This window comes from Onychomys torridus, chromosome 7, assembly GCF_903995425.1.
Source record: "Onychomys torridus chromosome 7, mOncTor1.1, whole genome shotgun sequence".
Classification (NCBI taxonomy): domain Eukaryota; kingdom Metazoa; phylum Chordata; class Mammalia; order Rodentia; family Cricetidae; genus Onychomys; species Onychomys torridus.
Window position 1 is genome coordinate 84092762 of NC_050449.1, and position 70509 is coordinate 84163270.

Here is a 70509-nt window from a genome sequence, read left to right on the forward strand (position 1 = left end):
ATGTTTATTATATTCTTGGTAGTTCACAGGTTGCCAGAGGTGTTTTGATACTACAATCCAATGTCCCCTCAGTGATAGTTTTTCCAGACACAATAGTTCTTTCCACATCAGTACAAGTTAATGCTTTTTTTTTTTTTTCTTAAAAGAAAATTCTTAGTCATCATGTCTCAAGCTTAAAAACTTCTGGGTGAATGATTCTGATTCCTTTATGACTACTGGACCCTGGGAATTATCAAAGTCTCCATTTCACACTCCCATTTTCATTGATTATAATGATAATCAACTGAATTATTCTTTTTTGCTGAAGTAGCACAGTGATTCTTGATTCCCGGGGCTAATAAGGTCTCTGGTACTAGAAGTGGCTCCTCCTTTAAAAGAGTAAGAATAAGAATCCAGAAGCTCAAATTGGAGAAGTTTCTGTAAAACACACTAATGGCCATCACAAAACACTCTGTTTTACAATAACTACCTATTAGGTAAGTAATAAATATCTACTTTTTAAACATTATGATATTTAAAATAATCCTCAAGGAGAACACTGAACAGAAATATGAACACCATTAGACAGGTCAGGAGTTGTCAAATATAACCAAGGAGTGTTAGTTTGTTACATTATTCTCTCTGCTTTCATGTATGTTGAAAATTATTCAGAATGAATTTTTTATAAAGAGAAGAAGATGGGGTGGAGAATGGTTCAGGGGTTAAGAGCACTGGCGGTTCTTGCAGAAAACCTGGATTTGATTCCCGACACCCCTACAGCAACTCACAACCATCTATAACTCCAGTTCCACTGGAGCAGGCACACATGTGGTACATGCAGGATAAACACCACCCATGCACAAAAGATTAAATATAAATAGATAAATGTTAAAATAAATAATTAAGTGAGCAAAGCCACATGTGCGTAATTTTAAACACACACACACACACACACACACACACACACACACACACACACACCCCTCTTCAAAAACACTGCATACCTGCCAGAAGTCTCTTATGCTAAGAGCTATCAATCAAGTAGGAATGATTGATACTGGTCGGGGTTGCAGTACTTCCAGTGAATTCAGACTACAACAGAGGAGGGAAAACAAAAATCTGGATCATATGTCAACTGGTTTTTCTTTGCTCCTTGTATTAGGTAGAGGTGAGTCCTATTTAGACCTTCATAGAAATTAATACAGCTAGCTTCAAAGACCATGAATTATTCCTTGGTTTCATGGGGTGACTATTAGATATTATAAGAGCTTAAAATTTTTCTGGGGAACACTGCCAAAGAATTGAGTCAGTCTCAGAAAAAAAAGAAAAACATGGCTTAATATCTCAGAGCAGATTGGAAATTCACACACACACACAAAAAGTCAATGTGCTGACACTTTTATAAGAAACACTTTAAAATGAATACAAACAAATAATAAAAGCAAGAAAGGGGCTTGTTGTTAGTAACAAAAGAATCCGTATTTAGATCTAAAAACAGTAAGGGAAGAGAAGAATGTTGCACGTTTCTGCATAGTTCTGCAAGTGTAGACATCCTGGTGATTGATGGATATATCCTTTTACAAAGATTTCCTAGGAATTGTCAGACTGGGTTTTTGCTTGGTCTTATTCAACATGAAAATGGCATCCAGGGATCTGAAAGCCTTAGAGCATCCCAGAATCTAACATTCATAGAGTCTAACTTCATCCATGGGACCTTATGCTAACCAACTGCACCTGGGCGCTCCAACAAAACCTGCTCCCAATAGACGGTGTTCTGGCAAATATTCACATAGCAAACTGGTTATACCATTGTCATCCTCCTGAGAAAGGTCTTTTGAAAAGTGTGCATTGCCTGGAGTTCCAATGCAAGTGTAAGGAACAGGGAGAGGGTGAAGATCAAAATTAAGGCAAGGGAGGTACAGGTAGGCTAAAGGAAGAAAAGGAAAGGCTGTGACACATTTTCTTTTCATCTACAAGAACAGGTGATATCCATTATCTCCCAAAGAGAGCCAAAAAGTTGCCAATTTTTATTTGTGTTTTTCTTATGGTAAGTGCCACACTTAAGCTATTTGATGCTCCCATTATATTCCCGAAGGGAAGAAAGTATTTGAGCTTATTTTTGAGATGTCATAGTCATTATCCTTTTGACCAAGTTCATCTTTAAAGTTTGTTTGTTTTGTTAATTAATCAATTGATTTATCCACTGAGATATAGTCAGCTGATAGGGTAACAAGAAATGGTGGTAGAATCTGTCAACTAAATAATATACTCAATATATGTACCTCTTTACGCTAACCCAGAAAAGAGAGTAAAATTGTTGTGCTTTCCTTTTTTTTTTTTTTTTAACTTTACAAAGTGTGATTTGTATAGACTTCAGTGGGTATCGTGGGGTATATCTTACATCTGTTTTCATATGGATGCTCTAATCAATGTGCATCCTTAAGGGTCTGAGTTTAATATCCCTTCCATTCCTGCCCCCTGCTTTACAAAAATATGCTTTATAGTTTATAATGACAAAACGTTTTGGAAAGGTATTCTATTTTATTTTCCAACTGGGAAGCAATTTTTTTATGTCTCTCCATGTTTAAATGGCGTGTATGTTTCTGAAAAGTGCCTCTCAGGAAGGAAGGACATGAACAATGGCATGTGACATGGGAAATGCTAGTTAACTGCATTTATGTTCGAATCATTTAAGCATTTACCTTGCTTAATTTGTTTCATAAATCAAATTCTATCTTTAGACATTTTTTTGCTTTTAACTCACTTAGCAATAGTAAGCCAACTTGCTGTTTTGAGGGAGACATAAAAATATAGAAAGTATCTTGTCCAGGGTACTGAAGTTCACACACACACACACACACACACACACACACAAAGCTGAGCCAAATGACTTTGCCAGGTCAGAAGGGAAATCGTGACTGAGACATCACCAAAGTCACGTGGCTCCAAAGAACTAGCTCCAAACTGTATATAGGTCACTTATTTGGAGACAGTAACAAGCACAAATAATGACTGAAATTTAGCACTGTCATAAAACTATTTCATTATATCTGTAATACTTATTGATTAAAAAAAAATTCCTAACAACATTAGCTGACTTTTAACATAGCTTTTTTTCCCCCAAGCTATAACGCTGTACACATAGTCTGGAATAAATATATACTAGGCCCATAAATTTCAGCCAGCTGCACTAAAAATAGTAAAGCCCTCTGGAAAGACTTATGGAACATAAAAGAAGTACATAAAATAGCAACACGGCCCCCGAAGTTATTGAATGCTGATGAACTGCTGTCTTCAACTCCAAATATTCTCCAATCCTGTTAACATGGCTTTAGAATTTTAATTAAAAGTCTAGATATTAGGTATTACAAGTTACAAAATTATGTAACAATCATTAAAAGAAAATAGTTTTGATCTTGAACCTTTGCTCAATTATTTTTATTTGCCTAAATAAAGTTTCTTTCAAACTTTTTTTTAAATAGAATTTCAAGTACACAATTTCAGAAATTGTTCATGTGGAGCGTGCTTGTGGAACCTTATATATTTCCTAATGTGGCCACTTAAACTTGCCAAAATTCTCCTTCAAAAATATATAAGTCATGTAAATGTTCTGTTCTGCTCATTTTATAAAATAATCATTGCATATTTCTGTAGATCAATATGTGTGCTTGCCATATAACTATTGGCCAAGTAACCTATTAATTTCACAATAAAATCATCAAAAGGAAAACCATTGTATAGTGCCGTGGAAGTTTCAAAACAATATGCAAACCCAGACCACTGTTATGCTCTGTGTTAGAATCCCTTGCCTTGTACAGTACTTCCCTGTGCTTTGCTGTAACTACAGTGGTTTTATATTCTCATTCTGTGAGTGCTGGATAGATGCATTTTACGTTCCTAATTATGAGGATGGTTATATATTGTCAAGAATCACTATTTTCCAGCAATAGTATATAAGGATTCATGTAAGTTGCCTGTTTATATACAAGGTTTTCCCAATGAGTTTTTCATTCAGTTATCTAATTTCAAAGAAATCCGTATTGCCCAATAATATTCAAATCACTTGGATTTGCAACATTACTTTTCATTCGTGGGGGAGGGTTACATTTTATTCTAATTTCAGTGAATTGTTTCTCAAAAAAAAAAAAATCACATCACTGTCACCTGTGGAAGTGCACTATCAATGGCATGATTCCTTTCCCTCCCAAACGGAGGAAAGAGTCCAAGAAAAAATCCACCTCCCCGTGCCTGCCTGCCTCTGCAAAGCTAAAAACGTACCAGTACTGGTACCAGAACGGGTGGAATTTTTAAAATTGCTACTTAACTTGTGAAAGATTCTGTTTTAGTCTAGCTATTATAAACGCTTAAAAAAAAAAAAAAAAAAACTACTTTGGATGTTGTGAATAAAAAGTTCTATTCCTGAAGCCGGACAGCCAGGCTCTCCTGTTTATCTTGGCTTTGCCTCTGGAGGAACCGAAGGGGGGCAATTCTTTTTATTGGTCAACCATAACAGTGTAGGAGCTCCAGCTAAAGCTCTGGCAGGATGGCAAAGCTGGACCCAGAGTGAAATAGAGTCTGGGTTTACAGGAACGCCGAAGTCCCCGACGCTGAGTCCTTCGCAAAGTGGTAGCGAAGGGGTTTCCACATGTACAAAGACTGGTACTTCCACCCAGCATCCCCCTCAAACAGGTAGAAAGTGAGTTTCATACCTACTTGTGCAGGGAAGAAAATGAGAAGTTAAGTTTCGAGGCTTTGAAAAACCGAGTCTCTTTCTCTTTCCTTTCCTGCTACGTTCCCAAAGGAAAAGGTGGGTAGAACCTGCAGCCAGAGCAGTCTGCTTTCTTTGCTACGCCCAGTGCGGGGAGGAAAATTAACGAGGCCCTCGCAGGACGCCTGCGGACAGGCTAGGGTCCGCCGGCCAACAGCCCCTGACGTCAGCGGCCACTCTGCCTGGTCCCCAGCAGCCGCCCCTACCCCGGTGGTTGGGTAGCGGCTGGCTGAAACAGGAAGCTCAAAGAGGGAGCCTAGGGCAAAGGTCCCTTTAGCCCCCGGAGGAAAGAAGGGTGCATTAGCTTATGGTTCCCTAGAAGTGTTAGAGTTAACTTTGTCCACTCTGGGGACTACCAGCGGCTCCCAGACAGCTACCAGGTCTTAGAAACATCAAAGTGAGGGTAGCCTCCCAGGCCACAGTGGGATGGGGGAAGGGGGAGGCGGCTTAGAACACCAGAAACACTGCAACTTTCCTTCCTTCTGCTCTCCACAGGGTCAACGTTAGTTAGTACTGACAAAAATAAATAAATAAAATTTTTAAAATAAAATCGTGGGCCTAAGAGGAAAAGGACTTGAAGGTGCACTTCGGGAAGGAGTCGCAAACTGAAAGAAGTGGCTAGGGTCTGTCTCTGGGGGGAAGTGAACTCAGCTAGCCCAGAACTTGCCTCCTTTCTTCCTTGCCCGCCTAGTCTCCAGGCCAGATTTTGTGAGACCCGAAAGCTGCCAACTTCTTACGGAAATAGAAAATTTTGTTTTATCCAAAGGAACCTTGGCCTCCATGATACGGAAAAGCGTATTTAACTCCGGCATATCCCAAGGCTGGAGGACCCACATGTGGGCTCCTTGCTACCAATCCAAGATCGCTGTCTGAGTCTACAGACCTGAAGCCGAAACAAACCCTGAATCTGTCACAGACCAGTCCTGACTGGACTTCTTAACTCACGTTCTTTAAAGAATGGCAACTCTCCCTGGACTTCTTGTTTTTAAAGGTGTTTGTTTGTTTGTTTGTTTTGTATTGAGTGATAGTAGTTGGAGTTATCGTTTAATTTCCATCTCTTCACCTACACCCAGAGGACTGGAAGGAACAGAGGTAGAAAAGATGTGGGGCCGAACACCGTTTACTATAGTTCTCTCCAATAATAAATTCGGGTCTCTGCAATTAGCCCTGCGCTGCTCCAGCAAAACCTGGCTCGGAAAGACAGTGCTCGGTTGCGGAGAGCTGGCGCTGAGCTGCGATACTCTGCAGGGTTTCGGCTGCAGAAGCCGGTGGTTAGAGGTCTGCAAACTCAGATAATTTCCCGGCCTCAACCGGCTTCCACCCTGCCGTATGAGGACCGTGGCAGGAGCGAATTTCTTCCCCCAACTATTGATAACCCTTAGAGGGATCTGTTGTTGGAAATGGGGGAGGAAACGCGTCTCCTGCAGATTCACCTCCTAACAGAGTTTTGATGAAACTCTTGTGAAATGAAAGGACCCTTTTGTCGTGCGGGTCTGTAAGTGTCAGGGAACCTCGGTGCCCACCAAGTAAGTGGCCCTCCTGTCCTGCCTGGGACATCTCCAGCTGCAGGCTCAATACGTTAGGTGCAAGGTCCTTCCGGGAGTTCGTGGCCAATCTGCCCTGTCTGGGTTCCAAAGTTTTGGCATAAGTTGCTGAACCAAATTATAGAGCGTGTGCAACTTGTAGAAGACTCCTAAAACTCTGTGGTCCTTTCTCTCCATGAGCATCTAGCTGCCTGGGTTACACTCCAGTATCTCCTGAGAATGTATGGCTACACTGTAGTATCTCCTAAGCTATTCATATCTTACTCATGTGAGTGTGTGTGTGTGTGTGTGTGTGTGTGTGTGTGTGTGTGTACATACATACATATACTGTAACTGCTTTCACAGCATTGCCTAGTAAGATTGTTCAGATCAAAATGCATTAGAAAATGTTCAGCCTTATTTACAAGTCGTTGCCTCAAAGTGGACCCTTGGAGGATTCCAGGAATTATTCAAAATGTTTTATTTTGCTTTACTTCTTGTTATTTATTTATTTAAGGAGGTAGGAATGTGCCTTTTTTTCCCCCCCCGGTATCCTTCGTTGCCCTTTTCAGGGCCCTGGCTGACACTCGGTTAAGCCTCAGGACTTAGAAAGATCATTTCCTAGAACACTAATTTAAGCGAAATCTGGATTCAGAGCGTGGGTTTACACGCCCAGCTGGAATGTCTAATGTATCAAATCCTCGTTAACGAACGGCCTGCTCCGTGGCCGTGTCAGCCAAAGGTCAGGCCTGTGCAACAGGGCCGAGTAGTTCAAAAGCCCTCCTCCATCCAGCACCCCATCACCACCCCCGCATCCGTCTCTCAGATTTCAATAATAGTGCACACAAGAGCTCCAACTAGAAATACCATGGCTGTTTGACTCTGTGTGTGTGTGTGTGTGTGTGTGTGTGTGTGTGTCCCTTCATGCTTCACTAGAGTCAAATGTCAAGGACAGGTCCTAGTGCAGTTGATTTTTAAAATTACGAGTTTTTGTTGTTTCTCGTAGGAAGGGATCAGTATTTGTGGATAAAGCAATTGTTAAAAATGTCCCCAAGAGGAATGTATACTTAAGAAGCTATGAGTGACATACGTGTTAAATGTTAAAACGGTAATAATAATAATTCACTGAATCCCAATTTAAAAAAAAAAAAAAAAAAACATGAGTAACTTTTGTTGGGGACCTTTGTGACTAAAACTGCCTAGGAGAAGTCAGGCAAGTCTCCGATCTGCCCCATTGCCGCCCCCCCCCCTTTAGAAAAACAGAGAATCCTTCCTTCCTTCCTTCCTTCCTTCCTTCCTTCCTTCCTTCCTTCCTTCTTTCCTCCCTCCCTCCCTCCCTCCCTCCCTCCCTTCCTTCACGATGGTGACTTCAGAGCCAAAGAAGACCCAGGATCGCGAAGCTGACACTCGCGTCTCCTGGCTCATTGTGAAGGCCAGTCCCCTTGGGGCTAAGGTAGGGGACAGCCCGGCGGTGGCGAAGGCTGTAAGGGCTTGACTGTTCCAAACAGCTCAACTTGGTGGCGTGCGCCTGGGGTCGCGCGCGCGCACACACACACACACACACACACACACACACACACGCACACACACACGCACACACACGCAGCCGTGAACCCACGTGGCTGGGTAGACGGCTGGGGGTTTGGGAAGAACTGAACTTACCAGATCAGGGGGAGGGGGCTAGATTTCAGCGATTGAGGCGGAGTGACTAGAGTCACTCCTACGGGAGACAAGCAATTTGGACTAGGGCTAAGGCACAAATATGGGGGAGAGAAAGCTGAAAGCAGGTCGGGACTCCCTTTTCCCTAACTCCCACACCCGCCAGCTGCGGCCAGTGAAGACTGAACTTGACCTGGCGTGGAGCCGCTGGTCCCTCTCGAACCTGAGTCTCCGGAGCTCTGGCTCCGCCGCCGCCACTCCTCTGGCCCAGAGAAGACTCAGCTCCCAGGCGGCGGCTGAGCTTAGTCGCGCTACTGAGCGAGGACCCCCTTCCTCCCCCCCCCCCCCCCCGCCGCAGTGTGCAGACCCCCAACTCCATCCCGCCCCTCCCCTCCCTCCCTTTTAGCCCGCGCCAAATAAGAAGGTTTCTTTGGGCCTTGGTCTTTGAGGAAACGCGGGAACACACGCTGGCTTTGAGCTTTTTACTCAGGGATCCCCTCACAGACCTTCAGCACTAGCTAGAGTCCGGAGTCTTGGTCGCTCCTGGCCGGGTATTCAAACTCAGAAAGACCTAGGTCTTTCTGGGTGGCGTCTGTTTCAAGGATTCTGCAGAGACCAGAAGCTCGGAGCACCTCGGAAAAGAGAGCTAACTGATCCTTTGTGTCCTAACCACTTTTTTTGAGTGTACAGGCTGAGTGGCTTCGGGCAGGTTCCCCCCCACCCACCCCGGGCCTAACCCTCAGTGGGCAAGAAATGGCGAGGCACGCAAAGAGCCTACAACAAATGTTCTCTTCTGAGAAACTCCGATTATTGAGCTACGAGATTGGTTGAGTGAAGATGGCATTGAGCTACCAACGCTATCCAGGAAGAACGGCTTTGTCCAGACAATGAAGTCCCCAAACCCTCCCCCCACCCCCGTCGTCGTCAAGTCTAAGGCAGAAGAGTATTTGGCTGGTGATGGCAGCCAGGTGAAAAGAACCTGCATGGGTTGTGCTGGCCCTAGAGCAGAACGCTGTGTGACCTGGACGGTGACCCAGGCTTTCACTGTTGACAGTGAGAGTGTGCGCTCCACAAAACGCCTCTACCTGTTCATCTGAAAGTGAGGTTCAGAGGACTGGACGTGTTGGAGGCCATTTCTACTATCACTTGACAGTGTTTCAATTGAAACATCTAAAACGACTAATTCTACAAGTCCGTGACAAAATAGCGTCGACTCAGAGACCCCTCTACCCACTTCTTTGTGAAGAAATGCTGGCCTCTCCGTCGGATAGGTTATACATCTGTTCTGAAAATAATCCGTAGGCCTCAAAATACCACGAAATATACAGAAGTCCACAAATGCCACGAGGAGAGAAAACCATTACCCCAGCGCCACAAGTTCACACCCCCTGGTTTCTGGGTCACGGTAGTTCTGTGCTCCAATCCTCACGTTGAGTGTGTTTGAACTCAACTGGACCGTTCCAGGACGCACAGCAGCAAACTGACTAGTATTTGGGAGGGGTCCATAAAAGACCCTAGGGTGGCTGTTCAAGCAAATAGCATCTAACGCAGTAAATGGTGTGTGTGTTGGGGGTGGGGGTTCCTTGGAGGAGCGCCAGGGGCCTAGAGGGAAGGTCGGAGGGAGACACAAAGATGGGCACACACCAGGACTGGGCTCCGAATAAGGGAAGTGGAAAGCCCGTACAAACCGCCAATTGCCAGGCCCTTCAAAGGCCGGTCCTGGACCCTAGGGACCAGCTGAGTCCACAAGACATGTTGTCTGAGGAACGCGGAAAGGGTGTGTGTCTGAGAACAGCCAAGGCGCTAGAACCCGCATAAGAAGGAACAGGACATTGGGGAGCCCTGAGCGGACAACGAGTGAGCCAGGAGTCCAGCCACAGTAGGATCGGCCCACTGGAGCCAAGCAACCCAGCATCCCGGCCCTGCTCCCGCCGCTCAGTCCTTACAGCCGCAGCCGCAGGTTACCCGAGCCTCTGCTGGCATTGTGAACTCACTTAAACCAGCGCGGTTTGAAAACAAACACGTGCGGTTTCCCCGCCGCACTATTTTGGGAGTCAGGCCAGAGACTTTCACAGGCTGGAGCTTCCGCGATTCCCTCCTCTGCTCGCCAAGGGCGGGGGCACCATGCATATTCATTAGCACGTGGAGCCCAGGGCCGCTTGCCGCGCATGCGCGCTGCTGGTCCGGCTGGAGGCCTGGGGGACCTGGAAACACGTCCCAGCTGGCTGAGGCGCCTCAGGCCCCTTAGGTTAGCCACCAGGCCAAGTGTGGCCACACTGTCTACGCCTTGGCTGCCAGAGAGGCTAGCCGGAGTGTCCTCTGCACTCACTCCTCGGGTCTGTTTCCATACTTTGAAAATATCCTCCTAGGCAAAAAATGTCTCCGTCAGCAAATTCTATCCCATTCTTTAATCTTGGTTCTCTCCTCTTCTGAAACTTCAGTTTCTTTGTCAGAGGCTAAAAATTTCCCGGTTAGACAAAGTTTAAAAAAAAAAAAAAAAAAGTAAAGAATTGCAGTGTGAACTTTTCTCAGCGTTTATGTCCAGATTTTTTGAGGCTTATATTGGAAATAGTTACACACACACACACACACACACACACACACACACACACACACACAACACCAACTGATAGCTTTTGTTTTATAAGTTTGCTCGAGTCTAATGCCTTGCAGTGAGTCTGTTGTTGAAGATGTAGTTACAATGTGTTCATGGCCACGTTCAGCAGTTGACTTGTGCTTGTGCTGTGGGTGGATACGTCTCTCGGTAACTTCCACAGCCTGTGTATTCTCCTGGGCCATGGAAGGCAATCAGAATTCAATGTACAGACTGTCACAGGTCTCTAATACCACCATTAGCAAACACAGTTTCCCGTACTAGATGGCTAAATTCTGTTTCTTGAAGAACCCACTTCTAATTCATCATTTTGAAACCCTAATGAGGAGCTGATGACCATTCCACCTTGTAGGATAAAACAGCCCAGAGTTTGCATGGTGTATTTCCAATTGCTGGGGGAGGGATACTAAACCAATCAACCGCTCATAGACTGAAGGCCAACATTATTCATATTTTGTGCATAGAACAACATTATGTTTTCAATAAACTTTGAAAGTCTTGAATATAAGCTATAATTCAACATTTTCATTGCTTGTCTCTTGTTTAGTTAGTAACTATCTATTGAAAATAAGAATGCCATATGATCACCACACACACACTCTGAAAAAAATCTTACATTCTATAACTATTTTAAATGGGTACATGTTACAGCCAGTGGGGTAACATTTTTGTCCTTAAAATTTAAGAGAAAAATATTATGGGTTAGACAGGCCTTTAGTGTCTGGATTGGCAGAAACAGAATCAGTCTTTCCATTGCTACTCTATTTTCAAGAACTCGAAAAGTAATGAATAATATCAACTCGGAGCATCTTTATGAAAACACCTTTTTCTTGGTATGAATCCACAGTTCTGAGAACTACAATTAATGTTACTAGGCGTCTAGACCTCTGTACTTATGAGGGAGTGATTAGCATTTTAAATTGGAGAAATGAGAGAGTAGAAGTTGAAGACATGTAAAATCTAATGTCTTCACATCTAGACCAACAAAAGCTAAGAAAATATACCCAGTGTCTTCCTTTTAAATTTTTGAGAACACATATAGTTACCCTCAAAATGACTTACATTGAACCCATCTTTAAAATCCAAAGTTTTCTCCAAGTCACTTCTTGGAGTGTTCAGGTACCAAGTCTTTCAGCAATGATTCACTAGGGTCCTGGGCACTAATTACACCTTGGCCTCAAAATTAGTGCTGAGCAACATTTGGGGAAGTAGGTAAGATCTTGGACAGTGTAGTGCTGTTGACAAGCCTTTCAAAGTTCTGAGAAACTTAACAATCAACAAATAAAAATATCTAAATGCCAAGCCCATCAGGAAAGAAGGTTAGTGCTATTTTCATTGTCAGTTAAATAAATAAAAAAATATATGAATAAATAAATAAATAAGGCAATTGAAAGGTTACATCTTTCTTTTAGAGGTGGTTTGCTTCTTAAAGGTTAACTTGAATGCTTGACTTTAAAAAATCAAAATCATCAGCTGCAAATGCTTTAAGCAGTTGGGGGTAGCTTTTGAAGAAGAAAACAAAGGCTCTGAAATATTTGAGAATTACTTAGCCCCCATAAAAATGGTGCTTGTGTATTTATATGCTTGCTCTTTGAATGCACAACACACACACACACACACACACACACACACACACACACCAAACATTCCTCTTCATTTCTCAAAAGAATGCTTGTACTCAGGAATTTTCTGTTGACACAAAATAACATTTTAATAACTTGTTAGCTGTCCTAATCATTTGGTAGTACCCAGAATACAATGTAGTATGCAATATGAAGCAGTATGGCCTTCTGCCTAGATCAAAATCCACAACTACACATAGAAACCAGCCATTTGCAGCATCCTCAGCTCCTGCTAAATAGAGTCTAACAATATATTTCTCTGTTCACATTCATGTATTTCAAAACCTAATAGCCCATGAAGAAAAGTATGAAGAATACATCTCAAGAAGCAGACATTAAAGGTGCCAGCAAAATAATAGACTACATTTAAGTTTAAAGCATTATTTTGGTGACTTACATCATTAATGACTTTTTCTTTGTGGTGGGCATTGGAGGAAACAAAGCAAAGAGAGGATTGGCATAAATGTTGTTTTATATTATAAAAGTTCCTTTGCTGTGAGATTACTCATAAATACATACAGAAGGCTTCTCAAGTGGTAATAAAATTATTTGACCTTAAAAATCCACATGAATATTTGAAATTTGAAAAAAAAGTACTTCTAAAATGTATTTTTAAAATAGTCTACATAAATCATTTGTCATAGTGTGATATTTAATCATTACACTATGATAGTAAAGCAAAAGGGCATTTGGGAACATAACAATCGGACAGATTTTCACATTTGAAGTAAACTTAATTTAGAAATAGTCAAATATGCTGTCTTCTTAAACACTCTGACAAAAATCACAAAAGTGCTGTTAAAACTATCATCATATTCACATCAGGTTCCCAGAAAAACCTCATCTTTAACAAAGATAGAGAGAGATTATTAATGGATCTGTTGTTTTTCCTAGGAAAATGAGTTAATTCTATTCTCCTTTCTGCATTTAATGCTGGGCTCAGGGTTTAATGTCAGTTTAGACACTACACTGTTAATCAGTCTTAACCTTTCCAAAGCTACTGAGGCCAGGGTTTTAATCTCACAATTTTTTAGAATTAACAGCAGCTCTTGCTTGGGGTATTCAACTTTTTAAAATCTCAACAAATTTTGCAAGGTGGCGCTCTTTTCATAAAAGGCCAATATCACTGTTATAAACAGAACATTTTTTTTTTTACAGTTAAACATCAATAGTCCCACTTCTTTCTATTAAAAATATTATGTGGTATATTAAGTGCAGCAAAGTCTTTTTTCAGTAAATAAGACTGTTGACTAAACATCGATGTACAAATAGCAAGAGGTGGTTTTAAAGAGTGTAACATTTTTATTTTGTAATTAGCCAGTAATATAATTTCTTAAGTTGCTATTGCTGTGAAACACATGTTAAGCTCTTAAGAGGTTCTTGTTCTTAGGCCTGTAACTTCCAGGACATACAGAGGACAGTTGAGAAGCAGAACCATGCTTCCCCTGACTTCTAACACATCCATACCCTTGCAGGCATAGCCAGGGGCCTGATTTGTGAGTTCTAGCTACGTTGTCTGCCTAATGGGGCGATCATGCAAGCGACAACCAGAGACAAAGAAACCAGCGTCCCTACCAGAGAACCTAACTTCGCCAAGCAGCATAGCTTGAAAATCTATCAAACTAAACTGCAAGAAAGACAATCTGATTTAGAGAAAAGGCGCTCTGCCACAGTCATTAAGCACAAGTAATTTAGATTTTTTATATTGTCTCCTCATTTACAAATTTACTGTATCAACGCCAGCCAATGGAACGAATTTCTTAAGTAAATGAGAAATAAATAAAAGAGATAGAAAGATAATCACATTACATAAAATAATTCTCTTTTCTAGATGTATTTTTGAGAGAACTAATGACAGTAGCAAAATTATAGAAATAATAATATATCATAGGAAGTAATTAATTTAAATTAGCATCATGTTTGGAAAAAAATATAAGTGAAACGCTTTATGGACATTTACTTTTGCACAAAGATGGAAAGCCTGGAAAAGCGTGCATCGGCATCCTGAAAATTAGTTATGGCCATCATGGTTTAATTGAAGACAGCAATTTAAAATATAATATTGTAAATCTACAATCCAGTTTCAGACCAGGGGATTTAATTGGGGGGGCAGCTGAACCCTTGAACGACTGCAAGTTCATTTGCAAGGCTACCGAGAGAGCCCCCGAGCTTCTCACAATTCGCTTACATTAATATTGATGCTGCCTGTGCAATCTATTTCCGTTATTTTTATGGTTGTTATTCTATGTCTGCAAAGGTCATTTAAATTATACTGAGGCCGAAAATTTGTTTCATAAATTTTGATATAAATACTAATTACACCCTCTCGGAAAGCCAGCAGGGTAGCGTTCATTTATCAAGTTTATATGACCTGCCATGACAGAAAAGAAGGCAAGAGAGGCTGAGAGCTTTCCCGAAGATCCACTAAGGCTGGCACAGGTTGCTGGGGAGGAGGGGGGTGTGAAGAAGAAATTCCTACCACAATCACTGAGATTTAAGAATCTTTAATAAGGTACGAAAGATTACCAAACAGTTCTGGAAACTAAAGTGTACATACGAGTTTTTTTTTTTTTTTTCTTCTAGCCATAAATACTGAATAGCTGTAACATGGATAAACCGGGCCCTTTACATGCGGATAAATATGGAAACTAGGAATTATATACATTGTGTGGTTGTATATTTTGCCAAAAGCAATGGACAGCTATAGTTTATATCTTTTTTAATATCACTTTACATAAACAAATGGAACAGTTTGACACGTAGATCCAGGCTCGTACTATACGAATTGTTGACAGGACATGAAACAACATTTTACTGCACTAAAGTACTCAGACTTTGGGACGAAATGTTTGCACTTTATACAAAAAAAGCACATTAATATCAATAATATTCTGTTAGGTCGACGTGAGACTGTAATCGTACAAAGTAGTTCACATTTTGGTACACATTTACTAGAACATTCTTGCCATTCAGTACAAACAGTTGGCTTTCGGCCGCCCACCCCCCCCCCCCCCCCCTCCCGCCGGCCCTCCCCTCCCCAATGCAAAGACCACCACGCCACGATCCCACCCACCCACTCCAATCGAGATGTAGCTATATACAGAATCCAACAGAACAGATTTAAGCTAATAATTCTGTATTTACAAGAAAGTAAAACAAGAAGATAAAGAAAAGCTGCAGCCCCAGAGAGCTTGTTCTGATCCAACTAGAAATTGGCCCTCAGGGCCTTTGGCGGTGTTCGATCAGGCAGCCGCCTCCTCTTCCACCCCCTCCCGCGCCCTTCAGCTACCAAGCCTTTTCCCAAAAAAGAAAAGAAAAGGAAAGGAAAAGAAAAAGGAAAGGGAAGAAAAAAGAAAAAGAAAAGGAGAGAAAGAAAAGAAAAAAGAAAGAAAGAAAGAAAGAATGAAAAGAAAATGAAAAAAAAAATTAAAGGCTTGCTGTTTCCTCTGTTTTACTCAGTCCTGGATTTACTGGCAGATTTAAAAACAAAAACAAGCAAACGTTCGCGGAATCGGGACGAGGGGTGTTTTGATTTTCAGGATTCTTTCAATAATATTGTGTGTACGCGTGTGTTCAGTCTCTTAAATAGGGTTTGGCATGTTTTGTTTCTGATTTTAAACGTACCATTCGTTAAAATTGGAAGAGAGCGCGCTGTGGCCGGCTGTGTGGTGGACCGCGGAGGAGGAGGGCGACATGGAGCTGGTGGTCGGGTTGTCTGTGGTGGGAGACACGATGGTGGGTGGCGTGGACGACTCGTACCCGGAGCTGGCGGCGGGCGAAGGCTGTGAGCCCTGGGAAGAGGACTCGTGGACCTGAGAGAGTAAAGTTGCGTTTTAATGCGGATCAAGAGCGGGCCCGGCGGCTACCCGAGGCTACCAACGCGGTGCCCCCCCTTCCCCCCGCCGAGCACCCCCTCCCCTAGCCTTCCCCGCTCCTTTCAAAGCCCGGGATCTCCCAGACTCTGTGTAGCCAGGACCAATGGGACTTGGGCTCGGTTCAGCCCGGCTGGGCCCCGCACAGCCACCGCGCTCCAGGAGGAGACTGTGCCCGAGGTACTCACAAAAGAAAAAAGGAGGGAGGGGGTTGGGAAGGGGTGGGGAAGGGGAGAGCTGCTTTCCAGGCCGGAGTCTAGGAAAGTTCACTTCCTAAAGTTTGCCTGCCCACTTTGGGGAGAGCAGATGTGCAGTGCTGAGCTCAGGACCGCGTCCTCGCCTGCCCCGGGCCGCCGGGAGCAATGGCGGCGCTTACCGCCGCAGCCTCCGCAGCCACGGCCCTGACAGCGCGGCCTCCGAGTCACCGCCCTGGTTTTTACTTTCGTTACGAAGTAGTCCGTTTAATTGGCCTCGCGTTCCGCTATCTTTCCCGCCCCCGTTCCCTCTGCCCAGGTCCACCGCACAGAGTGAAACTGTCGGCCTCTCCGCCTCCTGCGGCTCCCGCCGCCGCCGGGAAGCCGCTGCAGAGCTGCTGGCCCCGGCCCCGGCGCACAGAGGGCTCCCGCTGGAAGGCGGGCGGCCAGACCGCGGCGGCGTTACCTTCATGTGTTTGCGCAGAGAGCTGGGGTGCGTGTAGGACTTATCGCACATCTTGCAAAGGTAGGGCTTGTCGCTCGTGTGCACATGCATGTGCTTCTTGCGGTCGCTGCTGTTGGCGAAGCGCCGGTCGCAGCCTTCGAACTCGCACTTGAAGGGCTTCTCCCCTGATGTGAGAGTTGAGAAAGAGATGGGTCTCATTTAAAATAAATCAGGAACTGTTTCCAAGGTTTTAATAGATACACCTTAATAAATTAAAATGATCGTTGCCCGAGCGTAGTCCCTGCGAGCTTAAAATCTGGGGTTTTGATAAATCCATGCATCTGTAGTGCAACAATGAATATTTTAACTATACTTTTTAACGCCCAAGACAGCTGTATCTGCATTTTATTTTTACTTTGTAGTGGTGGTAGTAGTAGCGATACAAGTAGCAGGAACAGGTTTTGTTTTGTTTTGTTTTGTTTTTGTTTTTGTTTTTCCTATCCAGAATAGCAGCGACTCTGGATGTTGGCTTTTCTGCCCAGGTTTTTACAGAGGTCACCCAAAGGCTTCTACATAGCTTTTCGTTCTAATTTTCAGGACCAGGTCGATTCTCCCGCTTCGCTCTTCCCTCCTCTCTCTTACCCCTCCCAGACGCACTGTACGCCCCCCCCCCATTGCCTCTTCCACCCAACTCCACTCCACCCCCTACATACATCACATTTTATTGCGTGATCTGGAAAGTGGGGGAGGGGGTTTCCACGCCTAAAGTTCTTACCTGGCAGGGCCATTAAACCTAGAGTTCAAGTCGGGTTCTCTTCCACCAGACAATGTCCAAATACAGAGGGCCATCAGATTCCCTGACTCTTGGGCCCAGACGACCCATAATTTCCACACACTCCCCCCCCTTTCCCCCCACCCCCCGCGCTCGCCTGAAGGCCTGAGTCTCCTGGAACTTGTTTTCTTATTTTTTGCTGTTGTTCTGTTTCTTTCTAAAGCTTTCGACTTGTCGGTATTTTTAAAGGCCAACTCAGGAGCCCCGCATTTTAAGAACAGTCTCTAGGCAGTGTAATTGACAATTACGATTTCTGCACCTTCCACCCAGTATCTCCTCACTCCTCAATTCCAACTCGTCCTTTGTAAAATTTATGTCTTCAAATACGCATAAACCTGATGTCCTCCTCCTCAGATCCGAATTATACCTCCTACCCCAACTCCACTCACTGCCTGTTTCTTTCTGCTTCTACATCCTTTAACTCAACCTCAACTTTCTCCACCTTTTCCAGTTGAAGGGACTCAACAAAGTCCCAGAGAGGGTAGCCACCAGCAAGAGTTTAGATTTGTTTATGGCTGGAGCACCTGGCTCCTCCATAGCTGCTCTACACACGCCTCCTCTCCTGGATTACAGCTTGTCAAGCGCTGGGCCAAGCCAGACCCGGCTTCCCGGCTTCCAATTCTTTTTATTCCTTGTTTTTAAAACCTGTATGCTCGGATCCTTCTCGTCCACTCTCTCTGTTTGCCTATATTTTCAAGACCCGAACTAAAAATCGGATCTGCCTGTCTCCTGGAACCTGAGGCCCAGACCCCAGCGAGGCAGGGTTTGTGCCTCTCAAGCCCTCAACTTTCGAATCTCGGCCCGGGTGGGAGGTAGAGCGTCCTACATTGATTTCCATACCTGTGTGCGTCCTTTTGTGGATCTTGAGGTTCTCTGAACGCGCGAAAACCTTGCCGCAGCCAGGGAACGGGCAGGGAAAAGGCTTTTCGCCGGTGTGCACGCGGATGTGGTTGACCAGTTTGTATTTGGCTTTGAAGGGCTTGCCCTCGCGTGGACACTCCTCCCAGAAACAGATGTGGTTGCTCTGCTCTGGGCCGCCGACGTGCTCCACGGTGACGTGCGTGACCAGCTCGTGCATGGTGCTGAAAGTTTTGTTGCACGACTTTTTGGGGTTGGCCAGCTGCTCCGGCTCGATCCATTTACAGATAAGCTCTTGCTTGATGGGTTGGCGCATATAGCGGAAGAAGGCGCCAGCGCCGTGGTGTGCAGCCATGTTCACGTTCATGGGCCCGTAGCCGTGAAGCTGCGGTGCGGCGTAGTGCTCGGATCGCGGGCTGGTCACCTGGCCGTACTGCTCCGGCCGCGGGTACATGTCCCCGGAGAAGCCCAGCCGCATCTGCCCGTTGACCACGTTGGGCGATGCGTGGCCCGCCGCCTGCTCGTGAAGCCCAGAGAAAAGGAGGTGGCCCGCGGCGTCCGTATGGCCGTGTGGGCCCCCGAAGCCGCCGGCCGAAGCAGCGAAGAGACTGTGCTGGGCGCTAGCTGCGGCCGCCGCGTCGCCGAAGCCCCGGTTGCGGAACAGAAAGTCCCGCGTAGAATTGAAAGCTGCGCTGGAGTAGGAGCCGACGTGGCCCGGGTGGTGATGGTGGCCCAGGGCCGCAGCAGCGGCGTAGCCGGGCGCCTGCGACGTGAAGGCGGTCTGGCCCGCCGAGGCCAGTTCGTGCGAACTGGGGTTGAGCTTGAAGGCGCCCATGCCGTCGGCGAACGGGTTGATACCCAGGCCCACGTCTCGCTCGGCCACGTCGCCCGCCGAGTGGTGCCGGGATGCGCCAAAGGTGGTCACACCGATCGCGGGATACTGGGGGCCGGCGTCCAGGAGCATCGTGGCTGCACGGGGCAAGCCCCGGCCTCCCCCGCCCCCCCCACCCTCACCCGCCAAGGAGGGAAGATCAGGAGGAGGAGGAGGAGGAGGAGGAGGAGGAGGAGGAACGGGAGGCGGAGGAAGAGGAGGAAGAAGAGGAGGAGGGAGGGGGAATCGACCCACCTAACGAAGTCTTAGCCAGCAGGCAGCGGCCGGGCGCAAGCCGGCGCCCGCCCGGCCAAAGGCACGCAAGCCGGATGACTGCCGGCCGGTAGAAGGCGGGCTCCGGCGCCTGCCGCTCCAACCGCGCCGGCCGGGCTCGCACTTTCTCGCCGCTCAGTCTCTGCCGAGAGGGCCTCGAGTCAAGGCTGCCCGGGGAAAGGCATAGAACATCTCAGCCCCCCAATAAAACTTCTTCCCGGATTTGTGGCATAGAGGAATGTGAGCGCCAGAGCCGCCGCCTCTGCTCGCCCTGTCTCCTTCTCGCGCAACGCGCCCCTCCTCACTCCTCCACTTCTCTCTCTCTCTCTCTCTCTCTCTCTCTCTCTCTCTCTCTCTCTCTCCTTTCTCTCAGGATCTCCTCTTTGCTCTTTCACTCTCCTCTTTTCCCCCTCTCTGCTTTTTGAAAAAAAAAGGGGGGGGAGGGAGAAAAAGCAAAGAAAAGGCGCAAATCATGCACAATATTGTCTTTTGCGGTTTATCTTCCTGGGGAGAAACTTTCACCTCCTCAGCCGGGCGGTGAGCGCGAGACTGATAGCGGCAATCATTCCTGCAGATAAATGAATTGAAAGGACGACACCGTCGTCGTCCCCCCCCCCCCCTTGATGAATGGGAGCAGGGGGAGGCGTCACGTGCGACCGACGCGGGCGGCGATTGGCGAGGCGGCAATCCCCCCACACGCCCCTCCCGAGGCCGCCGCGCCAACGAAGGGCGCGCGGTGGCGCCGCGCGCTGCTCATTGGCCCGCCCGCCTCATCAATCCCAGGTATTGTAAAGCGCTTGACATCCCCTTTTGACTAACAGGGCTGCCAGGAGTAGCAACTTTTTTTTTTTTTCCTGGCAAATTTTTCCCCCTCTTCTCACGGAAAAAAAAAAAAAAATGCCACGATTCCTTTTCCCTCTCATTCTCAGTCTCTCTCTCTCTCTCTCTCTCTCTCTCTCTCTCTCTCTCTCTCTCTCTCTCTCTCTCTTCCCCCCCCACCCTCCTTCTCTTGGTCTCCCCTTCTAAGTTCCCCCCTTTCTCTTCCTCTTTCTAATTTCTCTCTCCCTCCCTCTTTCTCTTTCCCTCCCCCCTCACATTCTCCCTCCCCCTTTCCCTCCTCATCCCTCTGCCCCTCTCCTCCAAACCTCCACTGAGCGATTATAGACTAAAGACCCCCGGTGTCTCGTAGCGCAGCAGTTGGGGACCAGCTGATAAACACCCCAAAGGCACTTCCAGAATGTCCCGATTCAGCAACTTTCTTTTCTCCCTCCCTCCCCTTCTCCCCCCTTCAAGGGCAGCAAAGGAGGCTTTTGTTATTTGCTCCTTTTGAAGTTTGCTTCCTTTTTGCCCGGCCTCTCTCCTGTTTATAATTTAAGATTCCGGAGCGAGAGGGCACTCCACTCTCTTTCCTAGAAACGTGATTTCTCTGTGTCTCCCGAAGCCTCAGTTTTCCAGGCTTCCTCCCTGCGTGCCCACTCACCCCCAAACACAGGTGGATGGAGCTCTTAAACTTTTCCCGGTTCCTGAGGTTTGTCGGGTTGGGTTTTGTTTGTTTGTTTGTTTTTGTTTGTTTGGCTTTTTTTTTTTTATGGCAGTTTGGAAACGCTGTTGCCGATTTCCCTCTCCCCCACACTAATTTCCCTTTTCTCTGGTCCGGTCCCGTAGTCTGCTTTGCCCCCACCCCCAGCCCGCTCACTCTGCCCTCCCATTCCCATCCCCAGCCCCTTTCATTCAGGTAAAACTGTAAATTTCCAACGCGCCATTGTTCCTCTGGATCTCCCAAAGCTCCCTAGAGATTCCCGGAATACTTTTTTTGGTATTTAAATCCCCGGTAGATAGGACTAATGTAAATTCTGTGACATTCAAACCTTCTCCAGTTCACAAATCAGTCACCCTTGTCACAGTTATTGAAATTCCGCAACTTGCCACAACAAGACGGTGGAAAAAGCGGGCGCGGTCTTTGTTGCCGACCAGGCTTTTGATCGCCAGAGAAAATTTACTTACCTTCAGATGAGTGAGCAGAAAAAGAAATAACACTCCCTTTGATTTAGTTAGGAAAATGCAGACATTTGGATTCCGTGCAAACATACAACACTCGCTTGTTTTCGCGATGCGGCCCTCGATTAACCTGTCTTTGCCCAGCGCAAAGTCTATTCAACAACTGCGCGTAGTTGCTTTTTGTCCCATCCACAAAGAACCATTGACTATATATTAAAATGATTGTTGAAAGGTAGAGGAGTATGGCACGTAAAAGCAGGGGGAAAATCCCTGTAACTCAATCAATTAAACCGAGCGACATTTATACATTTCAAAAAATGCACGCGGATGTGGAGCCGGGGGCGATGGAGGTCGCGTTTCTCCTTAGCTCAGTTCTAAGCCCATCAGCTTGGCCCAGGATTTAGCTTTAGCGCCTGCATATTCATTAGGTCTAATTATTTTCTAGTAAGGAAAACACAAAAAGCCAAGAGTCGGAATCCTTCAATTTGCCCTTTGTTTCTAACTTCATTTGGCTTCTTTGCAGCTGAATCAAGGCTCTAAACTCTTTTCCAGACAAAGGGACCTTCAGCTCATCCTTTCACGTGATGTCCGGTTAGAAAACTTACCAGTTTGCCCAAGCAAAAGGAAAATGAAATGATTTTTCTCCTCTCTCTCTCTCTCTCTCTCTCTCTCTCTCTCTCTCCCCCCCCCCCCTCTTTGCCAGCTAGCTTCCTAGGGCTGGAGGAAGAAAGGTCAGCACTGCCTACTTCTAGCCTCCTTTCTGTTTTGTCGGTACCAGAGTCTGGTTTGGGCACAGTGAACTGGAATTAGGCTGTCCTTTAAAAAAAGTCTCAGTCTCTCTCTCTCTCTCTCTCTCTCTCTCTCTCTCTCTCTCTCTCTCTCTGAAGTCAGATTGTGGCTGGGGATGGTTTCCCTGTGTCTGAAGAGATTGTACTGAGCACCTGTGCTTGTGGGGCTTGAAAATAGAAATTCCAAGAAAAGGAAACAAAAATCAAGAATGTTCTGCCCCCAGCAACAAGTCTGAGTCCAGTGGCCCAGCACTTCTCCCATAATCTGAGTGGACCCCTTAATGAGTGATAGAAAAAGCTGGAGCGGAAGGTGGCAGGGCTCCTTTTTGACCTATCACATTTTGTTTAGGGGGAAGGATATACCAACACCATTCAGCTCTTTTTGTTCCTACAAGGGAAAGTTGGATCCTAGAATTATGGAAATCTTATATTCAAGGAGATATTTCCTCTAGAGGCTGCACTGGCCTTTCACTAGGGAGAACAAATATTGAACCCACCTTGACTGCTTTAAAAAAAAAAAAAAAAAAAAAAAACAGGGAGGGGACCTGAGGGAAGGGCGGCTGTTGGGAGAGGGAGGGAAAATAATTCTTCAAAAAAGAAAGTCAAGCTTCTCTCCTCCAGTCTGTGGAAAATCCACCGAGGACGTTGACAGAGGGTATTTTTAAGAAACCCTTCCAAATATACAAGGTAAGAGTAAATGTGAGAGGGAAAAAAAAAAGTTGTGGGTTGTAGAAGTTATCAAGTGGGATTTGCGGCGCTCTCTGCAGGAAACGCGAACGGCTCCAGTTCAAAGCCACATGCACCAACGTGACATATAAGCCATTAAAATATCATCCTGACGGCTCATTTCTGCTCCATCATACATTCCCTAACTGCTTCCCCGAAAGCTGGAGAAGGAGAAATGAAGGATGACCGTCTCGGTGGAACCACAACAGAGGCTTAGAGGGATGTGTGGTCCCCCCTCATTCACCCCAAAGTGATGTGCAGAAATGAGGTGATCCGGGCAACAGGTGGAGCAGGGTAAGTGCTTGAAACCAGGGGGGTAAGACCGGGAAGATCTGTACCCCCACCGGCCTTTTAGCAAGTGTTCTTATGGGGGCCATAGGCACCCAAACCCCGCTGGGCAAATAGGCCCAGTCAGAATTTTTTCTCCATCTCTGCCTTCACACACACACACACACACACACACACACACACACACAGCCACCACGGGTACAGGCCCCACCCCACTGATTCTAAAGGGGGTGGGGAGGAGCCCTTCTGCCGAGGGGCAGTGTTGAGGATGAGTCCTTTCTTTCCTCCCGGGAGGAGTGGGTGCAAGCAAGACAGACCAGGCTCCTGCTGGCGGTGGCACCCAAAACAGCTTGTTGCCCCGCCAGTCTTCCCTCCTCTTCCTCTGAAAATTTGTGCCTGGGTGTGCCCATCGTGGGCACAAGAAGGGCACAACTTAGTCAGTTTTGCCCTTCTTGATCATGGCGGAAACCGAGAGGGTGCGGGTGAAGGAGCCCATCCAGGCGGCCTTTCTGCTTTTCCCTCCCGCAAGGATGGCAGGGAGGGTTTCGGTTTACCCTGGGCAGGGTCAAAGAATCAAGTTAGTGCTGTGAGGGGGCGGCTACATCATAGAACTTATCCGGATACTCACTGAGGATGCGGTCTGTGTCTGCCTGGGGCCGGTTGCCCGCCCGTCCTTATCCTTGGTTCTGCCTCAGGACTTTAACTCTAGGATCTGCTCTGTAATGTGCCATGAGCCAGGGGTTGGCGACTTGGCTTTCTTTCTCCTGGATGTGATTCCCGGCTGCGGTTAGGTCTGGGGACCAGGCCAGCCAAAGCCTAGACCCAGGGGCATGTAACAAATCACTGGCAAGAGAGAAGGGAATGGATTTGAGTGTAAAAGAGCTAGTTGCCTGGTTCGAAGTCTGCAAGTTTGGAGTTGATGAATGGTCCACAGGGAGAGGTGGGAGACAGCGAAGTCTGAGAAATGGAGAGAGGGTGTGGGAGGGCTGCTTCGAGTCCTGGGCATTCGCTGTCTACAGAAACTACCTTTGGATGTCAAGGCTTGGCAGTGACTCCAACCTCTGTTTCTGGGGCACCGTGCTTTTCCCTTCCTATGTTTAAAGTAAGGCTTAAGTACCCAGACTAGATTATCTGCAGGTGATCCCACTAGTTTAGACTTGACTGGGCACCCGAAGGTTGCCAGCCTTCGGCCTAGAGCAAGGGGAATCTGAACTCTACCCTCTCGAGGACAGGAGTAAGAAAAAGGAGTGAGTAGAACCCAGGCACTCAGCTCCATTTCCTGGTGCTTCAGGGCTGGTGGAAGGTAGCCAGGGAGTTGGCGATCAATCCGAGCAAAGGCCAGCAGCGGCTTTCATCTTCGGCTTGGTAGCTCTGAGCCTGCCAGGGCCAAGTTTTTCCGGCAAGTATTCACTCACGCCTGATAGTTAATCAGTGTGGAACGGAAGTCACCAGCTTTAGTTGACCTCTGACCTTAGACAGGCCTGTGTGGACTGAGTCCACCTTACAACAGGCAACCCCTGTGATTCCTCAAATAAAAGCGTACCTTTTGCACTACCAACAACCGCATCCTCTCGTCACTATCAATCAGCGAGGCTCCCTGGTACCGCTCTCCTCTCCTCTCAAGGTGCAGGATAAAGGCTGTTTCAAATACATCCTGGAGTTGGTAGCCAGTTGGTAGAGGAAGACACCTCAGGAGCAACAATTTTGGAGAAATCAAAGAGCTTTTCGGATCTCTTATTCTGGGGACCTCAGATTCAGGGGCCCAAGGTCATTTCCCAAAGTCTTTCCTCACTCTGCTCTTTCAGCAAGACCACTGGCTAAATGGTCTCAAATTTGGACCAAAGTGATGTTTGCCCTATTTCCCTACACAGAGCTGCTGCAGAACTACTTACGGCCCCTCTTGTCTGCCTTGGTCCAACCTTTGATACATTTGCTTGCATGCCTGTGGGACCATTTGTAATATACAAAGGACATGCACATGGGGAAAAGGGTACCAGCCACAGACCTCCTAGAAGTTGGGCTGTGCCAGCATTGTGGGTGGACAGAAGTTTCTAGGGAAACTTACACCCCTTTTCCTCAGAAGCAAACAAGTAAATTCTATTATTGCCAACCAACCAGGAACTGTGGCACCAGATATCCCGCCATGAGGACATTCAGAGCAAGGACACCCAGCCCACTGCCCTTCTGTAAGAATGCAAAGTTGGGCCTCCTTTTTCTCTTGGTCTGTGCTAGAAGGAGCTTGTTGCCTTTATGGGAGGATTTTATTGTTTTTTTTAGAAAGAATTGGAAACAATTTCCTCTGGGAACAGGTGAGTCTACTCAGGCCCGTGCCTGGGAAAGAAACAAAAAAGGATAAAACCTTGTGGTAGTTTGGTCTGAGTGAGAGGTGAGGGAACATAAGAAATTAGAGAGCCTGGATGGCACTGCAGCCCCACTTGGATTTAGCCTGGGGGTCAACAAGTTAAATAGCCACTTGTCCTGTGGGCTAGAGTGTCAAGACAGGCTGACGTCCCATTGACTGAGGTCTTGCTGTGTTTGTCCAGCCTGAGACCTTTTTCAATGGCTGTTTGTCCTTCCTCACTAAATTTAGGGTCAATGCTAGGTGGATTGCCTGTTTGGCTGTTCCACTGCCTTCAGTCTGGCCTAGTGGATGCTGCAGAGGTCTTCAGAACGCTTCCAAGGATATATGGCTGCCGAATGCCTGGGAGCTGCAGCCACTGACAATCTTGAGAACTTTTCAACTACAACTAACAGGCAACTTGGTACCAAATAACAACAACAACAGCAACAAAATGACACATTTTTAACCTAGTGGATTTAACATTAGCTTTGAAAAATGAGGAGTCAGTGATAGCTCTCAAGTTGGTCTAGAAGTGGGGGTGGGACATGTGAGACTAAAGAATTATTCATTACTACAGACAGAACAGGATTTGGAAATCTGCAAGCTTCTTCAGCCCAACAGTATAACTAAGCATAATTGCACACCCCTAGAGAACAGAGGGCCCTCCCTGCCACCCCTCACCAAAAGTAAATAACTGACTTGAAGAAATAATGGGGTTTTCTGAAACATAATTTCAAATTCTAGAAGCCACAGATTTTTGGACATTGAATGAATGCTTCTACCTACAAGGCAGAAAAATGAACGATAAAAATTATAACTGTGAAATTAGGATTTTTCAATGTTTTTGTTACCAACCCATATGTTTTTACAAGAAACAAGAGTAATCCCTAGAAATCTTTTTTCCCCCTTGTGTTTCCAAATTTGAAAACAATCAAAGAAAGGCTAAAAGATTGTTTTCAAACTAACATCTTTCTTTCATACACTCAGGCCACAGATTTTTGCCACAGAGACATGTATGGTAGTGTTTTATTCAGTTCTTTTCTTCTCAAGCAGGCTCAAACTCAGAAAATGAAATACAAGTCTTCCTTGGTGATGAGGAAACGATTGCGGCTTTACAGAAACACCCTGAAAGAATCAAGTGAGTAAAAAAAAAAAAATCTTATTGTAAATGGAGATTTGCTGAAGATGGGGCACTTTTTTCTACTTTTTTGTGTGTTTTTATGCATAAATTGTATTGTTGTTTGTTTGTTTCTCTTTTGTTGTACTGAGATGTGAGTTTGGGCTCGTCCCTAGACTTCAAATGAAACTTAGAATAACACCTTGGTGCTTGATGCATTTGCACACAAATCAATGACACAACATCCCACCAGCAGCCTGAGGATTAGCCCCTCAATGCCTACTCATCTGGACGTTCTAGAATTAATATTTGAGTACTCGATCATTGAAACAACCACCCTTGACCTTGTGCAGTTCCTCTGTCACATTATTCTATGACATATTCATCTTGAATTCATTTCCAGACAATTTGATTGGGATGAGGTTTGACATGTATTGGCTTCCATGAAAGAGGCGGACTTTGATCTTGGTGATGGGGTCTACATGATATGCATCATCTTTACCAGGGGCACCAGCCTTCTGCAATGTGGCAGTGACTAGTTCCCACAATGTGGTGTCTGAACCAAGAGTGACTGACAGCCACTCTGTCAGAAATACCTTCATTGTGAGGAATTTAATTTCATATTCCATTTAGAATGAGCACAGGCTTTAAGGCTGGCTCCCCCCCCCTTCCAGGCATCTAATTTTTCTCATTTCAACTATACAACTCCATGTTTTCTCCAAAGATATTCCCTTATTGGTATGCAAGGCAAGCTTCTTAACAGAAGTTAAGTAAGTTAGGAAATGACTGTCTTCTACTACTTGGGATGATTTTATGGTAGAAGTCAAAAGAGAGGTGCAATTATTAGATAAATTCAGTATTTTGACTCCTTAATGCTATCATGGATGTTCTTATAGCAATCTTTTGTTAAAAAGATATTTTGCAGAAGCAGCATTGCTTGGGAATTAAATTACATCTAAGTATATTTTTTTTATACTCTCGGTTCCATTAATGATGATGAAAGCCCAAATTTCCATAATTAGGAAAAATTTCCTCTTCTAAAAAAACCTGACAGACCTCACCTCCTTTGCATAATTTGGGATTGGACATATGGCAAGCTTCTGGGGCTTAAATGGTTTCTTTTCATAAGACTTGAGATGCCTCCCACTGCAGGAATCGTGAAGTCAGTGGATAGCCTCTTCAGAGATACACACCTAATTTTGAGTGGCACCATGGTCAGAAACGGGGGGGGGGGGGGGACTGAAAAAGTGTTTGCAGATCTAGCAGCAGGACATTCAGATGACAGAGGCTGTTTGGCCTGGCTCTGAGCCATGGACCCTCAACTTAATAGATAATCATAATTTAGTATTGTTTCAAAGATCAAGATGGAAAAAGAGCCCAGCTCTTTGAGATGCCTAAGCTCCATCCTTCCAACTCCCCAAAAAGAGAGGTCAGACATTTCAGCTAGTGAGGCTCTGAGTCCTAACAGATGGAACAACCACCCTATTTCTAGAAAGTAAACTAGAAATCATTTGTTTATGCCATCGATGAGTGGCTATTGTGAGCAAAACTGCTCAAGATATGATTCTGGGCATTGATTTTCAGAGAATCTGAGGGTGAAGGATGTTGCAGGATTACTGGCAGAATCTGTTCCACATGAGCCCTCATGAAAGCTTTAGTGCTTTTGAGGGGTAGCATTTGCCCCAAACACCCACTTTTCTTTGCAACCCAAGCAGGATGCTCCTGATGCAAGCTGAGCCCAAGTGAAGATTAGCACTTCTGACCAATTTGCAAGTTCTGAAACTGGGGATCCCTGTCCAGAGACATCCAAAAGACCTTTGGGAAGACAAAAATATACCTCTTGGACATTGACATTATATGAGTTGTCATATCTAATCAGCTTGAGGCTGTTTTGGAGTTTATTTTAGAAATACACCTTGAAGGTCCTTACATAATTGCTCAAAGTTCTATGTCAGTGAATATAAATGGATACAAGAAATATTTTTCTCTTTATCTCTGTCTCTGGGGAAATGGACCTTAAAAGAATGTCTGGTCCCATTGTTATGTTTAGCCAACCGAGGTATGGACCATATGGCTCCAAGAACTTTGCAAGGATCAGGCAGCCTCTGTGACCTGCAGGTCACCTGACCCCTGGCTACTCAAGAAACATCTACCCAGGATGGGTCCAGATGTTTTTAGTGCTTTAAGAGAAGGCTGCATCTGGGAAGGAGCTCCATGGGGCCAGGCTACTGTCAGTGATTTTGGCTGAATCAGATGTCTTTGCCCTTTTGCTGCTGGCACAAAAAGTCATACACATGTTCATACCTCTTCAAGGGCAAAGTTAGTCAGACTGTACACTAACCAGATACGTATATAAAACTTCTGGGTTTCTTTAGCCTTCAGATGCGCAGGTCAGTACATAACAATTCAGGAGGTTTGTAAACTTGAATTTTTTTTTTTTTAAATCTTTCTCTCTACAACCTGCTAATGGAAAGTTAACATTTTCTTCTCCTGTGAAAATGAGAAGCAGACACATGACTGTTAGGAGTTCAGCATGCTCACCAGGCTTCCAAATGGTTCTGAAAATAGCTGAAAATGCTTTTTTAAAAAACCGTGTTCAGTCTGTATTGTTACTCAAAGCACTAACAGGGATTGGGTCACAGTATGTATATTAAGAACCCACGTTGGTTCAAATAAAATAATTAACAAAAGCTAAAATGGATCGTGAATTTGACACATCCTGAACAATTAATTGTGTATCACCTCGGTTGAGGTGAGAGGAGGGGAATTTTAATTCCCGGGTTACGGTACACGTGCCCTTGCACTCAGGCTTGCTATCTCAATCTGAGGTTCTGATGATAGAAAGAGTTGGGCAGGAAGGAACACAGTTTTGTTTGCAGCATGTATGCTCTGCTTTAAGCCCTTTGGGGGTTAGTACAGAGTCACCTGAGTACATTCTTCATTTTTCTCAGACGTAGGACTTGAAATTCACTGAAATTCGTTAACAACTGTCCAAAGATGAAGGGGGAGGGGAAACAAGCCAAGGGACCAGATAGCAGCACCTCTCCTTAAAGGGGCCAACTAAGGGAATTCAAGGAAGCATATGGGGGGGAGGGGGAGCCAGGAAAGAAGATGGACTCCAGAGTCTAGTTTTAAAAGGCCTTGGTTTAGGGAACACAAGTCAAAAGTCTCTCCTTCTTCTGTGTGTGTATGTTTGTGTGTTTGTGTATGTGTGTGTGTGTGCGCGCGCGCGCAAGCACACAAGCGTGCATGTGCATGTGCAAGTGAGTGCGCTCACAGAATCTGTTTGTAATTGCCTAAGTCCTTCCTAATGCAGAGCAGAGAGATACAGGCTATTCAAAGCTAGAGAAATTATTGTGGAAGTTAATCCCTTGCTAAATCCCTTGCCCCAAGCAGGGATGAATGAAGAATGTACCAAGCTTTAGAAAATAAGTCAATTATTAAAAATTTTAAAGCCTTATTTAGTGAGTAGAAATGTCGCTCAGTTGGTAGAGGACTTGCTCAGCATGCATGGAGTCCTCGGTTCCTTTACCCACACTGCATTAACTCATTTGTGGTGGTGGACGTCTTATAAACCCAGCTCCTGGAGAACAGTGGCACAAGGAGCAGAAGACCAAAACCATTCAAGTTCTAGACAATCCTGGATCTCAAAAACAAAACAAAACAAAACAAAACAAAACAAAACAAACAAAGCCCAAAACCTTTATTTACTACTCATGGATTATGATAGCCTCAGGGAGGGGGTGGTTCCATCAGTTCCAAGTTAGTGTTCCATGTAATTTGTTCAAACTTCTCCCTCTTCTTAAAGGTCTTGTTGTTGTTTCAGTTTTTAGGACTCTCTTAAAAACAAAACAAAACCCAAGGCTGTCTGTGTCTTGGGGATATGTTCTATGTCCCTCAGGAAGGTCCAAAAATGTCCAGTGGCATTTTTGGCCATGAGGAAGAAACAGTCAGTGACCTGGGCTCAGAAAGTAGCAGATCCTAGGGCAGACAAGGGACAGTCATTCCTGAACCACAATTCAAATTATCCTCAATTGGTCTTCCTGGTCCAGCTATGGTGGCAATTCTAGACTGAAGGCCATGGATGCAGTCAACCATGGTATCCCCTCTGCAGAGTCCTAAAGATAGCAAGAATTAAGGTTAAAGCTTTGGCAACAAGTGATCAGAGACCATGAAAGTAATCCTAGTCTCCACCCATAGAACCTTCGTCTGGCATCACTGGAGAGAGGGGACCCTGAGATTAGTCCCCTCAAGAGAGCCTTGAGAGCAAGGACCTGTTCCTCCTATTTGTTTATGTGTGTGTCCAAAGCCGCCTTCTTTCTGTCTTTCTTGTCTGTTCTTCTTTGTTCTTTTCTTTTCTTTTTTTGCCAGAATACCCTCAGGTAGATAAATATGAGCTATGATGGAGATAAATATGAGCTCTTTCAGGAGAGCCAGAAGTGAGTTTGAAACAAGACTTGCCCTCCCCTCTTCTCACGGCCTCCTCTGGTTCCATCTCTCTAGTCAGGCTGGGATTCTAGGGTTTCTACTTCCAGGAGGGCTGTCACCCAGAGTGGGGGAGGGAAGGGGGTAGAGGAAGGAAGGGAGGGGGAGCTAACTGAGAAGAGAGTAGAGAAGAAGAGGGAGGTGGGCGAATAAAGAAGCAAAACAGGACATGAGTTAGGTTGGGGATGGGGCGTGAGAACGAGGAAGGGGAGAAAGAGGGGGAAGACAAAATTTCAGAGAAGGAAGAGAATAAAGTGGGTACCAGGTTCACTACTCTAGGAGTTTCTCTCTTCCAGGCAGTCTGCAGCCTTCTTTCCTGCCTTGATCGGACCCTCTCCTTTGCACTCAAAGACAAACTTTCTAAGCTTCTTGAGGGGTCTGGTTACTAAAATGCCTAGGACTATGCTCAACTCCTCCGAGAGTGGTCATGGGTAGATGCATAACCTAACCTTGCTCAGTTCCAGGAGCCTGGTAGCAATGCTCAGCTTTCTAGAAGGGATGGGGTAGGGGTGGAGGGTAGGTGTACAGAAAAGAGAAAAGAATTCCTGCCTGGATCAGAGCGCATGAGCAGTGGAAGCGTGAAATGCTATTGAGGTTGGGGGAGGGAGAGAAAGGAGGGAGGGAGAGGAGGAGAGGAGAGAAGAGGAGAGAGAGAGAGACAGAGAGAGAGAGACAGAGAGACAGAGAGAGAGAGACAGAGAGAGAGACAGAGAGAGAGAGACAGAGAGAGAGACAGAGAGAGAGAGCTGGAGAGAGCTGTCATCACTGACGTCGGGCCAGGCCACTGGCCAATGGGCGACATTGGCGATTGTTCTCACGGTGGCCCCGACCGCGGCCCCGAATCTATTCATTTCCTTAAGCGCCCTGCTGCCGCCTCTGTAGTGCCCGGGGTTTCACACAGACATTAAAGACACAGAAAAGGGGTGGGGTACAAACCCAAAACTTAAAAGAAAAACACAAAACAAACAAACAAACAAAAAATCCCCACCACTTTGCATAAGTCCCCCCCACCCCCCCCCCCGGTTGTCCTTTCTCTGCACTGCCAAACTGCAGTAGTACGGGCGGCTGCCAGGCCGAGGTTCAGCAGGAGGTCCTTTCCAGGCCCAGTGGGACACTGAAATTAATATATACGTCTAGGATGCTTCAGAATCACTACCACTTCTAACGTCACCACCTCCGAAATGACCCCCTCCCCATCACCTCCATCTTTGGCCCGGGAGCACCCCTTGGTGTTGGTGGACAAAGTAATCTTGAGATACGGGTCTTTACACCTCTGCAGCAGAGGCCGTGCCCCCAGGCACCCACAGACTCAGTCTGGTAGCCTCTCCCACCTACCCCATTATCACTGCCCCTCTCCAGCTCATGGCTCCGCAGGGGACAGCAGAACTGCAGCCTAGCCGGACGAACGCAGAGGCTTTTGGGCTTTGCCTGGTCCGCCAGGTTCACAGCTGGCACCGATTTGCTCAAGATCCCAGCACCAACGCCAGAAACCTAGATGCGGCTGGGCAGGACTTGTCCCCGGGGGCCGGGGAAAGTGCGAAGCCCACTCCACCGGTTCTCATACACGCTATTTGTCTCGACAACAGGTAGCAGCTGTGGACACCATGGGCCCCAGCTCGCCGCCGCCGCCGCCGCCGCCGCCGCCGCTTCGAACCCCTCGATATTTCCGGGCCTTCATGAGCAACCTCCTCAGGCCTCCCACAACCGTCCTTTGAACGGACTCCTGCGTCTGGGGCTCCCTGGAGACATGTATGCGAGGTCGGAACCCTTTGCACCGGGGCCTACGGCCCGCAGCGACACTTTGGCAACAGCCACAGCCCTGCACGGCTATGGCGGCATGAACCTGACCGTGAACCTCGCCGCACCCCATGGCCCTGGAGCCTTTTTCCGCTATATGCGCCAGTCCATCAAACAGGAGCTCATCTGCAAGTGGCTAGGCGGTGACGGCCCAGTATCCCCGCGCCCCTGCTCCAAAACTTTCAGCACCATGCACGAGCTGGTCACGCACGTCACCGTGGAGCACGTCGGTGGCCCAGAGCAGGCTAACCACATTTGCTTCTGGGAGGAGTGTCCGCGACAGGGCAAGCCCTTCAAAGCCAAATACAAACTTGTAAATCACATCCGCGTGCACACGGGCGAGAAGCCCTTCCCTTGTCCTTTCCCAGGGTGTGGGAAAGTCTTTGCTAGATCAGAAAATCTCAAAATACACAAACGAACACATACAGGTCAGTACTCAGTGCTGTCTGTCTCGTGCGGCCCCAGGGGACACAGGCCCTTGGGTCTGAATTTCCTTAAGTTCCCGCCGAGGGGAGGAGGGAGGCAAGTTTTGGTATTGTTTCCATGAGCCAGATTTATAAAATGGTCATTAGCAGCTTCTGCCTGTAGACTCACCGTTTTCCAGAGGCTGTGTGGGAAGAGTGGTTCCAGAGTTGGGATCCCTGTTGGTAAATGGGTGCTCCTAGCTTAGAGATTTGATTTGATTTAGGATATAAAGACTGGGCCCTGGGTACTGAGCTATATCCCCAGTCCCTAAAGTTTAGTTTTAAGACAGTTTTAAAACAGCATGGTCTCCCGCCAAATCTTAACGGAAGTGGGGACTATTGTCTCACATTTACAGATCACTTTTGGAAACTCCGTCCCCTCTTTAACTTCACCTGGATTGAGGGGTCATCTGACTCATAATACCTCCTTTAGGATTTATGAGCCTTGGGGGCCTGCTTTTGTACTGTTGGCTCCACAGAAGGGACATTTTTGGGTAACCCTCGTTCTTATTTTAGTAGAGACCCAACGGGACCCACTGCCTTAAATGTCATTTACTGAGCTGTTAAGTGAAATAGGGACATGTGTCAACCACATCTGTTAGCTCTAGTTAACGGAAAGCAAAGGAGCTCAGTGAAGGAGGCTGGGGGTTGAACTCCTCTGGCCAGAAGCATCTAATTAATACAATTGCAAGAAGAAAGTTTTCACACTTTCAGAACAGCCTGTGAAGTTACATTAATTAGTTTAGCAGCCACCCTTTGACTCTCCTTACTCCCCCCCCCCCCAAGTTTAAGAAGTCAGCGTCTTCTCCCCTCCCCCATCTTGGAGGCGGGAAAAGAGAAGAAATGATACGAAGACCAGAAGTCCAGCTTGGTGCTCCGGGCTGTATCTTTCCTTTCTACAATTCTTTTTAGGACAATAACCCTTTTAAGAGTCAAAGTTCTCGATGGTTACACTGTCAAGGGATAAAGCTTGCTGAGTCTTGCTGCAAACTGCCCTCTCCATGAGGTTTAGGGGTAGGAGACTGCCATAGGCTGAGGCAAGACCCAAGTCCAGTTTGGATGTTGTTCTTGATCCCCTAGCATGTCTGCAAACATCTTGTACGGTTTTCTAAAACACGTTCTGAGATCTCTGTCATTCATCTGCTCCTCTCTCCCGGAGTTCTATTCCCAGGGACAGAGGGATGAGTAAGACCAAGATTCCAGCCCTCAGACTTGCTGCTCCAGGGGCTGGTTGACAGCACCTGGAAGGTGGATGCACAATCCGGGGCTGGAGAAAGAACTCATCTTTAATGGCAGGGATTTTGAAGAACTTTTACTGCTCTTTGCCGGCCCACTGTTTGAAGTCTGTGAAGCAGAAAATGGTTAAATTCTGAGCGCAATCGACCTACATCAGAGAAGCACAAGTGTGCCTGGCTGGCTCTCAGGTTTGCGTGGACGCAAGGCAGAATTCTGCGTGTTCTTTTCGGTCTTAGTCCTGATTCATTACAGCTTGGGTTAAAAAAAAAAAAAAAAAAAAGCAAAACAAAACAAAACTCCACAGAGCCACCCCTGTTCGGAGTCTCCCTCAAATGTCCTAAGTAATGGAAAGAAAAGGAGGAGGCAAAGCAGCAACAAAATGTTTCTCAAATGGCAATAGAACTCTCTACAAATTATTCATGAAGACAGTTTTCGATTCAACAGGAAAATAATTGCCTTTTCAAATATTAATGGCGTTTCATTTCCATCGAGTCGCGGAAGCGGCGATCAGGAGCAGATTTCTTAGCTGAGATTGTCCCGAATGTGACTCCCAGGCCTGGCTCTGGAGGCGGCGGGTGAAGAAAGGTTTCCCTCTGTAGCGGTGACAGAGACCCGGGAACAATGGTGCGGCGGCGGCGAGGGAGGCGCGGGCCAGGAGCGCGCGCCGTGCCAACCTCCCCTACTGGCGCTCCTCCCGGGACCCTTGCCCTGGGCTCTCCCCACCTTTCCCCGCAGTCAGTCAGCCCTCGTGGGGGGGTGGAAGTGGAGGGGGGGGGGGATACAGGCCGGTGCCCCGGCCGCTCTGGGGCGGAGTCATCGCGAAAACAGACCGAGCCACAAGTGCGAGAAAATGGCGCTGGCCAGGCGTCCTGCAAGCCGGCGAACTTTGCGCTCGCCCGCGCGGAAGCGGGCTCCGGAGCCGGGACCGAAGACCGGGCCGGAGGTTCGCGGCCTACCCGGCGCAGCCAGGACTCAGGTCCTCCCGCCCGAGACAGGCCCAGCACGGCGGCGCCGCAGGGTCCACCCTCCCACCCAGGGCGTCGCGCAGGGACTTGGGGGAGGGGAAGGGCGAGGGGTGGCGGGGGTAACGGGGGGGGGGGGGGAGGGCTGTCAAGCGCAGAGACCAGGGCGCCTCCTGCAGCTGGGGAACGCTAAGGCCCAGCTGCACTGGCCTCCTAGGGGCCTGATCACTCCCTGGGACTGAAGCATTTCAGTACCTGCTTCCCCTCTCCCACCCACCCCCTTCTCTGTTTCTCGTCTGGAGCGAAATACTTCTCTATTTTACACGAGGAGACGCTGGAATGGGATATATGTGTAGCTGAATTTTTTTTTCTTTCTCCCCCACCCCACCCCGGTGAGGGAATTCTATTCTTAAATTCTAATCTCAAATTCTACCCCCCTCCCCCCCCCCCCCCCAAAATCTTATTCTCTTTTGTGGGTTTCAAATGATTTTTTTTTTGTAAGTTATCTTATGAAGAAGAATGGGAAGGGAGGGAGGAAAGTTTGGGAACGCTGATGGAATCAGAGGAGAAAAATCCGGCCACAAATAGGGACACTGATTTGTTCATTATACATCTCCACTTTTTCGTAAGACTGTGCCTTGTCCTGTGAAAACGGCAGCGGGCAACATCTTCCAGAGGACCCTAGTGCACCAGCTGTACTCCAGCAAGGGTGAGCCCTATCGGTGGACAGTGCGGGAGAGACGGGATCACCCGCTGTGGCCCGAGCCAAAGGCAGGCAGGTTACTGTAAACCTCAGTCTCAACCTGAGCGTCAACGCCGCGGTGGAATGGGGTCTTTGTTGGTTTTATCAGAGAGTCTTTCCTGTAAAGCACGGAAGAAGAGGCCACAAAGCCAACAGTGGAGCATCTTGCTCCCCAGTCAGTTGCTAGAGAGATTCTTGCACCCCTGATCACCCCAGGACTATCAGCTGCTTAGAGCACAGACACCCTCCACTTTCCTTTCCCAAACAATGCCAGCTGAGCCGGAGACTTGAAATTCTGGGTTGGTAGTGGGTGGGTCTTTCCTTTTCCACAGAGCAGCAAATTCAGGCAGCAAAGAACTCCTGGAATAAGGCTTGGCCCAACCAGTATTCCCGAAGCTTTGTGCGTTTCCCTGCCTTCCTGCAGTTTTACCTAGACCAGCAGTACATCCGGTGGTCAGAGGAGGCGGACCTGGCTTACCGGTGGCAGGCACTCATCGAAGCTTGCTACACTCAGGGGCTGTGATTTCAACAGAGACTTAAGATCGGTCTTGGTCTGAGCCTACTTTCCCATACTGGCCTCTGGGCTCTCAGGAAGGCGGGAATTGTCTGGGGACGACCATAAACCTGGAATTGTCAGTTTGGACTGAGAGTCCCCCACCCCCCCTACACTCGACAAGGTCTCCGCAATACTGACGGATCCGTACAATAAAATATTATCAGCGGCAAACATTATCTTGAGGGATTTCAGATAGATTAGATTCCCCAAGAGTTGAAGAATGCTGCAGTAGTTTGCCTTCAGTGAGTGAAACGTAGAGGGGCCTCTATTTCCTGGAAAAACAGCCTTTAAGGGGAATCATTGCTCAGAATGTTTCCCACACTACGCACTACGCATCCTCTCATTGCCTTGGCACTTGCACAAAACCTACTTTAGAAAACACTTTGGACCAGGATGGAGTATGCGTCCGGCGGATGGCTGGGCAAAGCTCACTAGGGCAGAGACAGATGGCCTGGGCAGTAACTTCAAATCCAGCAAACGTGAACTCCTCTATCAACTCGATTCTTTGGACAAAGGTGCTCCAGTCTCCTCATAGATTAAAGTTGGAGGAAAACAACGTGCGTGGATCAGGGTTCTTTAGAATGGAAATGACTATGAAGTAGTCACGGTCGCTCCTCCTCCTCCGACGCCCCCCGCCCCCACCCCCAGGCACAGGACGAAGAGGGGGAGGGGTGGCAGTCTGTAGGAGCGGGCTTCCTCTTCTCATTGGGTGGGGGAGGGGTGTCAGACCTAAAGCACACAGGAAAGTAATTTCTGAAAATCTTTTGTGGGTCTTTTGCTGAAAACAAAAGAGCAACGGGAAGGGTACAATCCGGAGACTGGGACGCAGCCCACACCCTTCTAATGTCTCTGCATTACCCCCCTTCCTAGGCGAGAAGCCCTTCAGATGTGAGTTCGAGGGCTGTGAGCGGCGTTTCGCCAACAGCAGCGACCGCAAGAAGCATTCGCACGTACACACGAGCGACAAGCCTTACATGTGCAAGGTGCGCGGGTGTGACAAGTGCTACACGCACCCCAGCTCTCTGCGGAAGCACATGAAAGTTCACGGTCGCTCGCCGCCACCCAGCTCTGGCTACGACTCAGCAATACCGTCCGCTCTCACGTCTCCCTCGTTAGAAAGCGGCCGTGAGCACCCGATAGCCTGCGCAGCGGCGGTGGCGGTGCGTGGCACAGACATGAGCGAATGGTACGTGTGTTCGGGCTCCTGGCTCAGTGCAGGCTGACTCTGCAGCGCCCCCACTCCAGCCTCACGCCACCTCTGGGCCCAGCCGCAGCTACCACCGCCTCCAGTATCAGGGCTGCTTACCCGCGTGCGGCTCTGGTTTATGTCGAGTGGAGTCTAGGCTCCGCCACTGAGGCTTCAAGGAGTAGGCCGGGAACGAAGGGAGGGAGAGGAGAGGGCAGGCGAGCAGATAGAGCCCGCTAAAAGTTACTGGAGGTCATTGAATATGCTGATACTAGATCTGTATACAAAAACATAAAGTGGTCATTCTACGCTCACATTCTGTACTCTCCTTTAGCCATGAAACCGATGTCTGGGATAAAGAGACTGATAAAAAAAAAAAAAAGACAACAAAAACTTATTAGAATTTATTCACAATTCTGACAACGGCGGGTGGCAAAAGTAAAGCTATAAATTTTCCCAGTGGGTGTGGAGGGGTGAAAAAGATTTTCCGTGAGGCCTGGGCCACTGCTTCCCCAGCTCCCAGGCGCAGACTCTTTTTCTTTTCCTCCTCTTGCTCATCAATCCCAACCGGAGGAGTTCAGAGCCCAGGAGGTGGCAGACAGAATTCCACAACCATTTTCTCGCAGCCCATTTATCTTTTCCTTTGCCACCATACCCTCTCCTGTTCCTTGGCTAGTCTTGAAATACAACAACAACAAAATAAGCAAACAACAACAAAGAAACACAGAATTCCAGCATTTTCCAGCCACCTCTGTAAGGGAGATAAGTAATGGGGGGGTGCTCTCCCCTTTTCTTGGGATACAGCATACCTCCAATCCCAATGCCTACCAGAGCACAGAGATAAGTCTGCTCTGACAGCTCTCAAATTCGATTTACATTTTTGTACTTGCAGTGGGGAGTAAGTCCAAAACAATAGGAAGCATGGACAAAGGAAAGCTAGAAGGTTTTCAAGAATTCTGAGTTGGGAAGCTTCCAGGCTTACTTTTTCCAGCCCCCATCTGTTTAGAACCTCAGGTGCTCCAGTCAGGGATATGGAGCTGGGGGATGTCATCACTGAATCAAGGTCTCCACAGCCAGGGATGCATGTACCTCACAGAACAGTGTCAATTCTCTAATAGCGTTTTTGTCAGAAACGACACAATGTTAGCTTTATTTAAAAAGTTTGTGGGCATGTGTGAAATAAAGAGCAACAACATTATAAGAGTTGAATGTATTTGATGTGCTGGTTATGAAGTCCTCCTGGAAAAAAAAAATCAGATATTGGTGGAGGCAGAGAGCAAGGCCTCTGCAGTTCTCAAGAGGGAGAACACGGGGGCTTGCTTCTAGTCTGCCACCCTCTGTAGGGAAGGAGGAGTTGCCTCAAAACCCTAGCTGAAATTTAAATAGAGAAAAACACCGAAGGAAAGAATGATGGCAAAGGAGAGGGGACAGACAGTACAGGCAGACTTGTCCAGGTCACTACAAATCTGAAATTAATACGTGGGAAAGGTGAAGCATTTCTGCCCGGAAGGAAGGCCCTAGGAACTCAACATTACAACCTGAGCCCTTAGGCTGGAGGGTGTAACTCTGTGGTAGAGACTTGGCCACTTCCCATGAAACTCTCCGGTTCTCCCCAGTGCCACCAAAAATAGGTACATTAGATACAATAAAAGCTGGACAAAAAAAAAAAAAAAAAAAAAAAGTCTTCGCACCACGAGAACTTGGCTGCATTGTTTTTGTATCCCTTCTTGCTCAAAATTCAGTAGAAAATTCTCACTTGGGTCCCACAGACCCCACAACTTCTGTCCAATAAAGCAACCACCTTGGCTGGAATGGAGTGCTCACCCCTAATGAAATCCAGAAGCTTTCCAAAGTAGCTCTAGTGAACCTGTTGTTGAGTTACAACCTAGCCCAGAGGCAGCCTGGGACAGTTAGAAGCAAAGAACTTGTTCCCATGGGCAAGTACTAACCTCGCTGCCAAGGTACACAGAACATTTGTGGGACTTGATGCCTCTGCTGATATTATAAAGCTGCCCCGCCTCAAACAGGGCTCCTTTCTTTCTCTCCTGTTTCAAAACACTTCATTTTGCCGTTCACCCTAGTCCAAAATAACGAAATGAAATAAAAATATTTGGCCGATCACTAATCGCCTTTAATTTTTCATTTGCTTGTTACAGATGTTGCTTGCAAGGTAATCTTGCCCTGCGCAGCTGAGCGCCGGCATCTTGCGCCTGCGACATCAAAGGGCTCACTCACAAAGCAGTGTTTCTTCGCCACGGTGCATCTTCATGGTAAGTTAGGATTTCTATGGCAATGGGCAAGTCTCACTGAAATCCTGAAAGGCCGAGCCTGGAGCCCGTCCAGGCTTTTCATTAAGGACATAATATTTACGTCTAACAGGCCTTTTTTCTTGTGTATACAAGTATATATTTTTGTTTGACGCGGACTAAATCATTTTCATTTAATTTCCGGTAAACAAAACCCACGCGAATGGGCACTTGTTCCCGATCATAATAAAAATGGATAATAATGCAAGGGAAGAAAAGGGCCGCTTGAATCGCCGCTCAGCCTTCTTTGTTTCTGCTTTCTGCGGTGATCAGAGGGCGTATTTGGGTTTGATGGCGAGTTTCTAAAGGCGAGGAAATGGTTTGTAAGAGGGAAAAGAAAAGGAGAAAGGTCCAATCAAGCTCGGGTTGTTCAAAGAGTCGGGTTTTGGGGTTGAAAGTGTGAGTTTGACGGTGCATCAGCACGCCGCGTTAGGCTCGCCATGGAAATGCGCGCGGGGAGCGGCCGCTTCAAAGGCGGCACACTTCACTGCGGACACTCTATTAAGATACATTTGCGCTGACCTTTGCTTTCACGCCATTTAATACTGTCACCGTGCTCTCCAGTATATACTTCCTCCCAGGACCTGTCTTGCCAGTGTTTAGGGGTTCACCCTGCACCCTGATGTAGGGGGGCTTTGGTACCAGGGATTCTTTCAAGAAAGGGAGGAGGAGCCGGACTCCCGAACATCTTGACAGCGCCCATAGGCCCTAGAGTCAGAGTAAATGACTAGAGCATCCTGAGAAACTTACCAAAGGAGCATCCCCAGCTCGAGTGTCAGCAACACAGAGCCCAGTGGGGAGCTAGGACGAAGGTGGCCAACCTGGGAAGTACAGGGAGCTGTTAAGCACGCCTCAGGGACAGTTAGTTCCACTGCATTCCCCAGAGGTGCTCTACTGCTTCCTCACCCTAGAAGTGTCGCAGCCCCTTAAACTTTTCCTCGGATGTGCCACTGTGTGGTAGCCTTAGGTTTGGGAAGGCTTTGGACACAAACTGAAAAGCCCAAGGCCAAGGGGATGGAGAAGATGGCAGCAAAGTTAGAAGTCCATGTTCTCTTAATTGTCTTGTTGTTTATTTTATCCAAGTACCCTAGTGAATAGGGGAAAAATAAACACGGTGGAAAAAAAAAATCAAACAGTAGCGTCTTCTTTAGTGCCTGTCCTTGTGGTTGAATAAAAAGGATGGTCTGCCTTCTATTGAGCTGAGAAATCTTTGAAGTGGGAGTTATTATCTGAGACATTCTTGCTTGTCGTCCTAACAACGCTGATGAAATGTAAAAGGTTCTTTGTCAGCGATTTGTTCTCCTCTCTGTCAAACTCACTTTGCCCCATTGGTTTCAAACCATTGCTAAAGAGATAAAATCAAATGTCTTAAAAGAAAAAAAAATCCCTACACTCCACCAGTAGATAACTTTAGGGATAAGTTTTGCTAAGAGGAAAAAAAACAAAAACAAAAAACAAAAGCACTGTGTAGTTTCAGTCTTGGTGATGTGTGTAGATGTTGGAAGACCCTTTGCACAAACACTGGTATATTAGGTAATGCGAGAAGGTAGAGGCAGAGGGTATGTGTCCCAAGTCTATGCTCTTGTGTTTATGCTTTCTGTCCTGGTCTGCATCTCATCAGCCCAGGTTTACTAAACTGGATGGATTCTCTTGGAGATCTCTCAGGCTCCAAATATTCCTACCTGGGGTTCTTGGAACTTAAGCTTGCCAATAAGTGATGGATGCTTAAGTTTTCCCTTTTTCAAAGAAACTTGTGCTATAACTAGATCTGTTGTGTTTCCTCACCACTAGCAGCAATCAGCACACACTTTCTGTCATTAATCTAAAGGATGGTAGCATAAGCAAGAGAAACATTTTAATATTTCCTTTATTATTACTGTTATCTTGGAGTCCAGAAAGTTTGGTTTACAAGATAGTGACCAAAAAGTGCATGCACATGCCAACCCCTTCCCCTGTGTGCAGTTCTTCATTTTATATTGTGCCTAGAAAAGAAACTTTGCCCCTGTTCAGATCTTCTTAACTCCCTACTGTAGTTCTAAAGGTGATTTAAATAAGATTGTGCCCATCCCCCTACCCTATGTGCTTACTGAATGATTTGTGAAGACCTTTCCCCAAGTTGTAACCCATGTGATCGGTTATAGTTGCTGCAAAATGTCTCTTATATTGATGTTGTTTGTTTACTTGATTCTCCATATGTCTGTATTGCTAATTTATGGGAGAATATAATGATTGCAATGGATGTGAATTAAACAGTCAGGCAAGTATTTTATAATCATCACTAACATATACACAGGTCTGAGTCAACCCTTAGATTATTGGTACCTTGTCTATCCACATTGTGATCTGAAAAATCTCTCCCCTTAACAGCAGTTAAATTATGAACTAACCTGAAAGAAAAAAGTTGTTGTGTGTATTTGACAGTGATTGTTCAATAAAAACAAAGTTGAAAGCTGAGGCTTTTCAAGGTTTTCAACCTTCTTGAAAACATGTACATGTAAGTTAAATAAAATGAGTTTTTTCCCTCCAAAAGTCTTTGTGTACATGTGCCTTCTCTTTGCTGTGTAATTTGGAAATAAATGATTGGATGCTTTCCTTTTCCAGTGTCCAGTTATTGCTTCATCATCTTAGGAGAGGTTTGCGGCTCTCTTACGGCTGCTCGTCCTTTTCCCCATCTTTCTTCATGGTTCAGCAGGATTCTATTTGGGCCTGCCACTTGAGATAACAAAATAGGAGACCTGTCGAAACAATGACTGGAGAGAGATCTCTCTGCCCACAATCTCACCCCAATGACACTAATGGCAGCAACTAATTTACATTTCAGAAGAGAAAAGATAAATGATTGCTCAGGGGTCTGTCTGGCAAGGATGCCTTCCTAAGCTTGTAGACTCTCATGAACCACCTCTGATTCTTAGCACAAGGCCCAGGGACTAGTAAGAAGTGAACAAACTTGGAAAAAGATAGGGAATTGGCTCCAAATCTGCCTAAACTGATGGTATGATGTAGGCACAGCTGCTTGCAGGGATCTTGTTAGAACTCCAGGTAGGCAGAGGTCCCCAGAAGGATCTGTACAGGTTTTCAACCTTAAGACTGGAAGGCTACACTCCCATGACTGGTGAGTTTTAGCATGCTCCCTGTGTCTTTATCTGGCTTGCCACTAGAGAACTTTTCCCAAATGTATCAGAATCATCTTAATCACAAGATCAGTCCCTTACTTCCACTGTGGTCTCTGCTGGTAGAATCCAGTACCCTTTTTGGACCCCCAAATTCTTCCCAGATGTCACATCTTGGAGGTGTATGCCTGACTTCTTTCTAATGGCTGAGAAGTTTGGTCTGATGATCCTGACTGGAGTGAACAATTGTGTGGAGTGGGAGAGTGATAGATACTGTGGGGAGAATGGTAGGTGATCTTAGATAGTATCTTGAACAACTAGCTTGTAGCCCAAGGATTCCTAGAGGGAAAAGTTCTAAAACTTAAGAAGAAGAAGAAGAAGAAGAAGAAGAAGAAGAAGAAGAAGAAGAAGAAGAAGAAGAAGAAGAAGAAGAAGAAGAAGATAGACACTTACGAAAGGCAGACACCAGGCTCTCCCAGGTCTGGACTCTGCTGTGTCTTGGTAGCCTGGAGTCCTCTCAGCCTCTGGGATTGCCCAGTCAGGACTAGAGAGGAGATCCTAAAAACCAACCAATCTGCAACTTGCTATCCCATGCAGGCTAGTGGCAAACTGGCAAGGCACTGCCTGTTCTGTGCCAAAACCACTTCACATTGTGGAAAGAAAAGAAGGTGTTCGGAGGGTGGCTCCTTTGACATCTTCCAGTAGGCTTTTGGAAAAGAACAGTTCTGCCTTTGAAACTTCCTGGTCCCAGCAAAGAACCCAGGGTAAGGGTAGAGGAAAGAGGAACTCTGCTCCAGGCTATTGGGAGCATCACCATTTCCTTCTAACTTTGTTAAAGTTTGTCTGTCTGTCTGTCTGTCTGTCTATCTATTTCTATCCATCTATCTATCATCTGTCTATCTATCTATCTATTTATCTATCTATCTATCTATTTATCTATCATTTCTTTCTTATTTTTCATGAAGAGTAGAATCGTACAACCTTGGTCCAAGAATTGAACTCTTTGGTCTCCAAGTGTCCATAGCGAGACTCTCTCTAGAATCACTTTATCTTCTAGGGCAGTCACCCATTCTGTAGTGACAAGTGGCTAAGGCAGCTTAGGGACACAGTCAATGACACTCATCTCCTTACCAACTCAGGCTTCACCCTTGTTATTGAGCAAGAGAGCACCAGGCCCAAATTTCGCTGGCAACATAGTGACATCAGAAGGGAAGAGGCAGTCTGTTTATTGATTACTAGCCCTGTATCCTCACGGAAGGATACAAATTCACTCCGATTTGATTCCTGTACCTTTAAGAACAATCAGACCAACATTTTAAAAATACTGTAACACATTTGATAAGCTTGTGTGTTAAATAGGGAATCCCTGAAACATTTAGGGGTAAATGCTGGCTGTGCTGTAACTGTTCCTTTTTCACTCCTGTTTTCCTAGGTGTCCCTTAGCCCCTCATGGAATTAGGTAACTATTTGGGAGCTTTTCTACATGTGGAAACCTCATGGCACCCTGAGGATTGGGTAGAATCCAGGGGCTACTATAATGTTGCTTTTCTGAGAATTTCAACAATACTGTAAGTCCAGCACCGAAGCAGAGACACAGTCTTTTAAAGCCCTAAGAAAAATTAGTGAGAATTTCTTTTAGTATAGAATAAAGCTGAAGAACCTGATGGTGTTAATGTCACTCTTAAGACTTGTTAAGGCTTTGGCATTATACTGAACTCCATGGTCCTGTGAGCCTAGGTACTGGTTTTTTGAATTGTATTCCATGTGCATTCCACGTGGGCTCCTCAAGACTTTGTGAAGGGAAGTGAAAATGCATTTGGGAAGTGAGAGCCAGCGAGGAAAGATAAGTTGGAGACAAAAGTCAGCCACAAATATATTCTTTCCAGCAAGGTGTGAGCACCTTTTTATCAATCGTGGTTTCATATTACTAAATCTTCATTGCAGGAAAAAAATGAGTAACATCACAGTCATCCAGTGGCCAGATGCTCTAAAGTACTATTTTCTGCTTGTCATTGGCTTCTTAACTTGTCATCCAGATAGTCTGGCCTTTTATCCAAATATCACCAATGAAAAGAGTGAATGAGAACTTTGTCAGAAAGTTACTGAGTTTCCGCTAAAAAAAAAAAAAAAAAAAAAAAAAAAATCACTCAAGAAAAGAGAAATCCACTCTACAGTTTGAGGAAGAGGTATCTAAGGTTGTGCCCATCCACAGTCCAGTGATTTTCCAAACATCTAAAGCAGTTCTTTGAAAAAGAAATTAGAAAAATGCCTCCGGGTGCAAGTTAATTTAATGTATATATGTCCAGTGTAATAGATTTTGAAACTTGACTCACCTATTTTTTTTTTTTTTTTGGTCCTTTACAAGAACCAAAATATAAGTGACAATATAGATCAATTCAAAACAGGGAAGTACACGGCTCTGACCTTACAGTGGATAAACAGCCTTGGGAAATGTCTGTGGGAGGAAAACAACATGATTTGGTAACTATGTGGCTTTGCTTCACTGTTGTAGAATAATGACAGAGCAGAGAGAAAGCTAATCTACCACAACATCACCAGTCTCTAGCAACCTACCAAACCCATGGATGAGTTTTTGTACTGTTGCTGAGTAACTGGCTCCCTAATGAGTCACACCCTCCTCCTCAGTTAGTTAGATGAGAGTCCAAGTCTTTTCTAAAACTAGTGAGACACTACTCAGTGTAAGGTCCCTTGTTTGTCCTTTTCAAGGATTTACTCAGGGTCTAACAGTTGGACAGCTTTTGTACTCATCAATGTATTAATTTAAGTTAAAAAAAAATACTGTCAGAACTTTGGTAAAAGATGTTTTGCCTGAAATATACATATCTGTAAGCCCTAAAAAGTACACCTTCCTCTTTTACTTCTTTCCTCTGAGATAAAAAGCACAGTCCCCTTATGCATCTAAGCAATTGTTGCTCATACTGTGGTGCTTTTCACCTGACAAACATGTTTCAAATATACTACAAAAAACTCCCTTACATTTTCGGCTGCTCTTTCTAGTGAGTAAGAAATCAGTAGTAAAATGTTTCTTATTGCCCTCAAAGCCTGCCAACTTTCTTTCAGCTAAAATACTGTTGTGGAAAATCAGCCTCCTGTAAGTGTGAAATATCATTTCATTGTAAAAAGTTTTTTGTTTTTTGCTTAAAAGGAGTGCTAATCCAACTTCCGGAAACTGTTCTGAGTTATTCCACCAGACCCTTTTCAAAGGGGATTAGCGGGGCTTTGGGAGCAAAATCCTTCTGTTTTATTCAACCTCTGATTTTATGTTATAATTACTGCTTGTAAAGGCTCCAGGATTAGTATGCAGGCACTGTCAGGACATGATGCAGGTGCTGTTCTAATGGTTCGGCTTTTTAATTAAGAAAAGAGGTAAGAAAAATCGAATCATAAAAACACTTTTGTGAGAGCTGAGAACATGGCAGTGACTGCATGAATAAAGCCTTTATACCTTCCACTGACAGGTCAGCCACTGAGGCTCTGACTTACGACCTTTTCAGGGCCAGACAATAGTGAACAGCTTTCTCACCTTGTCCCCACAGACAGATCTTATGGAAATTGCCATAAGTAGCTTGACTTCCACAAAAGATAGGCAGTTCAAATGGATATATGTCTAGATTGAAATGCCTGCTCTTGGGTCCTTACTACAGGTCTCTTGTTCTCTGGATCCCTTCTCATGGGTGGGGGAGGAGTGTATGTGGAAGGGCACAGAGAATAGGTGGGGTAATGGAATCTGCCCTGAAATAACCTTACAGGGCACCATTGCCATGGCCAAGGTGGACTCCTCCTCCATCCTGGGGGCAACAAATCAAGGAAAGGTTATAGAAACCCAGGCAGCAGCTGCAGACTTTCTTCACTAGGTTTTTCTTGCACGAACACTTCATAGCCTTCTTGGGGGCAGTTCCACTCACTCAGTGGGTGTGCCTGGGTCCTTCTGCCCCAATAACCACACAGCGATCTTCACCTGTGAATAAAAAACATTCTTGCGACAGCCCTACAAGTTCTTCAGGCCTTCCCTGGCAGGGAAGCTGGGGCCTTCTCAGCCTTTTAGGACTATGTAGGTCCTAATTTGCATCAGAGGCTCCAGTTTGTACTCAGCTTTGCTAAAGTCCAGAGCCCACACGTGGACTCTCTGCCTTCCTCTGGCCCTGGTGAAACGCCACACAGGCCTTTTCTCCTGCCCTTCCCAGGCAGGAGCTCTGACTGGTGACCTGGTCCAGGGCAAGCAACTCAGGCCTCGCCCTTCCGAAGGAAGCCAGGATGCTCCTAGGCCCTACCGAGAACAATGCAAGTATTAGGATATCAGCTGCCCGCGCAATGATCACGCGTTCAACGATTTTGTTTTCACGGCTGAAGGGGCTTTTTTCCAATGTAAATCAAGCGCTTTAGTTATTAAGGCCGAACACTAATCTCCAACAACCTTGACATAATGTGGCCGGGCGCGCTGGCCCACTTCGCACCTGCAGCCTGAATAGGCCTCCTTGTCAATGGGGGACACGCTTGTTGCCCCTGCTTGGAAAAGAGGGGAGTGAATAAGTCAAGCTTTGTGAATGCCCATGCGCGCTCTCCCTCTAGCCTTTGATCACCGAAAATGTCTTCTAATTTGTCCCTTTTTCATTGTAACAACGTTTTCAAGGCCCTTTCTATTTTTTCCAAACCCCACCTTTATAAAGAACATAAATCGCGCCCTGAAACAAAAGGGGCGCGCCCAGTCTAACTGTCACTGTCTCTCTCCAGTGCTTCCTGCGGGTTCTTGGAATTGCTAGAAGGCCCCCAGCGTTCCAAAGCTCCAGATCTGGGCTTTGGGCTTTCGGAAAGGAGATAGTAGGGAGGAGGAGGAGGAGGAGGAGGGCAACTAGGAGGAGAAAAGGAGAAGTGGGGGCAGAGGGGACAGGTTAGGGTGAGGGCAATCCATCCCTCTAGCCAAGTTCCTAGGCTAGAGAGCCCTGGGGCTGCATGGCCTCCCCAGGTGTTCTCAGCAGGGTCCGTAGAAATGGAAAGGAGCAATTCATTTTGTCTCTTAAGACAGGTGTGGGCACTCACTCCACTCTGCCCACTGGTTTCACAACCTTCTCTGCCCTTCTACCCTTTCCTTCCATCAGCCATCATTCTATGTCCTCCACAGAGCCTAGGGACTTGGGAAACTCTCGCGAAAGGCTTCCTGCTCCGTACCCACAGATAAAATCCCAACTATTTCACGGGAAATCCAGAAAGCGTTTTAGGAACAGCCCCAGAAGAATTTTAACAGGAAAACAACAGTAACAACAGATTGGTATTTTGCACTGTGTCACAAAGCAATCTCCTTGTAGGATGCTGCTTCTATTCGGGTTTGGAATTCATTCAACATCTATATGGGAACACACAGGTATTAATGACGTCGCCGTCTCATTTGTTGGCCTATTCATTGTTAGGCTGCAAATCAGTGGGCAGTCCCATCTCTCCTCCCTCTCCAGCCCCTACTCCGAACACTGGTCCAGCTGAGCTTTCCCAATACCCTGGACAAACCTCTTGCTAGAATACTTTTTTTTCTATTAGAGGTTGTACTTACTCTTCTTACCTCATTGAATGTGTGTGTGTGTGTGTGTGTGTGTGTGTGTGTGTGTGTGAGAGAGAGAGAGAGAGAGAGAGAGAGAGAGAGAGTTATTACTTTAGTGCAGTCTCCCAGAATGAAAACTAACATATCCCACTAATACCGTTTAACACACACTGCCGTCTGGCTAGGAAGCATGCATCCTTCAAGAAAGAAGTCAACATTTGTTTTCCACATTAAAGGGCGTTTAGTTGCCAGCAGATAAAATAATTCCAAGGACCACTTTTTAATTCGATGGATGGCAACCGCAGGGGTCTAAAAGAAAACAATGACGACGACTATAGACACAAATAACTAAATTACCAAAACGTTAGCATATCTCTAGGCTTCATTAATATGTAACAGACTCCCCAGTTAATCTCCAAAAGCCAGTGTTCCCCCTGTAAAATAGCACTCTGGGACGAATTGTACACGAGATCAATCACTGCTAATGTAAGAAGGTTTCCTGCAAGAAAGGGGGAAAGCTATTCACACCTTCAAATAGAAGCTTTTCAGATTTAAGAGTAAGGGCCATACATCACCAAGAATAAATGATTATGAATTGATAAACGCACCCTCCAGCGATTAGCTATGTGATGCTATTTATCATTTCTTGGGTGGCAACGGTTGAGTTTTTTCTTCTCCTTTGCCTACTTTTAAAGTCATTTGACTGTCTGGAAAGAAAAGTCTGAGAAGCAGAGGAGAAGAAAAAAAAGGTAGCACATGAAAAAGTTTGTATTTGCATAAACTGTAAGTCATCAAAATGACAGCTGTGCAGAGAGAAACCTGTGTGGGTTCAGAGAAGTGAGTAGGAACCAGTGTGACCCTTTTGTGGCTGCCTTGTTGACTGGGGAGCAGGGGGTGCTTGCACATTGAAATTGACAAATCAACAGCTGTCTTTTTCTCTCTTCCCCATTAGGTTTTCTCTTCTGCATAGACTTCACATACTATATGCTAAGCAAGTAGTTTACCATTTGTGAAATGAATTATTAAACCGCTTCTCTCTTCCCCCTTCCTCAGTCTTTCAGGGGAAAGACTTTGCTTGAGCCCTGGAGTAGCCCAGCTCTCCTCTGCACCAAGCTGTAGCTGAGAGGGAATCCTCCTGCTAGCCACAGTTGTCTAGGGAAACCAGAGCTCTCAACCAGGCATGGGTGGAAGACTCCTGGGGACCCTGTTTGCTGTTTGTAACACAAAAGCATATGCAACCTCTAAACATTCCAAGAGAGACAAAAGGCTGGAGCAAAGGGCTGACTTAACTCTGGCTAAAACTGGCAGCCCACCCCCTTGCTTAGTCCAGGTCTGGAGGCTAAGGGGAAACCTTTAAGGCCAATTTTCCACAGGAGTTAGGGTTGGAGGTGGGCTAGGGCAGAGGCATGGGGGAGGCAGGGAGCAGATTCTTGGTGGTAAAGTGAAAATCTATTCAATACAGGTTGAGGGGAATCCATGCTTCTAAAAGGTCATGCTTCTAATCTAGAGCTGCCTGTCTACCACAAGGTAGACACACAAAATCCTTTGGTGAGACGGGGGCTGCAATATGAGTGTCAGTGTATATTCCCTTTGGTTGCTCTTCAAATATCTGTTAGGAAGCCAAATACAACAGGTACCTGCCCACTATTCCCTGCTCCCCCCCAAAATTGCTGGCCTCCTCAAAAAGCAGACACTGTACCATGTTTAGTGACAGTCCAATTTTGGCAATTGAGTTGGGACTTTGTGGCAACTATTCAGAGGCTTCTGTGCCTTGAGGGTGTTCAAACTGGGAAGGAAGTTGAAACCTCCGGTGCCAGAATGTGTGATTTACCATGACCCCTGAGTTGAAGGAGAACATTAGGAAAGGCCAGTGCCTGTTTCAAGATAATTTCACACAGTGGGACCTAAGTTGTGTATGGGATCTGTTTGCTTAGTTTGGCTATCTGTGGGTTGTGGCTCTAAGCTTGTCACAGTGTTAAGTCCTCTTTGGGGATGGTCCAAGTAAAGATGCAGCCTCAACCTTGCAAATTCTTTGATGATTGTGAAATAAATCCAGAACATTCTCCTAGAGGCAAGAGCAGGGCCTGTTTCAGGTTTGCATTATCAATACATTTTGAAGATAATATATTTAAAGAAAGTTCTCTACCTATATGAAATAAAGACTTCTCAAAAAGTTAGTAAAAACAAAACACAAGAAACAACAGTTTGGAGACTGGATATAAAATAACTAATCATGTACCCCAAAGCTTAGAATAAATGATAAGGCTGCTACAAAATAAACTAATGTATGGAGAGTAGGAGAAGGAAGAAAATATCTCTAGTTTTCAGTTCATGCTTTATTATATAACTTTTCTTGTCTCTCCCTTCATGGCCTTTTCTCTCATTTTCATAACTCCTGACAGGTTGGTGTGCTTGAAGGACTGACTCAGGCGGTACTGGCAGTCCGAAAATGACACTTAGTTTTACTTTCAAAGCTGTATCAGTTCTGTGACTTACAGAAGAGACATAGAGAAAGAATGATCTCAGAGTCTTGAAAAGAAAACATCTATTCCTCTTGAATCTCCCACCAAAGAGGTCTTTAATACTTTGCACTTCATACTGGCTCCAGGGAAGAAAAAGTACATTGATAATAAACCCTATATAATGAACAAGTTGTCACCATGAAGATTTAATTTCACAACTCCAACAAAGAATATTATTCATTTATTTTATAGTGTTTTTTTCAAGATTTTATTCTTAAGTTTAAATTTTAATGACATTATCTTCTCATGTAAAATCTGTTTTTGAAATAAAGGATTCTCTTTTATGATATGTTTTTAATAGTGAAAGTCTCTGAAGATCTATAATGTTATTATTTATCTGAAGTCTGGAGCTCTGAGAGCTGTATACACGATGTAATTGCTTTAACATGTTTTCATAAATTACATTCAGAAATGTGTCATAGTAAATTACCTTTGTAATAAAATGTAAAAAATGCAAATGGCTGTGGTCTTTATTACGTTTTAAGCCATTGGTTTATCTGCGCTATTTCACTTGTCACTTGCACAATATGTTGGCTGAAGGGGCGGCACAGTTTGACAGCAGAGAGCTGGGTCCTGTGTGTAATCTTGCAGGCACGTACAGTTTGGGTCATTTCCTCATCTCCCGCAGAAAAGACATTATCCCACTCATATTTACATACTTTTCAATATTTGTCAAACAATCATAAATTATAAATTAATGAAATGTTCGACAGTCTTCAGAGATCAGACTAATGAAGACATTTACCTTTTTGGTGATTTTGAGTCTCATCTTTCTAAGTTTAATGACATTCCAGTGCTCATGCTTTATTAGGCTTTATTAGATTTGTCCTTCACTCCTGCTGTCATTCAGATGTCTTTGCAGAAACGTCACCTGCTTCAGGTAGGAGAACAAATCTACTCTGATAAGGGACCCTTCAAAACAGGAACTCTTCAGCCTTAATTTTAAAGAATTAAGGTCAAATTCAATTTCAAAGACTACTAGGAAAATTTACCTGCCCTAAATGTCCTAATGAGGCATGATTTCCTTTCACTACTGCACAAGGCTCTGACATAAGGAGCCTCCAAAGAGCAGTGACTTCAAGTGACCTACAGGACACTACCACAGAATGAGAGTGAGGCCTAATCCAATTTCACTTTCTGGGATTTTGTAAAATCTACTTTAGATACAGTTTGTTATTTGTCATAGCGTTTCTTGAATTTAAAAGGCTGGGGCATCACTTAGAACTGTGCTTAAAGCAAGGGACCATCTCACTCTGCTCAGGATCTAGATACATTGAAAATCTCTCTTCAAAAATGATACTAACTGTGGTAATTCACCAACCTGGCATCCTCAGAGGAAGTGCCAGGTATATGTCTGCTTAGCAGGAGAAAGACCATAGAAGTATCATATGTCAATGAAGTTGACATGTTTCTCTGAAAAATGTTGGCTCACCATGCTCTCATTATGATTGATGGTCATTCAGCTTTTTAATAAAATTATAGATGATGAATTTAGTTCAATCCGGAAAGGTCAAACGATCAGCTTTGACTTAAGATTCAAGTAGTAAATCACAGGGGGAAAATGCATATCATTGCCACCCATCCCAGCCAGAGTGGAGGAGAGTTGGGGCTTGAAAGCCATCTGACTCTAAACAAAAGACAAGGAGTCTAGGAAGTAGGAGTGTCAATGCCATCAGGTTGCATAATTTTATTAGTCTTCTTTCAAATTTCATCAACCCATGTTAGCACACACAACCCCCACTGGGCCACCAGACGCCCTGCTTTCCTTTAGACTAGTCCATGAGAAGTGCACATCGTTGTTCAGGACATTGCTAGTGTTAGTATAGATGGGGAAGTGATGCAGAGCTGCAGGATGTTCACAGTTTTTCTCAGTTATATTTAAAGGGAACATGATATGTAGTTATAAGTAGAAAGTGCGGGGGCAGAAAGTGCATTTTCAAAGTGGCTGTTCCCCAACCCATAAGACTTTCTTTATAAGGGACACATTCTTCATTTGATGTCAGCCTTGCTTTGAACATAGCACTGGCCAGGTGAATGACGAGAAGGGGTGGGGATCTTGCTAATTTCCTCACAAACAGGGGGGTTGAAAATTTGCCTTGCTCCCTTTTAAAAATAATGCATGAGGAACACAATGGTCCATTAAAAGTGTCAATGAGAATCTATGAAAAATGCTGGGAATGACTTTAAAATATTTCCAAGCACTACTTTTAAAAATACACAATGGAGAGTTATTAAGAAACTTCTTGGTGAAGCAAGCATGGCTTCTGCAATCATCAAAAATTGATATGTACCGCTAGTAAAGTAATTATGCGCCATCCTGAGGATAAGGGAGCCAGCAATTGTTAATCCACTTGCACACCCGTTGACTTGCAGCATCAAGCTGCAAATGGCTTAATTAAGTCATACACGTGGACTATGCCATATTGCACCATTGCATTATGCACACTATATCTCAGTTTATTGGGACAATTAATGCCAGGGGCCCACCTTAGGTGGGAGCTTCACCCCCTAACACCCAAGTTCTTTGTGATTGATGCTCCCTAAGAAAGAAAGCTAGCGGCAAATGAGAATTAAGAGAGAGGCAGCTGGTTGGGAATGGGGGCAAAGATTTGTCCTGCATAAATTATTGGGGACCAGCAGAGCTGTAAAATGGGGTGCTGCAAAAGTTGAGACAAATAAACTGCTTAGAACACTGCTCCTGGAGCTGGTGCTCTTGCTAAATGTGAAGAGCCTCCTTTAGTTTCTTTAAGGCTGTACAGTGCAGAACCCAGTCGTTAAAATCTTGAGAAATCTCCAGCCCAATAGGTCAGAGATTGGCTGGGACAGAGATTCAGATCAGTTCCATTCCACTCCAACACAGGTTACCAGCAGGGATAATTTGGTTTTCTGAATTTAAACTACAAATAACATCATAGCTACCTGTATATTTTCTTTAACTACAAATGGCCAAGACTGGAAACTCTGTCTGGGTGTCTTCTCTGTCCCATTCCATTCTGTGATGTTGAAATATTCCAGGTGATAGCATTTGGAGAAGCTGTTTCTGGAAGGCTCCAGAGCCTTGGCAGCAGGGGCGGGAAGTGATGTCCCAGGAGACAGCCCGTCTGCACCTAAACCCAGCATCACTTGACTCTACCGTCTAGGCAGTTGCTAAAGCTAGCATGAGCTGGGGTTAGACTCTTTGTTCTGCATCCTTTGGGGTACCAGGGGATCGGTTCAGGTTCCGCTTCCCCCAAGCACAGCTCCGTTTGTAGTCTGAGGACCAAGCTGCCTTGGAGTCTTTGTGTGGGCCCAGGAATGAAAATATTAACAAAACCTAGTCTTCCTAAGACCCGGAACTTCTTAAATCCGGGCGGGTAGTAAGTAGCTCGGTGGCCTAGCAGTACTGCGTCTTATCACAGCACCACCGGGAATACCTGTAGCACTAAGGGATTTTGATGTCTGCAGATCACCTCTTAGGGTCTTTCAGCCCGGTTTCACTGTCGCATGGCGCTAAAGCATTGGATTTGGCAATTCCGAAGTGTCCGGGCTTTCGAACTTATTACAGAGGACAACAGCTGGAGGTCTCGATTACCATTCCGGAACCAGCACCCAACATGCTGATGACAGTTTATCTCAGAGGAAAGGTTTTTCTCCCAGCATCCTTTGGAAAAAAATACTTGAGCTGGGGGCTGGGGGGTACAGCTTAGTGGTAGAGCACTTGCTTAGCACTAGCAGAGAACTGGGTTTCATCCCCAGGACCACTATAAAACAAAGAAACAATACTTGGGCAGGGAATGGGGATGATGTCAGATGTAAACCTGGAGTTCACTTCCCACGGCAGCCTCTTTCCTCACTGGGTTACAGTCAGAGGCTGTTTACTCCCCAAAATTTGAAAAGTGATCACTCAGTCTTTTCAAAAGGTCTTCTCCAAAGTCAGCTTTGGGGACCTCTTTTAGTACCTGGTCAACGATTGATTAGGGACCAAAAATATGGGTAACTCAAGTCTTCTGCTGTTAGTACCAGGAACGGAAAGGGGGAGTGAGCGGGTCCTGACAGCAGGGAAAGAGCCTCGCAGTTTGAGGGTGTGTAGGATGATAGAAACATCTCTTGGGTTACTGTAGTTTGAATCTGCACAATGGGAGCTGCAGAGCCAGAGAGAGAAACTTCCTAGGTTTTCTGATTCAATTGCAGTAAAGCTTATCAACATTCCTAACAAAATAACATCAACACCCCCAATACACAACAAAGTACTTAAAGTGTGCTCTCTAAATACACTTTTCTCACACAGTTGTATTTATAACAAATCAAACACGCACACTCATTTTATACAGATTACATTTTTTTATGCAGTTACAGCTGAGGAAATGGAGCCGGTGAATAGTGAGACTAGGCTAGGGGTCACTTAGTGAGGCAGTGGAGGAGCAGCACCCTGCAGCAGAGCAGTGCCCAGCACGTGGCTGCCCAGTATTCCTTCTCTGAGGAAAGCCCTCTGAGGCTCAGCGACTACCTCCATTTCACCTCCCAGGCTCTGGAAAGCAAAGCTTCCTCAGTGACCTCCCCCCTTTTCTCCGTGGCTCTCCTGGTCACACAGCTCTCAGTCCCTTCTTTGAATTTGGGGGAATGGCGATTCTCTGGACTCAGGCCCGGCCTGAATATCCCCATCTCTCTGTCTGTCCCTTGATATTTTTGTTCTGAATTATTCAGTCAGGAAGGCTAGGGTGCCTTCCTGGAAGTCTCCCTGGAGGTAGAAGCTAAACTGTTAAACTTCAACTGGGAGTTGGGGGTGGGATGGTGCTTGGCTTTTCTCCTCTAGAAGAGTGCCCCGGGACTATGTCTTGTCTTCTGTTTCAAGTCCAAAGCAAACTTCTAACTCTTCCACCTCACTGAACCACCTCACATTTTATGCCTCACATTTTTTTTGGAGGGGGAGGGGCTTGGTTAGGCTATGATATATGTTAATTTTATAATTAAGATGTCCATTAATTTTACAACCCCATTTCAAAGTCTGGTTAGCTATTGCAGCTTCTCTAATCTATAACTCTCACTCTTAAGAAAGTTGCAGTGGGGTGTGTCCTGTGTGTGTGTGTGTGTGTGTGTGTGTGTGTGGAAACGAATAAATGCACCCACAAAACAGCTGAGAAGCTGCATGATGAGAGGTTCCCCAGGGTGATCCTGAAAGGTCAATCATTTCCATGCCTGGGGAAGGGGTGTTTGTGATGAAAATACTGTTCATTGAACTTAAAAGCCTCAGCTTCCTTTCCATGTCAGATGTTGGAGGAATTTACACCTAAACCCTAACTGTGACCTTCAGTGAACCGTCTATTGCCTCTGGAGTTAGCATTGTCCCATGTTGGTCACTCAAAAGTTTAACTCCATTCTCAAGGGAGGAATTGAAAAGTGACTTCTACAAATTCCAAGGCAGGGGTCTCACCAGTACATATGCCATGGGGGAGTCTGGAGAGGAACAAAAAATGAAGTGGGGAAAAAGAGTGAGGGGATTTTTTTTTTTTTTTTTTAAAGATACACATGGGATTAAATAAACTAAGAGGCTCAGCCCAGGGAATTCTAGATCTGGGTTTTGAAACTGAGAAGACCCTTCTACTTTTGGCCATCTGGCTGCTCTAAGCTCTGCCCCATGCTGTATAATTTTAGCTGAAAATCTCTTCCGTTGCAGCTTTGCTTTTATTGAATTCATCAAAAGCAAACTTTCCCTGAGTTTTTTTTTTTTTTTTTAAGAAGGCTAAAATAATACGCCGACCACTGTGACATTCTCCAAGCTCAGGCCATTTTTCATAACGCCTTGGATCTGCTTTTGTGCCTCTGAGGCGACTCAACAGATGAATAACGAGCGAAGTCCGCTGAACGTAAGCTAGCAGCTTTTCTCAGCTCTGGGGGAAAAAAGTTAAATGAAATGAGAGGCACATGTAAAAAATCTCCACACCCAAAGATGGGGGCCACATTTTTATTGCTTGGCCTTGGACAGGCAACGATTTCTTTTTTAAAGCAGTTAACTTTCACACCCACACTCTCACACACACTAGCACATTTGCTAGCACAAACCACACAAACTCTAAGCTCCAGAAGCTTCACAGGTGGCGTTCGGAGAAATTAGCTAAGGAGAGAAAGATTTGAAACAAAGTAGAGTAGAAACATATAATTAATAGAAACTGCTTTTATTTTCTTTTTTCCCTTTTTATGTTCTTTTTTTTTTTCTTCTTTTAACAGCAGCTAGTTTGGTTTTGATAGCTTTGGTTTTGGCAAAAGCAAAGCAAAATCTGCAGCTCGAAAGGAAGATTCAAAGTGGTTTAAGGACGTTCAAAATGTAGCATTGTGGCAGGTCTGGGTAAGTCATCTTTCTTTCTGTTTTCCTTTTGGCTTTAAGATGCAGTGGAATCGCACGTGGGCAGTTTCCTTGTTGTTTGTAGAGATTAGAGAGCAATTAAGAGGTCCTTCCTTCTGAGGCAACTGTCTGCTGCGACTTTGCCCGGATTTTGTGGGTGATCCTTTCCTTTTTTTTTCTTTAGCCCTGTCAACAAGTCCCAAGAGGCCCGCAAGCCCCGAATGTCCAGTGTTTGGAGAGGCTACAGAGGCAACAAGTTGTGGGCTCTCTAGCCCCAGGCAAGCGCTGCTCCACAGCTGAGCCTGGGGCTCGCCTGACTCATAGGAATGAATTTTGCACGTGTAAACTATTTGCTTGTGAGCACGCACAGCTGCGACTCTGGTTTATCAGGGGAGAAGTCTCCTTCCCTTAAATGGACTATTTGGAAAAACAGCCATTGGCTCTCGCCAGATGATTATTGATGCAAAACCCTGTGGGTTGGAGCACGGGCTCGCGTTTGTTTAACACTGAAACTATTTCTCTTCCTAGTTGCTCAAGTTGACATCCACTCGAAATCATTTATATCCTATTTTTAGGGGCTGGGAAAAACAACTAGGAGCGACCCGTGAGAGGTGGCTCATACATGTTAGAATGGAAAGCATATTTTACAGAAAAGCGACGACTTTTGCTTTCAGAGTGCCCCTAAAGAGACTCAGAAGGCAGCTCCCAGTGCGCTGCACGCTCCCTTCCACGGACCTGCTTTACCAATCCTCAGTCATCTGCTCTTCTGTCCCTCGATGCACAGCTTTGAGAGTCTGTTCTGAGATCTGAATCCAACTGTTGGTCAGCTGTGTGTACACTCAAAATATATTCAGTTTCCAGTTCTGAGAGGACTTTCCTTTTAAGCTCTCTGCCAAGGTTTACTGCAGGCTGTATTCTGCTTAACATCAGTTTCCCTTACCCAGAAACGAGTAACAAACAAGTGCTGCGCCAGAGGTTGGGCAGAGTTGATCCAGAGGTTGGCAAACAAGTCTTTGCCAGTCGTATTCCCCAAGAAGTTGAATAGGCAGGCAGAGAGAAATTGGCGAGGGAGGCGATTTTGTTTGGTAGCTACAGGGACTCCTGCGCCTCAGTCTGGCGGGATCGGCGCATAAAAATGTAACTTCTGCGCATTGGTTCGCTGGGTGAATTGGCGCACACTGGGGCCGAACAGTCCTTGACCTTTGCCTTTATGTGTGCGCAAATGTTTGCCTAAAACACAATCAGGCCTGACAAGGGAGCATGCTACCGTGTGACACCGCCTATTCACCAGATAGATGTTCCCCGCCACACACGACCCAGCGCCGGCTTGTAAATACCTTAGGTATTTGTAATAAACCTATAAATTAATGTCGGATGATTGCTAGTTGCTGGGTAAATAGACAATACACATCTGAGATGCACATCTCTCAGGCGTCTCTTTTTCCTCCTAAAAATGGTCGGTATGAACTAGAAATAAAACTGGCAATGCAGGAAAGTTTGTATCTGAAGAGTGAACAGTTTGGTCACATGGGTACAGAAACGCCATCCTAAGTGACTTTTCCACAAGGATAGGCGAAGTGGTGAAGAGGAGAAAGAAACTGAGGACGACATTGGGAGGGAGCCTTGCTTAGCTCAGCCGCATTTGGAGGCTGGGATACCTAACTGGGAGTTCTTACTGAGCCCAACCTGGGAAAAGGCTCTTTAACTCCCCAAATCCTCTGGGACTTGGCAAATTTTCTGGTTCCTAAGGCTCATGGGTCTGAACACTTTCTACTATAAACACCAAATAGTCTAGCTGAAAGAGAAAACATTCTGTGAATATATAAAATTAGCTTAGATCTCCTTCTGAACCTCACACTAAAATGTTGAGGAGCAGAGTTGCCTTTTCTTGCATTTAGACATAACTAAATAAATATGTAACAAATAAACAATTAACAAACTTTCCGGAGCTTTTGTTTCTAACTTGGATCAGCAAATTCCACGTTCCTGTGTTATGCGCAACATTAGCATTTGTAGGGATCAGTTCCTGGGGCAGAAAAAACTGACTGAGAACAGACTCAGAAAAGACAAGGCAGTTTCCTATTTCTTCTGGAGGTGTCATTAAGCCTGTGAACTAAGTGGCTTGTGTCCTGGGATTGCATCCAATAGGTACTTTGGTTTCTTGAAATCCTCCCAAGACCGTTTAAGTTTGTTTTAATGGTCTTCAGGTGGAGGAGGTGTGGTGGTTAGCCAGCCACCCCTTGCATGTCCTTTTTTTAAAAATCGGTATCTGGGTAGAATTCTCTTTTCTATTGGGCTATGGTTCAGAGCAAAAGAGAATTTAAGGTATGCCACATTCTAGATCTAATGTAGGTGCACACAAAAGCAGCGGGAAGGTTCAAGACAACCACCCTGGAATTCAAATGGTCACTTGTTTACAAACTAGTATGTTACAGAGAGTACCAGGGGGCTTAAAAGAAAAGTGCACATAATTGATACAGAAGAAAATTAAGGAGACCACCTCCATTTCTTAATAATCTCTCTTAAGAATTTCCCCCATTGAGGATTAGAATACATGTTAATTAACAGATCTGAATATTCTTTTACTTTATTCTTATTATCTAATTAGCCATATGACAGGTGTGATCCTCTTCAAAACAGTTCATTAAGTTTTCTGGAAATGAAGATGAATGATAACCTGGATATTTTGATTTAGATTTAGAAATGCAGCTAACCAAATATACTTAGTATTTTGAGTTCTTAAGAGTTGAACTGCTCATTTGATTACCTGTATAATCAAATTAACTGTTTTCTTCTTCTTTTCTTCCTTCTTTTCTTTTCTTCTGGTTCTTTTTGAGACAGAGTCTCATTATGTATCCATTGGTCGGCACTATGTAGAGCAGGTTTGCCTTGAACTCAAAGAGATCTGCCTGCCTCTGCCTCCTGGGCACTGGGATCAAAGTCATGCATCTCCACACCCACTTAACTATTCTGACACTTAACTATTTCTTAAAATTATTTTAATTTAAAGTAAAATAATTAGCAAGTCTCTCTCCCACCCTCTCTGTCTCACTGTCTCTCCCTTCTTCCTTCTTTTCTCTTTTTCTCTCTTACACACACACACACACACATGTGTGCACACATGTGTGCACACATGTTTCAACATCTTCCAAATTGTACATGTTAAGGCTCCAGGTAATCTACAGTGATATGGAGAAAGTAAAATAACAGTATGTTTCCAGCCTTTGCTTTTGTGGTTCTGTGCTTGTGGTGAATTAGAGCTAAAATCCATAGTCTGTGATGATGAATTAGAAAGTTTATGTTTAATTGCTATAAAATTAATTTAGGAATAATAATTTCTGATTTGTTTAGTTTAGGGTAGAAATATGTTAGTATAATGTATCAATTTATAAAAATATCTTTGTACCATATACAACATGTCACACATATCCTTGCCATCAATAATTCAAATACTTAATCCATTCATTCATTTAGTTATTCAATTATGGTGACTCAAATTGAATATGAGAGATGGTCAACTCCATACTGACAGGCTTCTAGGTCTAGTGCACAGTGCATTTTTCTGACCAAAGCAAAAATAAATTAAGTATTAACATGTGTGAAATCTATAGGTGGTTTTTATTCATAAGTGTTCAAAGAAACATATACTTTATTGGTATGAATGTAGACAATATGGTTTAGAGAACTGTTATTCAAATGAATAGTGACTATTATGGGAAAGAAAAATGAAAAATATTATTACAAAACGTAATTGATTATAATACCTTTATTCCCCCTAACGTAAAAAAATTAACTTTATGTTCAAAAAGTTAAGACAGTTAATTTATTCTTATGAGAATTCAGATTCTCTGCCAGAATTTATCTGCATATCAAATTAGTGTTGCTTAAAGTTACAGTGTTTGTATTTCCTGAAAATAAACTGCACTATATGTTATATAATTACATAGCATACACTGGCTTCTGGGTTAATGATGTCCTTGCTGACTTTATTATAAAATGATCCCTACTTGCCATGACTTGTGGCATTTTGATATATATTTTACTGCACAGTGAAATTAAGTGGAGGAAGTCAAGTTAGGCTCAGGGCTGAGAAGGACTGGAGGGAACACCCTAAATCTCTCCATTGAATTTCCTCAAAGGAGCATCCCCCTAATTTTGATAGATTTGGCTTTGATTGTTCTAATAACCCCACACTTTTATTTAATAACACAGCCTCAGAATGGCTATTCTAACTGTGTGGAAGTGCATTGAGATGTACAGACTTTGAGTCTGGTTAATTTCAATGTGTGATGCTTTTCTATTTGCACGTTTAAAAAAAAATAGTAAAGTTTATAAAATAATGACTCCCCTGTAATCTGAGATGTTTTGAGGGCATGTGAATTTAACTGTCACTTGCTGCACCTGAGTTGGAATTGCCTAGATGAGATGCTCCCAAGTGATTTATTTGTGCATAAGTGTACAGGCGGTTCCTGGTAGGTGGCTGGTACATGCTTTTTCCAAGCAGAACAAGAGTTCTTTACATTTCCGTTTTGATTCATAGACTCTTATCAAATCTACCGTGTATCAATTTCCAGTGTCTGTTGTATTCTCCGTTCGCTCCTAATTATTCCTGGCAGAGACTTTGGAGCCCGGAACCCTGATGCCGGCTAGCGATGAATTTCAGAGTGCACTGGAGATTGGAGATCTGAGTGTGTAGGAATTGATCCCCAAACCGCAGTCTTATAAAAAAAAAAATCCAGGGCTCGGAGATATTCGGGGATCCTGCTTTAAGACTATTTGGTATAAAAGTAGTGTATTCAGAGTTAAGAGGGGGAGGGAGTAAGGCAGACACTGGAGGAAGTGCAGGGCCAGCTCCCTCCTCAGTTTAGACAGTCCTTTGACACCCGACAGTTCTGGAGTTCCTTAGTTTGCCAACAAGGGGAAGGTCGCTAATCTGTCACTATCGAACATCCATCTATGCAAGGAGAGTGAGTTTGTCAGGCACCAAAACCACAGCCCACAGCTGGGCTGGGCTTATTCTTTGATTTATCTAAAGGTAGGCTGGTGCAGGGCACAACACCCTAATCAATTTGCTAGGCTTCTGACTGCACAGCTCTTGAAGGCTATATTCCTATTTCATTTGTTTCTCACTGTCCTCCATTCCACTGTCCTCTTCCCCTTCTGTCCTTGTAGCAGCTCAAATCCCACCTACGCTTTATGCTCTCCGCTGTCACAAACTTTCATCTCCTTTCCTGCTTTCAACTCCTCACCAGAGCCCTGAAATCTCTCAGGTCTACGCCATTTTTCTCACTCCTCTCATACGTTGCCCACTCACCTTTTCATCCCTACACCCTCAAGTTTCAGCTCCACAGATACCCACCCCCATATCACTCCCTCCACACCTTCCCATTTCTTACAGATGTCCTACTATATCCCTTTTCCTTCAATTCTTACTCCTTCGTGTTCTGAGTTCCCAACCCCCTCACAGACAACTCCACTCCTACCTTCCCCTCCCACTCCTGATCACCTTTTTGCAGGTGGTATTTAAGCCACTCTATCCATCTAGAAGAACTTAGAATCTGGCATCTTGCCTCCGATGCTTTCTTCCTCACAGCTTCTTTTCCAGGAAATGGATCAGCATTTCCTTCTCCCTTTGCTAGCTCTCCTTTTCTCATGGTCACAGCATGACGGGGCTGGGACCCAGAACACAAACTGTTCCACACTGTCCTAGGCTAGGTTAGGAGTCAATGAGAAGCCTGTACTTTGACCTTTAGCTTTGCAGAATTTCACCTTGCCTCTTGTTTTAAATTTTTCTCCAGACGACTGTAGGTGAGACTCAGAGGGGAAAGGGACCGTGCCGTACACTGGTGAAGATCTGATTGGATCAACTTCAAAACTGCTCATTGTACTAAAGACAGCTAAACCAAAACACAGCCAAAAGTATGTTTAATAAATTTCTGAATAATACCCACAACTCCCATTCTGGAAATACATTTTGAAGCAATCAGCTGAGGTGCTAGCAGGATGAAGCGATCTTAATTGTGCATTTAAAAGACTCAGGGAGACCCAAAGAACCTGGAAGTTTAAGAGGAGAGTGACTCTGGATTGATCAGATCTGACTGTAAACATTTCTGAAACAAGAAAACATTTTGGATGTATGTATTCATCTGGGTGAATGTTTTAGTGTATCAAAAAGAAAATGACAAATTCATCTTCAAGATTAGGGCATGGTCTGTGAGACAAGTGACTGCCACAATAGTCATTGGTTTAGTTATTTTATAACCCAGCATACAGGTAAAACATTTCTAAGTACAATTATTTCCACTGATCACTCTATTTAGAAAAGGAGAAGGCACACATATTTGTATTCATCTCTGTTTCAAGTAAAGGAGAAAAATAGACATCATATTTAAAAGAAATTTAATCCATTTGGACTCAAAATTGAGTACTCAATTCTTTTAGCAATCTTTCCCTTTTTCCATATTAAGATGACATTTGTTAAAATTTTTTGTTTGAAAAAAATTAAAATAGGGTCATGCTGGGTAGCCAAGGCTGGCCTTCAACTCACAATTCTTCTGGTGTGACTTCCTGCATTTTGGGATTATAAGCCTGCACCACCATGTCTCTCTTCTTATTTAAAAATTTTAAAGGAAAATAGTGAAAAGGGAAAACCATAAAGTAAGAGAGAAAAACTTGAAATATTTTAAATTTTAGATAACTAGCTTCATTTTATAGTACAAAGTCTATACTGCTACTTGTCAAGAAAGTGGTATGCTGATGGTTCTAAAACATCTCAGGATCTAAACTTTATAAGTTCTAAAAGTCAGCTAGCAAAACCTGTTGGAAAATAGGCAGTTGGCAAGATGATAGTTAAACACAGTTTTTCAAATCAAGATGAAGTAGCAATGTAGTACTAGGGATAGACTCCAGGGTTTTGCACATGTTAGAGCTGTTATTTTAATAACAGAATTGTATGAGAAGCATATTGATGCAGCTGAGTTTTTCTTTATGTGTATTAGGAAAATATGTTTACTTGTGGTGTGAAGAGAGAGGAAAGGACTGGGGTATGGAACTGTTGCTTGGGATCTGTGAAAATGGAAAGAGTCTTGCAAGCTCCTGCTAACTTTTCAGCACTTTCTTCCATTGACCCTAATCTACAAAGACTAGCTAGAAATTTCTACCTTGGTCACTAAAACTATAGAAAACATAATTGAAAATGGATGACAAAATCAACCTGGAAATACTTGTGACTATTATCAGGCCAGGTAAGCAGATTTAAAATGAGAAGAAATGCACAATGCTATAAACATAAATATAAAATAGGAGAGTTGTTGTCCAGTAGCATGCTTCTTATATGTTCTCTCATTTTTTTAAATGTACTATAGACACATTGTTTAAGAAAACCCACATTTTTCTTTGTCTCTTTTTCTTTATACATTTGCTTTACAGCCCTATATAAATTGAGAAAATCATTCTCTTAACACTTGGCAGAAGGTTAAATTGCTGTAAGCTTTTAGCTAACCTTCTAGTGCAGGAAGAACTGAAGAAGTTTTATTGGGTCCTCTTCATAGGCAGATGGAAAGGGAAGAGGAAGTAACCATGGTAACAACTATTCAGTCTAGAAAAGGTAATGCCATAGATCCTGAGGGTTTTTAAACACAAAACTAAATATCAAACTCTCCAAAATACACACAAGTACAACCATACTCCCTCCCTCTCTCTCTCTCTCTCTCTCTCACACACACACACACACACACACACACACACACACACACACACTGAATATACTATCTAAGGAAATACTCTGAATTTTAAAGTTTATTGAACATAAATAACATTATTCATCAATTGTATATTAATCAATTAATATCATAATAAATTAATACTATATAGAGTTAATAATTAAGTATAAAATAAATATTTTTGCTGGTTCTGCTTGACTGTGTGTGTGTGTGTGTGTGTGTGTGTGTGTGTGTGTGTGTGCCTGGTGCCCACCAAGGCCAAAAGAGGGCATCAGGTTCCCCGGGACTGCAATTATAAACAGTTGTGAGCTGCTTTCTGGGAGCTGAAAATTGAACTTGGGCCCTCTGGAAGAGCACTCAGTGTAGAAGTGTAGAACTACCTTTTTAGCCCCAGTATTTCAGTATTGACTATTATATAATGGATATTGTTCTTGGAAAAAGCCTAGGTTGGTTTTAACTCAGAAGTGGTGTCAGTAGCAATGTACTGTGCTGAATAGCACCTGATTATAGTGATACTATGAATGGCATTCTCATACTAGAAAAGAAAACTAATGTCATGTTTATTTCCTTTGGTGTCCTCCCTCCCACACTTTTAAAATCATAGTTAAAGTAAAAGCTTAATTCTTATTAATTTGCTTTGTTGTATCTAATGGCTCTCTCCTCTCCTGAACCCCGGAAGAGTCTGGTAGTCAGCAGCAACAACAGTGCCATTATTATTGAGCACTTATTGTATGCCATGAACTGTGAAGGAAGCTGAAACTTGTGTAGGTATGAGTGGGGTCCAGTTCATGCTTAATCTGTAAGATGTTTTAACATTATGTAGACACTCTAGCTCTGAGTCTGCATGTCTCCTCAACTGGGAACCTCATCAGAATCCTGGCTGTCCCCAGGTTAAGTGGATGGTACTTTTGGCTACTAGAAGCTCCTAGATACAGGTGGTTTGGGACAGGGTGGATGGCTTCCAAATGTCATGTGGTTGTAATTTTTGGGTTTTGTTGTATAGAGCTGTCAGGGTTGACCTGTAGCCTTAACCAGTCCTGGATCAAAATTGTTAGAACTTGGTTCCACCATGTTCTGTTTGAAGAGCACCATTTTGTACAATGGCAGTCACAACATAACCCAACCTTCCCCTGTGACTTTGTTCTTTAGATTTTTAATAGATCAAAGATGTGGAAGGAGGAAGGAAAAGTGAGGGAGAGGGAGGCAGATTAAGAGGAGGTGTAGGGGTTGCTGTCATGGCAAGACACGTCGCCTATTTGAGGCCACTAGCCCTATTAGAAGGGAACAGTGCATGGAAAAGAGCTAGAAACCTGCACTTGGCGGGGCATTGTTTAGGGGATTTGAGCTGGGGCTGGGGCAGCAGCAGCCACAGCCATACAGTACAGTTTCCATAGCAACGCAACCTGCTGCTGCCGCCGCCAAAGTTGAAGGCACTTGAAAGGGCTTGAAGAGACCAGAATCACAACCTTATTTTGGTTGAACAACGGGGAGAAAATGAAGCAGGGAAAAAAAGGAAAGGAGAGAGGGGAGGTGTAAAGAAGAGGGGAGGGAGTGGGGGAGAAAGGGAGGGAGAGAGAGAACGCATTTAAATGAATGAGAGGGAGGAGAGAATCTGAGAAGGAGGGCAGGCAAAGGCTGAGGGAAACCCCACCCAGGCCTATGAATGCTGGCATTGTCCCTTTATGAATCTGATTTACCATATCATAACCCCCAGGAAGAAGAAAACATCAATATCCTGAAGTAATGGAGATGTTTCTATGGAAAACCTAGGAATTTTAGTCTATAACAGATTTGGTGTTAAAAAAAAAAAGAAAAAAAAAAAAGAAAGGGATCAAAGGCAGAACTCCCTGGAGTTATAGATTCATCTCTGAATTAAAGATGGGCGACATGTAGACTACAAAGTACTCCCCCCACCCCTTCCCATTTAAATTTCTGTTTTCATTTCAAGGGAGGTGCTAACCTCCTCATAGCTGAGCTAGATTGTCATTTTGAACGATGTCATGAAGGGATAAAGGGAGATGGAGAAACCAGTAGCTCAGCCTTTTCTGCTCCATCCACGTTTCCAACCATCTTCTTCAGCATCCTCAATGGAGGATATCAGCCTAGCCCTCCTGGGAAGTCACAATCCTAACCTCAAGCCTATAGGGGCACTTAGGAAAAATAACATCTGCTGCAATCAGAGAAGGAACAAAGGACTGCACTGGCTTTTGGCCTCAGCAGACTAAGCTGGGGACAGTATCAGAAGCTCCTTGTGGAGCTAGTTCTAGGGTAGGGGTAGGATGTGCATGCTAGAAGGAGACCACATTGAATAGTGGCTCCTGGGAATTTGGGTCAGCCCCGGAAGTAACCTTTGAAAATGTAGGTCCTGGCAGCCTTTCCAAGATGGTCCCAGTGGTAGGAAGAAAATCTAGTTAAATCAGTAGTGTTTGTCAGACAAACCTTTATTTACATATAAGAAATGAGGAAAATTATTATTTTTTAAAGGAATTCTAGGAAAAGAGACTAATCTATTTCCCCTTCTATGGTTGTTTTATTGTTAATTAATTGATTGATTTGGTTTCTGGTGCTGTGTTTGAATCTGGGGCCTTGACCAGGAGCATGCCCATCTCTCTATCTCCAGCTCCTAAAGTACTTTAACTATTTAAAAACGTTTCATTCATCTTTGGATCTGTGATGGTCAAAGGATTTTTATGCTTTTTAAGTAAAATCGAAACGTCAAGGACCTACACTGTCATGCATCAGTAAACAAGGAAGAAGGGGGCAGTCTCAGCGAGGCTGGGCTGTGTGCAAACTCATTCACCGCCAGCACCAAGCATTTTCTTCGCTGTCGCAGGATCGCTGCTCTGAGAAAGATCGCAGCTTGAGAGCCTGCTGCAGGGGTGCTTCCCAAACTTAGCTTGTATTAGGAAATTAAAAGAGAAAGTTTGCAGAACTTTGTCTTTCCTCCTCTGGGGAGAGATTGTTTCGGGGCATGTGTGTGGAGAGCCAGCACTCCAGAGGCCGTGGGCTTTCTTTGCTTTGGTACTCTCTTTTGGGTCCCCAAAGTGCTCAAATAATGTATATCTGGAAAGTCAACGAATTTGTTTGCACACCCCCCCCCCCCCCGCTGCCTCCACAAGAACTAGCCAGAGAAATACTGTTTCCCAGGGCCAATGAGCATCTTTATCGACCTGCATCGGCTCCAGGGTCAATGTTTACTAAGTAAAAGTGTGACGGCTAAGGGGGTCTTTGTACCGGCTGCAGCTGTCTGGCAGTCTATTGTCCAGCCAGAGATGGATAGAGACTCCATTGCACCGGTGCTGTAGACTGTGTACAAATGCATATCCACGTGTGTTGCACTCATGGCCATCCCCAAGGCGCCCTCCCCATTCCTCTTTATGTCTTCTATTTATCAACGGAGCCCTCCAGATACCGCTTTCCTTAAGCTGGAATTGCAGATGCAAAAATCATCCAGAATCCAGAAAGGGTGAGGGACCAAAAAGAAATCCCAAACCCTCTATAAAACGAGGGTTGGGAGACCAGCGACATTTGGATTTCTGGATTCAGCCATCTTTCTTCCAGGTCACCATTATGAAAATGGAGATTCTGAAGGCAGTCAGGAGAAGGTGAAAAAGGGGCAGCAGTTAGTTTAATTTTGTCAGACTAGGATTTTCTCAAAAACGACCCAGTAACTTCAGCCTGTATCACTCAGCTGGGCATAATGGATGAAATGACAACATTTTGATTCTTTATGCCTGCTTGCTGCTAGACATTTTCAAAGCGAGGGGAGATGGAGGAAAGCTGATGGCTGGTGATGCAGCCTGAGTGGCATCCCTTACAGATTTCAGGTACATCCTCCAACAACCAAGTTCTTTAGACTCTGGCTTTGACTCCAGTGAGGTTCTTGGGACACACTTTTGGGAAATATTGGCAAGTTGCTATCTCCATTTATTTCTTCATTTAGCCCCACAGAAAATTCCTGGCCTGCAAACAGCCAAACTAAACCACTTAAAAGCATAGTTGTCCCCACACATGGTACCTGCCCATGTCCCTACTTTTCCTTGTTTTGGGAAACAATTCACTGGATGTTTTCTTGGCATTTGTCATGAATCTCCTCATTATCTATTTCAAGAAAAATAATCTTTTGAACACTTCTCTGCTAGACATTAGGGGATAAAACCATCCATTTAACTTTAATGGCTTCTCTCTGTTTCATTTAATGAGTTCATAGTAAGATGGAGATAATAATCATACCCCAAACTGAAAACACCATCAGAGTGTTGCTGCTGAGGAAGGAAAAAGAACCTGCAAGAGTTAGAGCTTTTGATTCCGATTCGAGGGCACCAAGGGCTCTAGACCTCATCACTTCTCCATCCTTGCTCTAGAAGTTAGATTGCTTTTAGGTTTTATCTATCTATCTATCTATCTATCTATCTATCATTTTGGGTAACTAAGAGAAAAGTAGGAAGGCTAACATTTTGAACAGCAAAAGGTGAAAATTTATGGCATACATAAAACTTAAAGATAGCTTTAAGATTTCCAACCCATCTGAGATAAATTGTCAAAATTTCAAGGCAATTAACAGAAGGGGTGGATAGGGTTTGTACATTCTGATAGTCCTTTTGATTCCCTTCCTGGTTGTGTGCAATTTGCTGGAGAGAACTGGGGGGTAGAGGGATATCAGAAGCCATCTGCTGACCAGGAAGTCAACCTTTCTGTTTTAGGCCAAAGGAAAACTGTAGGGATAAAAAACAAAACAAACAAACAAACAAAAAAAAAAAACAACAAAAAACCCCCCAAAACTC

At 44.8% G+C, this 70509-nt stretch overlaps 3 protein-coding genes across 8 annotated transcripts; 1 reads left to right on the forward strand and 2 right to left on the reverse strand.

Annotated features, from left to right (window-relative positions):
• Positions 1 to 15548: 15548 nt before the first annotated feature.
• Positions 15549 to 19390, reverse strand: Zic1 (Zic family member 1). Its single transcript, XM_036191680.1, has 3 exons — positions 18349 to 19390; positions 16698 to 16861; positions 15549 to 15977 (listed from the first exon to the last, which is right to left on the reverse strand). Exons 1-3 carry the CDS (start codon positions 19328 to 19330, stop codon positions 15780 to 15782), a joined length of 1344 nt encoding a protein of 447 aa, XP_036047573.1. The 5' UTR covers positions 19331 to 19390; the 3' UTR covers positions 15549 to 15779.
• A 7-nt stretch (positions 19391 to 19397) lies between these two features.
• LOC118587631 (von Willebrand factor A domain-containing protein DDB_G0267758-like) lies at positions 19398 to 20270 on the reverse strand. The gene is made up of 2 exons (XM_036193637.1): positions 20033 to 20270; positions 19398 to 19677 (listed from the first exon to the last, which is right to left on the reverse strand). The coding sequence occupies exons 1-2, from the start codon at positions 20074 to 20076 to the stop codon at positions 19398 to 19400; spliced, it is 324 nt and encodes a 107-aa protein (XP_036049530.1). The 5' UTR covers positions 20077 to 20270.
• Zic4 (Zic family member 4) lies at positions 19933 to 43073 on the forward strand. 6 transcript variants are annotated; one of them, XM_036193532.1, is made up of 5 exons: positions 19933 to 20293; positions 23064 to 23316; positions 26705 to 26789; positions 32840 to 33478; positions 37881 to 39284. In XM_036193532.1, the coding sequence occupies exons 3-5, from the start codon at positions 26720 to 26722 to the stop codon at positions 38231 to 38233; spliced, it is 1062 nt and encodes a 353-aa protein (XP_036049425.1). In that variant the 5' UTR covers positions 19933 to 20293; positions 23064 to 23316; positions 26705 to 26719; the 3' UTR covers positions 38234 to 39284. The 6 variants fall into 6 exon arrangements, with proteins under 6 accessions (XP_036049425.1, XP_036049424.1, XP_036049426.1 ...); XM_036193531.1 differs by lacking the exon at positions 19933 to 20293 and adding an exon at positions 22879 to 22983; XM_036193533.1 differs by lacking the exons at positions 19933 to 20293; positions 23064 to 23316 and adding an exon at positions 22887 to 22983.
• The last annotated feature ends 27436 nt before the right edge of the window (positions 43074 to 70509 follow it).

Coding starts and splice junctions, on each gene's coding strand:
- Zic1 (XM_036191680.1), bottom strand. CDS start 19,330: ATGCTCCTGGACGCCGGCCCCCAGTATCCCGCGATCGGTGTGACCACC. Junction 16,862..18,348: donor CCACAAAAGGACGCACACAG/GTATGGAAATCA, acceptor CTCTCACATCAG/GGGAGAAGCCCTTCAAGTGC. Junction 15,978..16,697: donor CTCTGCGCAAACACATGAAG/GTAACGCCGCCG, acceptor TTACTCTCTCAG/GTCCACGAGTCCTCTTCCCA.
- LOC118587631 (XM_036193637.1), bottom strand. CDS start 20,076: ATGATTGCCGCTATCAGTCTCGCGCTCACCGCCCGGCTGAGGAG. Junction 19,678..20,032: donor CTCACCGCCCGGCTGAGGAG/GTGAAAGTTTCT, acceptor TTCCCCGGGCAG/CCTTGACTCGAGGCCCTCTC.
- Zic4 (XM_036193529.1), top strand. CDS start 26,663: ATGTATGGTAGTGTTTTATTCAGTTCTTTTCTTCTCAAGCAGGCTCAA. Junction 26,790..32,839: donor AAACACCCTGAAAGAATCAA/GTGAGTAAAAAA, acceptor TCTCGACAACAG/GTAGCAGCTGTGGACACCAT. Junction 33,479..37,880: donor ACACAAACGAACACATACAG/GTCAGTACTCAG, acceptor CCCCCTTCCTAG/GCGAGAAGCCCTTCAGATGT.